Source organism: Prionailurus bengalensis, chromosome B1, assembly GCF_016509475.1.
Source record: "Prionailurus bengalensis isolate Pbe53 chromosome B1, Fcat_Pben_1.1_paternal_pri, whole genome shotgun sequence".
Classification (NCBI taxonomy): domain Eukaryota; kingdom Metazoa; phylum Chordata; class Mammalia; order Carnivora; family Felidae; genus Prionailurus; species Prionailurus bengalensis.
The window spans coordinates 178,440,501-178,512,589 of record NC_057344.1 but is presented as its reverse complement, the minus strand read 5'-3'; the positions used below and the strand labels follow the sequence as shown (position 1 = coordinate 178,512,589).

At 36.3% G+C, this 72,089-nt stretch overlaps 1 long non-coding RNA gene across 1 annotated transcript; it reads right to left on the bottom strand.

The window, feature by feature from the left end:
- Positions 1-14,749: 14,749 nt before the first annotated feature.
- LOC122468412 lies at positions 14,750-63,984 on the bottom strand. Its single transcript, XR_006293234.1, has 3 exons — positions 63,911-63,984; positions 28,399-28,486; positions 14,750-14,887 (listed from the first exon to the last, which is right to left on the bottom strand). It is a non-coding gene; the product is annotated as an uncharacterized LOC122468412 (long non-coding RNA).
- Positions 63,985-72,089: the final 8,105 nt, after the last annotated feature.

The following is a 72,089-nucleotide window of genomic DNA, read 5'->3' as shown; positions in this document are numbered from 1 at the left end:
ACTTCCATTGTTTATATAGAGAAGTTACTTTGAAATCTATTTGTGGTAGTTAATTTCTATTTTGTTGGCTGAATTTCAAACCATCTTATATTCTTTTGAGTTCCTAAGTTTTACCATATGGGATATTATGTGAAAAAATATGTTTTTCCTTTTGTCTCACTTGGAATTTACTGGACCTGAGCATTGGTGCATTCAACAGCCTTGGAGAATTTTCAACCATTACCTCTTTTTTTTTTTTCTTTTTTAGAGAGGGAGAGAAAGCACAAGTGCGGGAGAGGAGCAAAGGGAGAGAGAGAGAGAGAGAGAGAGAGAGAGAGAGAGAGAGAGAGAATGAGAATCCTAAGCAGGGTCCATGGAGCCTAACGTGAGACTCAATTCCATGACCCTGGGATCATGACCTGAGCCAAAATCAAGAGTCAGATGCTCAACTGACTGAGCCACCCAGGTGCCCCACAGCCATTACCTCTTAATAGAATGTCTTTTTATTTTCTCTTTCTGGAGCTCTGGTGCATGTTATAACTCTTCACTCTGACTTCCACATTCTGGGTAGGCCTGACCTAACTAGATGAACCCTCTTAAAAGCAGACCTCAAGTACTAGGATAGAGGAAATTAGAGGGAGTAGAAGCAGCAAAGACCTTTCCCTGTTGGCCTTGAAGGAGCAAACTGCCATGTTGTGGAGAGGGCCACATGACAGGGAGCAGCACGAGGTCTGTAGGAGCTGGGGTGTCTCAGTCCTATAATCACAAGAAACTGAGCTCTGCAAGTGACCCAGGGAACTTGCAATAAGACCCTAGGCCTTAGATAAGATCACAACCTGAGCCATATCGTGATTACCTGAGGACCCAGTTAAGCCATGCCCAGACTGCTGACACGCAGAAACTGTGCAATAATTCATTCGTGTTTTTGTGCTATGTTTGTGGTAATATTATGCAACAACAGAAGAGACATGAACATATTAATTAATGAAGAAACCAATAAGACACTACAACTGATTCAAAGGAGAATTCAAATCACACATGTGTTAGGCAATTAGGAATGGTAAAATGAATTTGCAAATTAGATGCAAAACTGGTCAACATCCACATAGCAAAGATCAACTACATTCACTGGATAAAACTCATTTGTGTGGCACCATTGACATTGCTGTCAGTTGGTTTTTTTTTTTTGTTTTGTGTGTGTGTGTGTGTGTGTGTGTTTCCCCGAAAGCTTAGAGTTGTAGAATTCAAAGACAATAACAGAAACATAGAACCAGATAACCCAGAAGAATGCACTAGGCCGGATACTCAATCTTTTTTATTTATTTAAGGTTTTTGTTCATTTGCTTTTTGTCCTAGTATTTCCAAACCAAGCAAAATGAGTATACGGTATTTAATCTACTTCAAATATTGTTAACAGCATACAGAAAGATCATGTATTTAGAAGCGTTATTACTCACATGGATCTTATTAAAAACATCCCAAACAAATGAGTAGTCGCTGCTTGAAGCTCTACTAGGAATACTTAAAAACAAAAACAAAAATGAACAAACAAAAAACAGTCTGAACAAACATTCATACAGAGGTACCAGCCATACCTCTGTCCAAGCAAGCCCTGTGTTTTGCTCAGCCGCAATGTTGTATCATACAGGAAAAGTATCCCCCAAAATATATTCAGATGATTATCTGTTGCCAAGAACTTCTGTTTTAAAAGCTCGATAATACCTTTCAGTGAAAAGGAAATAGAATAGTACGTTGTGCGTAGAAACAGAAATTCTGCATGTACAAATTCAGCATAGAGACTATTTGCCAATAAACGTCAAAAGCTAATAACTGACCCAGTAATTTGTGTAAAAATAGATGATCCTTTTCAGACATTCCTCAGAATATCATTTAGAAGGCATGTCACAGTGTTTCAATTGAAAAGAATTTTAAGTTTTCACAATTGGTTGCTTTCTCAAGAAATCTATTTGTTTTCTTGAGGATCCTTTGTTCAAAGAGTTGATTTCTCTACTACAGCATAGCTGTTCAGTATTTTGTTTTGTTTTGTTCTTAACGGTGAAATTCACTCATAAAAAGGTCCATTGCTTTCGGGAAGTGTGTGGGAAGATTTTTATTTTTGCATGCTCTGCAGCTGGCAAGAAATCACTGGAATGGGATATATGCCATCCCATACTTTCTCTTATGTTTTCCTTCAATTTGAGCCCAAAGGAAGTTTAGAACTAGCAGTAGGCTATTTTCTGTTTAGTTCAAGAAGTACACAGGGCTCTTTCCAGAATTTGGATGTAGGAAGTTTTTTTTAAAGATATAGGTAAAAGCTGTGCATCTAGACTTTGATAAATCCAGGAGGCTAATTGAGAGTTATTTGTATCCTATATCAGGAACAGAGGAAGAAACTTAATGTGAAACTCCTTACTCTTTGGCTCTGGTATTCCAGACTCAAATAATACTCACTTTAGTGGTCGAGGATTCTCCTGGACTTCTGAAGATTTCTGAGGTTCAGTGATGGCGCTATATGGGATAAAGTGAGGGCCCTTGATGACATGTAGAATATGCCTCCTTTTTAATCTGAGAAATTCTATTTATAGAAGGTTTTGGAAAGTAGGGTCTGCTCCAAAAATCTTAAAAATGATTGAATTAGACTGTATTCGTTTTGTATTGTTAGGCAACAGATTACCAGAAACTAGCAGCTTAAACCAACATATGTTTGTTATCTCACAGTTATATAGGTCAAAAGCTTACATGGGCTCAACCAAGTTCTCTCCCTAAGGGCGTCACAAGGTTGAGATCAAGGTTTCAATCAGGCTAGGTTCTTAACTAGATATACTGGAAGAATTTGTTTCCATGCTCATTTAGGCCGCTGGTCAAATTCAGCAGCCTTGTCTTAAAAAAAGAACGGAGGTTTTGTTTGTTTGTTTGTTTGTTTGTTTGTTGCTGTCTCTTAGCCTCTACTGGCTGCTAACATTCCTTGTTGCATGGCACCTTTCAAATCCCATGAGGAGCATTGGGCCCTGTGCTGACAGTGTGGAACCTGCTTGGGATTCTCTCTCTCTCTCTCTCTCTCTCTCTCTCTCTCTCCCTCAATAAATAAATAAATAAATAAATAAATAAATAAATAAATAAGAAAAGAAAAGAAATAGTACTTACTATGATGAATAAAATCCAGTTGTTGTGAGAGTACATTAAAGGAGATGGGAAAGTACAACAGAGTAGGGTAAACAGTCCATGAGAGTTTGATGTATAAATTATCCACTTAAAAAAATCTAGCTGGCTAATTAAAATGGAACCAGAAAAAGGAAACTATATATGAAGTGGGAAAAAGTGCTTAGACTATCTTCCCAAATGAGTTTGAAAAATACCAGGAAGAAGGTCAAAGTATGCTACCAATTGGGAATTAATCCAATATGCTTATGTCTTATACCAACAAATCATACATCTCTGTCAATATCTATGTTTCCTAATTAGCTGTTTTGACACACAGAATTTTTAATGAAACTTAAGAAATATTAACTGATAATTCATCAATGTAAATATTCTGAGTGCCTTAATGTTTATCTTCCGTAGTGGAGAAGCTAGTCTTGGCAAATAAGTGGGGGGGGGGGGGGGGGGGGGGAATGGAAAGGACTTATCTTGTTAAGTGTGAAGAAATCCAAAACTTAAAAATGAAAAAAATAATATTAGTGTGCGTCAATGTAGGTTCATCAATGGTAACACATGTACCACTCTGTGCATGTTAAATTAAAATAAAAATCTCTTTAATGAATTTTGAAGATGAATATTTTGAAAAGACTTTATCTCTTATTTCCTGGTATTCCAAAGTAGACTTTTGTTTGTATTGGTTCAAACAAAAATAATTGGTAGAATACAAAATCTGAACAGTACAAAAATGAATTATGATTAGAACAGTACAAAAATGGATATTGTTTGTATTGGTACAAACAATACAAATAAAGTAATACTGTAACCTTATATACATTCTCTCTTTTATACTACTCTTTACAAGAAGTGTACTTATTTAGATTTATTCAGCATCATTTACATGCCAAACACTGTGCCCTACTTTAAGCTAATGCATTTCATGCAATCCTTACATGATTTTATGTTATTGTCACACACTGGAGTCAGTAGGTATTAGTATAGTCATTGCACAAATGAAAAAAAAAATAGAAGTTCAGGGATATAATTTGTCCAAAGTCGCATATACAGTTAGTGGTAGTTCCAGTATTCACCGCAGGTATGCATTTAGAAACCATCTAACAAAACTATTTTATGTGTGGTGCTAATTCACTGACATCTGGTAAATAGTTCACTCAAGGCTACTGAGAAATGGTAAAGCAACCATTAGAACACTAATCTGACGGACTCCAGAATTTTTTTTTCCACTAGTTATCTTAATACTTTTAAAACTAAATAAAATAAATTAAATTAAATTTTAAAATAAATAAAATTGAAAAATTTCCAGTAGCCAGATGTCTTAACTGAGCTAAATAGTTGCTTTAAGGGCAGATATAGAGGGTCTATAGGTACATCCACATATATGTTCCTCACATAAGTAGACTCATGCTACAAACTACACTATAGCCATATAATTTTGACGTGCTCATATAAGGTCATCTTCTGAACCTCTCCCAATCCCTTGACAAGCCGGTGCATATACAAGAAACAAGTTTACACACAGTGTATACAAAGATACTTTAATTCTATTATGCAGATGTATATACAGTCCTGTATGTCACCATAGAAATACCAAAATAATATAGGAATGCAGAAATAAGAAACACAGAGAAATACAAATATGCCCACTTATAAAGATGCCTTTATACAGTAAAAGCATTGGTAGCAATAATAAATATAAATTGATGCACAAAACAAAGCCCATCAATGCTCTACAATAAAAATACCTATATAGAGTTGTTTTTAAGTTCCTAATCTCTTTTTTATATTTTAAATAAACCTAAGTCTTTTGGACTCTACTGATTTCAAATATCAGAGGTTTAAAGATAAAAAGATTTACTGTTACTCCTATGTATTTGTTTACACTTTGTATAAAACCAAATAGCCAAAATGATCTGATAAATAACATCAAGACGATAGAAAACCTTTAGAAATCAGAAGTTGCAAGTCGGACCTTTGATATTTTCTGAATTGACCCAATTCTTTCCTCTTATGCCTATGAGTTTATGTATAATTTCTGAGTTATCAGACAGTGACAGCCAAGGCTGAAAAATGACATGATACTCACTTATTAGAGATTCATTTGGATACTGTCATGTTGAACTTTTGCCTCTTTGTGAATCCATACAGCTCAACTTTAGATTAGTCTTGGAAAAAATAGCCTCGTTCAGATTATATAAAGGATACCTTTTTCCATCATCAGGCTATGAACTTTGTCATTCACTTATTCAATCATTTCTTCATTTGGAATTCAAAAAAATGTAACATGCCCATATGAAAGTAATGATTAGGATCGTATATGCAGACATATATGAAATACCGACCCTGCTCTTGCACTCATAACAAAAAAGCGACCATGGGCAATGAAAAATAAATATAAGCGCAGGATTATCAGGGATGAGAGAGATATTTAATATACTTAGATCGTGGGAAGTACATAGGTTTTCTTAGATGAAGAGCACTGCAACAAGACTTGAAATGTGTCATTTGATCCTAGACTCCAAGCCTGAATGGGAATTTTGAGTCTCGGGAGATAAAATAATTTGCACGTGGAAATAATGTGACTGGTTATTGCCAGAGGAAAGAGAGGAGAGATTGCAAAATGATCACAATTTTTCTTTCGTTAAGAAATGGAGTCTCGGGGCACCTGGGTGGCACAGTCGGTTAAGCGTCCGACTTCAGCCAGGTCACGATCTCGCGGTCCTTGAGTTCGAGCCCCGCGTCAGGCTCTGGGCTGATGGCTCGGAGCCTGGAGCCTGTTTCCGATTCTGTGTCTCCCTCTCTCTCTGCCCCTCCCCCGTTCATGCTCTGTCTCTCTCTGTCCCCCAAAAAATAAAAAAAATAAACGTTGAAAAAAAAAAAAGAAATGGAGTCTCACAGGGGCGCCTGGGTGGCTTGGTCGGTTAAGCGTCCGACTTCAGCTCAGGTCATGATCTCACAGTCCGTGGGTTCAAGCCCCGCGTTGGGCTCTGTGCTGACAGCTCAGAGCCTGGAGCCTGTTTCAGATTCTGTGTCTCCCTCTCTCTGTGACCCTCCCCCGTTCACGCTCTGTCTCTCTCTGTCTCAAAAATAAATAAACGTTAAAAAAATTTTTTTTTTAAATTTAAAAAAAAGAAATGGAGTCTCACAAATCATATGACTTCACTCATATGAAGACTTTAAGAGACAAAACAGATGAACATAAGGGAAGGGAAACAAAAATAATATAAAAACAGGGAGGGGGATGAGACAGAAGAGACATAAATATGGAGAACAAACTGAGGGTTACTCGAAGGATTGTGGGAGGGGGGATGGGCTAAATGGGTGAGGCGCATTAAGGAATCTACTCCTGAAATCATTGTTTAACTATATGCTAACTAATTTGGATGTAAATTTAAAAAAAATAAAAAATTAAATTAAAAAAAAGGAAAGAAATGGAGTCTCCTCCACCCCGTGAATCTGTACTGGTCATGTGACTGGCCTCAGCCATAAGGAAACTGGCAAGTAGGAAGCCTGGGTCAACTTGGAAAGCATTTGTACCTGATGCTTTTGGAACATTTTGTCACGTAAATGAGACCATATTAGATTGTTGTATGAGAGAGGGCATGTGGCCCAGTGGCCCCTGTTACTCAGCCATCATTCAGTCAACCTCCAGAAACAGATCTATTTAGCTGATCAAAATCTGACCACAGATGAATAAATGAGGCCACCGCAGGCCAGGAGAGAATTAAGTAGCTGAAACCAATTCATTAATGTTTTTTACAGTTTATTTATTTATTTTGGGGTGGGGGGCAGAAAGAGAGGGACAGAGATGGAGAGAGAGAGAGAATCTCAAGCAGGGCCCATACTATCTATCAGTGCAGAGCCTGACTTGGTGCTTAATCACAGGAACTATGAAATCATGACCTGAGCTGATATCGAGTGAGACACTTAACCGGCTGTGCCACTCAGGTGCCACTAGCTGAAACCAATCCAAATTAACTCTTGGGATCAAGAGCTCAAGACACGATTGTGAATTTGAAGGAACTAGACTTTTAAGTGGTTTGCATCAGCCTCTAACGGGCGATGATAAAGTACAGGATATTATAGCCAAGTTGCAGACTACATGTTTAACGACAATCTCTTATAGAGAGGAATCCTGAAAGGTTGGATTTTAAGTAAATCATTCTTCTTTGCAGGGTGAAGTAATGATCGTGTCTCAGTATATCCTTTCATTTGCAGTTCTCCATTGTATAATGAACTGGACCTTGTCTTCCTCTTATGTTGTGACTGGCGATTTGTTTTCAAATAGTACTCTGCTTGTTTTTACCTCTTTATAAGAGAAATTCATAGTGCTCCTAACTTTTGAGAGCATTCACCTCGCTGAGACTGAGAGTACATATCTTCACAACCAGTGAACAATGGACAATGTCTTTAGACCAAAATTCTATGTAGATACTTTAAATAGCAGAATTGTCTCATATATATATATATATATATATACACACACACACGTATATATATTATATACACATATATATGCATATGTATATATATAAAAGAATATCTATATCTATATCATACACATCTATATCTATGTATTTTTGCCATCCTGGGTAGGGTTCAGTCTGTTTATCAATAGCACAAGCCCCAGCATTAATCTGAGCTTTAAGCCTCAGCACACCATGGTAATTTCTACACGTCTTGATTACTGTATTTCACACTAACCGACACTAGCCTATTCTGTGGAATGGCTTCTTTTTTATTTTTTTTTTCCTTCATTGTGCAATTCAAGGTGTTGACTTCGATCAACAAAATCAAATCTTTGTGTGGTTCTATGTCTCAGTTGCCTTGGAGATGGTCTCTTTGCATATGCTGTTAGACAATTAAGTGGGATGGCTAGCATCTGCTACCAGTCCCCAGGTTTGATTCATCTTGATTTAATTTTAGTTTGGGGTTTGATGTACTCACAGTAAGCACAGCTTAATATTTAATAAATGCTTTAAAGCACACAGTCAAAAAGTGATCAGATGGGCTATGTCAACTCTTTATAATACATAGGTAGTTTGCAGAGAGTCAAAAGTGAAAGAACATGTCAGGAAAATAACTATTTACTGGCAGGAAAGAGTGACTCAAAATCTCATTTAAAAATCTCACTTTTTATTTGACTAAGTTCTCTTTACAATGTAGGCATCTATGCATGTATCTTTGCTATTCTAGGTAAAGGTGTGTGTGTATATAAGTTCTGTATATATATATATATATATACACACACACACACATATATATCTGGAATAAATTTCTAATTTCATAGAGTTTCTGGAGTATTAACTTAGTAAAGTAGTAAAGTTCTTAAGAAACTGTGTGACTTGATCATTCTCACTCTTTTCTAGACATTAGAATCCTCAGGATGCTTTTTAAAAGCCTGATCCTTGGACCACACCCTCAGAGATTCTACCGTCTAAGATGGGGACAGTTACAGGCATTTTAAAAAGTCCTCATTTGATTCTAATATTCAGTCAGGCTGAAAACCACTAGGCTATAAAAATAAATGGCCTCTATTATCTCCTTTTGAACATAGTATAATAGAAGTAGTACTCTCTCTCTGTCAAGTCAGAGAAAAGGAGAATGGGAGTTGGGGAGAAAAGACTTTCATACCTCTCCTGATTATTAATAGTCCCCATTGAAGTCACAGAAGCAATCCCTTGACAACTGCTGAAACTCCTAGAACTGGCAAAGTCAGCAAGAGGATATTCCATGAGATGATTTTTCTTTGCTATAGTAAAGAAGTTTAGTCTACATTAAATAAGTACTGCATACTTACTATGATTCATGCTTTTTCCTTTATATACATTATGTCTCTTGATCTTCAAAGCAATGTAAATGATATCATTGATTTTATTGAGGTGAAAAGCAAGGCTAAAATAAGTTAGGTAATGAGTGATCTTTTTGTTTATAATTTATTGTATATGGATATATACATATAAGTGTGTGTGCTCACACATCCGCGTGTGCCTGCTAATTTTAATCTGTAAAGTAGGGCTGGTTAGTTTTTCTAAGAGAGAATACTTATCCAAGGGGTGGTCAGATATCAATTGAAAGCTTCTAATTTGAATATCATACTTTAGAGATGGCTCAAAAATTCTACAAATGCTTCAGCTCTCTTGATCTCAAGACAGCCCTAGAGCGTCCATTAACTTACGTGAATAACATTGGACATACTTCACGTTTTTTTTTTAAAAATTAGTAATACAAGATTATTATCCAGGCCATATTAAAATTTTTCCACTTATCCTAAAAATGTTTTTTACAACATTTTTTTTCTCCCAGTCCATGTTCTACTTTGGGATCATGCACTGCAATTTATTGTTATCTCTCTCTCTCTCTCTCTCTCTCTCTCCATATATATATATATATATATATATATGCGGGGTTTTTTTTTGAGTATAGATGCTACACAATGTCAAATTAGTTTCAGGTGTACAACATAATGATTCCATAAGTTTTACATTATGTTGTGCTCACCCCAAGTATACCTACCATCTGTCACTATACAATGACATTACAATGCCATTGGCTATATTCCTTATGCTGTGCCTTTTATTCCTATTACTTAATTATTCCATAACTGGAAACTATCATCTCTCACTCCCCTTCACTCATTTTGCCCATCTCCCTACTTCCCTTTCCTCTGGCAACTATCAGTTTGTTCACTGTATTCATTGGTCTGTGTCTGTTTTTTGTTTGATTATTCATTTGCTTGGATTCCACATATGAGTGAAATCGTATGGTATTTGTCTTTTTCAGTCTGACTTATTTCACTTAGCATAATACCTTTTAGATCCATCCATGTTGTTGCAAATGACAGGAACTCATCCTTTTTATGGCGGTGTAATATTCCTGTGTGTGTGTGTGTGTGTGTGTGTGTGTGTGAGTGTATGTGTGTGTGTGTTCCACATCTTCCTTATCTATTCTTCTACTGATGAGCACTTAGGTTACTTCTCTATCTTGGCTATTGTAAATAATGCTGCAAGAATTATAAGGGTGCATAAATTTTTTTCTTTTTTCAAATTTTTTAATGTTTATTTATTTTTGACAGAGAGAGAGAGAGAGAGAGAGAGAGAGCATGGTCGGGGCAGGGCAGAGAGAGTGAGGGAGACACAGAATCTGAAGCAGGCTCCAGACTCTGAGCTGTCAGCACAGACCCCGATCCAGGGCTCAAACTCACAAATCACGAGATCATGACCTGAGCCAAAGTCAGATGCTCAACCGAGTGAGCCACCCAGGCACCCCAAGGGAGCATATATATTTTCTAGTTAGGGTTTTGGTGGGTTTTTTTTGGGAGGGGGGTTATAAATACCCAGTAGTGGAATTATTGGATCAAATGATATTTCTAGTTTTTTAATGTTTATTTATTTATTTATTTATTGAGACAGAGCGCGAGAGAGGGAACACAAGAGCATGAGAGGGGCAGAGAGGGAAACAGAATTCCAAGCAGTCTCCATGCTGTCAGTGCAAAGTCTGATGCAGGGCTTGAAATCGTGAACTATGAGATCATGACCTGGGCCAAAATCAAGAGTCAGATGCTTCACCGACTGAGACACCCAGGAACCCCAATATTTCTATTTTTAATTTTTTGAGGAACTTCCGTACTGTTTTCCATAGTAGCTGTACCAACTGACATTCCCACCAACAATGTATAAGTTCCTTTCATTCTTGAATGAGCAGTATAAGAGAATCTAGATAGCCCAGGAGTCAATATACTTCAGAGTGTGATATACTTGATTCTGACAAGAATTTATGTCCAAAGACATAATTTTTCCCCTTTGGTACAGCTTTAGATATATTTGGCTGCAACAAATTGTATATATTGAAAGCGTACAATGTAAAGTGTACAATGATGATAATGAACTTGTACATCACTGGCATAAATGTACCTCATTAGCATCACTGATGCCACTTTGTAATCACTTCCTCCAGCCCCTCTCAGTATTTTCCCACTTCCTTCACACATCCTCGTCCCCAGATAATCACTCATCTTCTTCTGTCACTGTAGATCATTTTGAATATTCTAGAATTTCATAAAAATAGAATCATATAGCATTTCTTTGTATGTCTTCTTTCACTGTATAGTTATTTTGAAGTTAATCTGTGTTCATTGCATATATCAATAGTTCATTCTGTTTATTGTTAAATAATATTCTACAGTATGAATATAACAAAATTTAGTTATTCCTTTATCTGTTGATAGATGCTGTGTCTTTGTTTATCCCCCCCATTTTAAGACTATTGCAAATATGCTAAGAGCATTATGCAAAACACTTTTTATGGACATATGCTTTTATTTCTCTTGGATAAAACCTGCTAGACATTCTAGATATTAAGGCAGGAGGGTGTTTAACTTTTTAAGAAATTGCCAAAGGTTTACAAATGTACCATTTTATATTCCTGCTAGCAGCATATGAGGTTTTCAGTTATTCCAAATGCTTTCTAACACTTGATATGTTCAATTTTTAAAATTTTAGTCAAGATATTAAATGTGTAGTAGAAATTCAATGTGGCTTTAATTTGCATTCCTTAATAACTAATAATATAGCATACATTTTCTTGTCATTGTTTGCTGACTATATAGATTTTTTAAGTTTTTAATTTTTTCTTTTTTTTTAAATATTGAGATACAGTTGACATAACATTGTATTCGTTTTAGGTATACAACATTGTGATTATATATATTATTGTATTATGTTTATATATTATATATGTAATCATGATGGATAATATTTACATAAAAATATTTATATAATTTATAATATTTATATATAATACATATTTATATTTTATATGAATGTATATTATATATTATATAAATGCATATATAAATATTTTATAAATAAAAATTATATATGAATATAAATATAAAATAAATATAAAATATTTATATATGCATTTATATATCTAAATATAACTGATTTTCTGTTTTATTGCAATACTAATTACTGAAAAGAGTGTGTAAGTCTTCAATTATAATTGGAGATTTATTTGTCTACTTTCAGTTTTATCAATTTTTACTTAATGTTCAGTAACGTTTATTGTAAGTTCAGTTAACATTTATCACAACACACAGTTACAGGGTTTTTTTTTTTGTTGTTGTTGTTGTTGTTGTTGTTGTTGTTTGTGATGAAAACTTTAAAAGATTTACTCTTATGGACTTTCAAATCTGTAATCCAGTATTGCTAACTAGAGTCATCATGTTGTATATTACATCCACAGGACCTACTTACCTTAGAACCGGATGTTTGTACCTTTGACTACCTTCACCTATTTTGTCACCCTCAGTTTTGGTGAGGTTACCATTCAAATCTTTGGCTATTTTAAATTGGGTCATCGGTCTTACTATCACTTGTGAGTTTGCTACAATAGTCTAGATTAAAAAAAAAATCTGCCAGATGTGTATTTTGCAATTACTTTTTTCCCAATCTGTAGCTGAGATTTTCTTTTACTTAATAGTGTTTTCCTTTTAAAATAAAAAGTTTTAACTTTTAGGAAATCCAATGAATCATTATTATTAATTTTTTATTGTTTTAGAGTTTGTGCTTTTGGTATCTACTTAGGAAGCCTTTGCCAAACTTAAGGTCACGAAGATTTTACACTAAAAAATCTTTTTAGAATTTAGAAATACACTTTAGCTTTTATATTTAGATCTATTAATCATTTAAATTAATATTTTATACTGTGTGAAGGAAGGGCTAAAATTCATTTTGTCTGTGTGACTATTCAAAGATTCTGGCACCACTTTTTGAAAAGATTATGTATTTCCTATTGAATTACTCGATACCTCTGTCAAAAATCAATTTATCATATGAGTGTGGGTCTATTTCTGGGCTCTCTTTTCTATTCCATTGATATTTTTGATTATCTTTACACCAACAGCACACTTCTTTCATTGCTGTAGTTATACAAGTCTTGAAGTTAAAGGGTACAAGTCTTCCAACTATCTTTTCCCTTTTTGACCTTTTTTGATGATTCCAGCTCCTTTGTATTTCCATAAAAATTTCAGAACCAATTTAGCTGTTATTTTCCACAAAGAGTGCTGGGATTTTGATTGAGACTGCATTGCATCTATAAATCAGTTTACAGAGAATTGACATACTGTGATCTGATAACATACTTTCTATTAGTTGAATACTTTTAGATGTTATGGAGACCTATTGTATGGGCCAAAATATAGTCTACCTCGGAAAATGTTTTATGTTCATGTGAAGAGAATGTATATTCTGCTGCTATTGAGTGGAAAGTCCTATAAATATCATAATTGGGTCTTTGCTGATAGCGCTGTTTTGGGATGCCATATCCTAACTGATTTTCTGTTTATGTGTGATACTAATTACTGAGAAGAGTGTGTAAGTCTTCAATCATAATTAGAGATTTGTTTATGTCTACTTTCAGTTTTACAATTTTTACTTAATGCATTTTGAAGCTCTGTTGTTAGCCACCTAAGCATCTAGGATCGCTAAGTCCTCTTGATGAGGTTTCTTGACTTTCTATCCCTTTATCACTATGAAGCAACTTTCTTTATTCCTAGTATTATTCTTTGCTTTGAAATCTACCTTGACTTTTATATAAGTAATTGAGCTTTCTTTTGATTTGTGTTAGTCTGATGCACTTTTACTTTTAACTTATTTCTGCTTTTATATTTAAAGTGGTTTCTTTTTGGCAATACATAGTTGGGAGCTGGCATTTTATTCATATCATAATCTTGGCCTTATTGTGGTGTTTAAATAATGTATTGATAGGCTTGGATTTAGATATGGCATTTTGCTATTTTTCTTATTGGTATCATCTGTTCTTTCAGTTTCTTCCTTCTGTTTCACCTTCTACTCTGAGCATCGTTGCTATCTGAACTTGATCATGTTATAGGATGAATCATGCCACTAAAATATCTTTGCAATTTTTTGGAAATACTTTCATGCAAGGTGCTATTAGAACAAAAAAAAAGCAGAGTTCAGGGAAGTTATAAAATGCATAATACACTTTTTGTGACTCTGTGTGCCATCTTATGAATAAATATGTGATATGATTAAGTCTGAATCTTGCTCTTATCATAAACTGTATGAGATATTAAATTAGAAATCTTTAATGTTAGCATTAATATTACTATTAACATACTGACCTACTTCCCTAGGTCACATAGGTACTAAATGATACTGCAACTACCCTATCAAAAATAAAGTTCAATAAATACAACTCCATTTTTTTTTTCATCTCTTCCCCCATTTGTCAGCCATTCCATTTCTGGGACCATGGTCTTTAATGCTTGATGTAATTTAGAAAGTATTAGGCTAAGGGTACCTAGGTGGCTCAGTCGGTTAAGCATCTAACTTTGGCTCAGGTCATATCTTGCAGTTCACAAGTCTGAGCCCTGCATCAGGCTATGTGCAGATGGCTCAGAACATGGAGCCTGCTTCATACTCTGTGTCTCCCTCTCTCTCTGCCCCTTCCCCACTGCTACTCTGTCTGTCTCTCTCAAAAATAAATACAATATTTAAAAAACTTTTTTAAAAAAGAAAGTATTAGGCTAAGTTCCCTGTACCATAATATGAAACACCTGAAATCTGATCATTTTAAGTGGGTTGTTTTAATTGTCATCATAAATACTGCAGTTGAGGTTAGGCCTTCTGGTCGGTCAGTCAAGAGCTGAATGTTTGGAAGTTTAACTGCTTACCAGCTATTAAGTAGGCCTGCCACACTTTCATAGATGCTGGCGGAAGTCTGGAGACTCCTGGGTCAGAGAAAAAAAAAGGATTACTTAGAGCACTAGCAGTAGCCAGAGTATCAGCAGTTTTGCAGAGTTCCAATTTCCACAGTGACATGAAGAGGGCCAGATGACACGTATTCTTTCAATGTACTGTGTTATAGGAGAGAAGCCTCAATCTTAGGGGAGCCAAATATTTTATAATGGGCAGTAAGCCTGATTTTCCCACAAGGAGACATCTCTATTATACTGGACATTAAACAAACCTGTTATTTTCTCAAAAGGAGATACTCTATCTTCTAGGGTTGTTTGCTATATATACATCCTTAGAAAGATTCTTTTGTATAAATGGAGTCATCGTTTCTGCTCAAAAAGGTGCAAAAATACAACAGACCAATAGAGAATGGGCTCCAAATTCTCTATAGGTCTTCTCACTATAATTCTAAGGTCTTTGCCTTCTACTACTGTCTAGCTTTTTTCTAGCTGTATTATGCTTCCCATTTATAACTTTTTATTATGTATTTTCTTTTCATAATGTCATAATTGAAACAAGATAGGCATTCACCGTGCCTACTTTATGAATGAGATCAATGAGGCAAGTTGATAAAAGTAACTTTCCCAAGTCTGAGAAATATCCGGCAGTGAAAATATATCCAGGTTTTTCTGGCTACTAATTTGCTCTTCATATTCTTGGCTGCCTCCTTACAGAGACCTGGCAACTATCTGATTTGAGGGTTCTTGGTTGTAGTGATCTGAAATGGAACAGCTAAAGACAGGAAGAAAGAAAAAGACTTCTTAAGAGACTCACTACTGAGTAAAAATTAGACATCTGTAGGTTAGGAAACAGGATGCAAGTATATCTATTTATGGAAGGATAATCCAAACAAGAAGACTTTTTAACGAAAGAACTGGATAGAGCCCAAAATGAAGAGGCAGTCACACAAACAGAGCCAGATTCTAGAAATAGTGATTACTGCTGCAAACACAGGTTGCTTTTGATTTGTGGGCAATGTTGAAAACACTGAATAGTGAATGAAAGAGTTTTATTTCAGACACACACACACACACACACACACACACAACCACACACACCAATCGTTGCCACTGTACTATCACTACACAAGAAATAAAACCATAAGTCTATTAAAAACAATAAATTTGAACTATGAGAAAAGTGAGATTGGAATTCATAAATAAACATTCTGACTGATACATTTTGCACAGACTAGTTTGTTTGTATACAAGGAGTGAAAGACCTGTCCCCTCACTGTCTCTGTCACATACGCAAATATACTTTCTTTGAAAGTCTATCAGTCCTGAGGAAAGTTATGGTTTCTGGTGAAGGGAGAAGATTAGAGTGTCCCAGTGCACTAGCCAGTAGCAGGTCACTTTGTGGGATGTAGCTACCTGATTGAGGAGAAATGCAGGCTAGCAGATTTATTTCACCCAGACATAGAGGTGTTGCCCAGAATGGGATGCTTAAGGAAAACATGGATTTGGCCATAGTCCTAGGAAGAAAGAGCAATTGCTAATCTACCAACTCCATTGCCCAGATGCATTTTTTTTAGTAGTAAGAAAGGGAACTTCACAATATTAAAGGAATCTGGAGAATGTAGGTCAAGTCAGAATACTGCTGTAACAACACTTGTAAGGAAAGCAGCAGCAATGGATTTTAAAAATTCAAAGGGGTCTTTATATATCCACTAATAAAGGACACCCGATGCTAGCAGCAGGTTCAGAGAGACTTATTGTTTGTGGTGATTAAACCCAGCAGGCTTACTTGTTTTGTAAACGGTATCTTGCCATCCTGTGTGTAATTTGCATAGACAGAGCAATATCACACACACATAAAATATGTATACATATATGTATAGATCACACATTAAAAACACATATATGCATGTACCTGTATGTATAAATGTCAATGCCTTAAACACAACAAAACATCATTTAAAATATTTAGATTGCCTTGTATACAATTAGACCAATCTTTTTGGTATTTCATTTTCTTTTTTTTTCTTTTTTGACCAATATCATGGGTGTTATATTTCCTCCTATCTACGAACATGTATTTTATTATAAATGCAGAATCTGATATCTGTTTTCCTTAGTTAAACCCTTTAGAAGACAATAAGAAAAAAGTAAATCCTTCCCATTTGTGCTGATTAACATTCTGCATGCTATTGTTTTGTTTTATTTTGTTCCCAGCTTTCCTGAGATATAACTGACATATAATATTGTATAAGTTTAAAGTGTACAACATACTGATCTATGTGTCAATTGCAAAATGACTATCATAATCAGTTTGGATAACAGATTTGTCAACCCACATAGGCACTTTTTTGTGTGTATGGTATGCACTTTTAAGATATACCCTCTTAACAACTTTCAAATATAGTAATTATCATCACCATGCTGTACATAAGTTCTGGGGATATCTTCTTTCTTTTCCTCTCTTCTATAGATTCTAAGCTCCGATTGGTCCTATCAACATAATGTCATGGAGAATACAAACTAAAACCTCACAACTGAAGTCAGGTTAGGGAGGTCTCTGGTAGTTTCAGACTTCTGGAGAAACCCGTGGTAAATCGGGTTACCTAAATAAGGATGTAATAACAAGCCAGAATTCCTCTGTGGTCCCTCCTGGTAACTGGCTCTCAACCAATATCCTAGAGGGCACAGTCCATATATTCATGTTTCTAAGCATTACAGTGTGAAAATCTAATTCAAAGGGAAATACTTTGCTCACTTTCTGAATGAAAACATTACTGACAGCCCCACCGTGTTGAAGAACGTAGCAGAGACATTGACTCAAAACCTGAATCCTTCGAGCTACATACTGTTTTTTTGACATTTTTTTTAAATCTACATTTGTAAATGTCAAATTTGAATTTTTAAGTCAATTTACCCAGACGGGAGAGTTAAAAGAAAACCTGAGTAGTTTATTAACAATCTCTACTCCTCTATGGGTAGAAACAAGCAAAAACACATCACCGTTTTGCCAAAGAAATCTCTCTGCATACGTGCCCCACTCTCCTTTTGAGAAAAATATCAGATTGCTGTAATTCTGGGACACAGAATTCTGCCTAAAATTGAACAGAAAGCGATAAGACTGGAAAGACTGGTCTTAAGAAGAAAAAGAACTAGCAAGATCTAGACTTCTCAACAAAAGCTGTGAGATACCTGAGGGAGAAGAGAAAGAGGCACTTGGGTAAGAATCACATAGTTGGAGTAGAGTCCTGGCTTTGGAGAACCCAGTGTGGCTGGCTGGGGGGAGGATGTCCTTAGAAAAAAGGACTCTGTTTTTTGGAAGGAGCTTGGATTAGACCTTTTAAAATATTTGATGAGAAATAAGTGAAAGATTGGAATTTTTTTCCTACGTCTTCTCCTTCCTCTTGTTTAGTACTCTCAGTTCCTTAAGTTCTGCTTCCTAAATTAAGATTCTGTAAAGAGAAAATGTAGGCCTGGATTTGTCACTAGTGCATCAAAAAAACAGTAGCAATAAAAAGAACATAGAACAGGAGCACCTGCGTGGCTCAATTGGTTGGGTGTCCGACTTCAGCTCGGGTCATGATCTCTTAGTCTGTGAGTTTGAGCCTCGCATCGGGCTCTATGCTGACAGCTCAGAGCCTAGAGCCTGATTTGGTTTCTTTGTCTCCTGCTCTCTCTCTCTACCCTCCTCAGCTCATGCTCTGTCTCTCTCTGTCTCAAAAATAAATAAACATTAATTTTTTTTAATTTAAAAAAAAGAACATAGAACAACAAATAAAAGCATTAATAATGTATTGTGAGAGACCAATACTTAAGTGAGTGACTCTCGAAACGTTAGAGATGAAACTACACAGCAAGTTTAAACAGGGCTACACAATCACAAGCAACATGGAAGGAGCACAACAAAAATACAAAAATACAAATAGACGCCTTGCTGCCCTGAAGACCTTCTGGCAGTGATAATAAGTCTCAGCTGCCATGTTATGGGAGCTACATAGCCTCCTGGGAAGAGCTTGACTGATTCTCGAGGGAGAAAGCTCTTTAAGACCATCAAAATGTGGAGCAAATTAGGACATTTGTGGCCTTTAGAGAGAGTGGTTAACACTTAGCTTCTCAACTGAGATCTTAAGGAACATTGGTCTGCAAAACAAACGAAATCAGCTTGGGGACACTGACCTTTGTCGAGGATCATCGAGGGAGAGATGAGCTAAGAAGGTCTAGTTTCCGGCAGTTTGAAGGAGGTGCTTTAGGAATAGGGGCCAAACTGTGGCTTCACCTTTTGATTTTAGGGCAGGAAACAGGTTTTGTTGTTTACACAGCTATACAACAAATGACCACAATCTTAGCAAATTGAAGCAATCTTTATTATTTCACCGTTTTTATTGGGCAGAAGCCTGGACAGACTCTCTGCTCTGGGTCTCACAAAGCTGCAGTCAGGTTTTCAGTTGGGCCGTATTTCTTTTTAGAGGTCCAGGTACCTTTTAAGCTCACTTAGCTGTGGGCAAATTTTAGCTTAACTATAGGCCTAGAGCCTGGGTTGACTTGCTGACTATTGGCCCGGGGCCACCTTCAGCATCTGGAAGCTGCTTGCAGTTCTTTGTGCTATAACCCCTTTGATGGCCCCTCTCAAACTTTGGAAATGTCTGACTTCAGAAAGGACCCAGTCCTTTTTCAAAAGGGCTTACCTGATTAAGCCTGGCCCACCCAGATCATCTCTCTTTTAAATGACTTAAAGTCAACAGACTAGTAAATAACTAAATCACAGGAATGATATTTCATCATAGGCACAGATTCTGCATATACCCAAAGGAAAGGAAGCATACAAGGGGCCACTAATCTTGGGGGCTATCTTAAAAATCTGCTTACTACAGTGGAAATAATGACTGAAAATGGAACTTTGGAAAGGGTTAGAGACACTTTATATAGTTTCCTCTAACTGGATAGAAGAGATGGGAAGTATAGTGCAACATGTTACAATATCATTTGAAAGGGCTCAAATAAAACGAGAAGATAATTGATATTTTTGATGCATGTGAAGTTATAGCCTGGTAACATTAATCAGCCTTATCTTAAAAATATACCTTAATTATGTGCTAGTAAGAATGATTCTGATTTCTACCCTGATGTAGGACATAGTACTAACAAAAGTGAGTGAAGTATCCTGAACATAGCCATTTTCTCATTTAGATTTCATGGTTATTTGTTTATGCATGTTACCTTCCTATTAACAACTTTTTTGAAGGTAGACTTCATGAAATTTATTTTTGTATACCTCTAGAGCTGAGCATAATATTAGAACTCTATAACTATCTAATTAATGAATAATTATAATTCTTTGTTAGTACTTTCATAGACCAATTATATGTATCTGACTTATTGACATGTCCATTGTCCTAAGATTGGTTTTTGCAACATTATATTCTGCAATAGTATAAAAATGTTAGCATGTAAACCATAGGATGTGGTTCAGGAATTTTTTTTTTAAGTTTATTTATTTGTTTTGGGAGAGAGGGAGAGTGAGCAGGGGAGGTGCAGAGAGAGGGAGAGTGGATCCCAAGCAGGATCCCTGCTGTCAGCACAGAGCCTAACACATGGCTTGAACTCAGGACCCATGAGATGACAACCTGAGCCAAAGCCAAGCGTCAGATACTTAACTGACTGAGCCACCCAGGCACCCCATAGAGAGAGAGAATCTTGAGCAGGCTCCATGCTCAGTGTTGAGCCTACCATGGTGCTCGATCCTATTACCCTGGGATTATGACCTGAGCACAATCTAGCGTTGGATGCTTAACTGACTGAGCCACCCAGATACCCCTAGTTCAGGATATTGTACCTACATGTAAAGTTTGTCGTTTTGCAGAGAATTTCCTGAGATCATAGGCAGCATGGAGATGGATACAAGGTCTCCAACATGAGTAAACTCTGGAAAGTTCTGTTTTGTTTTGTTTTGTTTTAATTATCAGCTTCATTTTGTTACAGTATGGCTAGCGGGGCTGCTTTTCTCCCTCACTTTTATTATTTAACATTTTGCATCGAACAGTTTTCTTGTTGTATAGTTTTCTAACAGTATTGACACCACCAAATTCTTTGTTTGGGAAGATTTTAGCCACTATGTATTCTCAATATTTTAAAATTTCATCATGGGTTTCTAGTTATCTCTTATCTTTTTGTAATCATCACAACAGTCTTGGTTAAGGTAGCAGAAGTCTATAGAAAATAGCTGGCTAGTATTCATGAGATATGTACTATAGCTGAGGGAAGAGATCAAGTATGAATAATGTTTTTAAAATTACGTTTCTGTGAATTTAGATTATGATAACCTAATCTCTCTGCTCTTAAAGTGACTTACGGTATATGAAAAAGCCCAAATTTCACCTCAGTGAGATTACATATGATCTTCATTCTCTCTATTAAGATTATAGTACATCTATTTGCTTATTAAAAGCATATATTCGTCTTCTACACCCCCTTACTCTAGAGTAATGAGGGTATGGAAGGACTTAGATTCTGTGGGCCTAAATTTACATAATAAAATTTCCTCAGCCTCTAGAGACTTTGAAACAAGTTCAAAACAGCCTACTCCAGGCAGCAAATGTTTCAAAGCCTTAATTCAATGCTGAACTTGCTCGGACAGGCTGTTTGCAATTTATATAGCCCTTTAATTTCTCAGTTTGAGGTTAGAAAGAACAAGGTAGTTGATAAAACTCATTTTCCTCATGTGTGTATTTCACCAAAATAGAGCCTTTGTCCTTATTTCTGCAAAAATTTACTAACTCCACATAGAAAACTTTGTAATATCCATTTAAAAAAAAAATTTTTTTAGTGGAAATTTTTGAGACAGAGAGAGACAGAGCACGACCGGGGGTAGGGAGGGGGGGAAGAGAGTGAGGGAGATACAGAATCCAAAGCAAGCTCCAGGCTCTGAGCTGAAGCACAGAGCCCAACACGGGGCTTGAACTTGTCAACTGAGAGATCATGATCTGAGCCAAAGTCAGATGCTCAACGGACTGAGCCACCCAGGCTCCCCACATCCATTTTTTTTCTTTTAATGACAAAATCCATATGTAATCCCAGGAAATAATCAACACTTTGTAGTTCCTTTCTTCTCTCTGATTTTCTTGGGTTTAAACTTGTCTGAAAATTGCTCTTACATTACCCATAGAGAACACAATTACTTCAACTTGGTTGAATCTACCAAGGAGCGAAGTAGCCAGGGTTTGTTCTGCACTCAGGTTTCTGTACAGAATGAAGAATAGTGATTGAGTGAATAAATCTGAGTTGCAGTCTTGATTGTTTGACATGGTAGGAGAAATATGCCTTATTTTGCTGATACCACTACATTGCCCATAGAAGCAATACCAAAATACTAGCATGACCAAAAAGTTTTCGCCTGATGTGAGCTAATCCATTCTCCTGCCTCATACTCTACCTCTTTTTTCCAGGTTTCTATATGCAAGCCATATCTGTTTGCTTTTATTTCTCGAGACTGCCATGTTTTTTCCATTTTAGAAACTTTTGATCTCTATGCTAAGAATGTTCTCTGTTCCCAAAGCCAGCTGCCTAGCTCCACTCATGTTTCAGATCTAAAATTAAATAAGTGGTTTCCATAGGCCACCATAGCCTAGGTCATTACCTTTGAAAATATATACTCAAAACTGTTTATGCAGTTATTTGTCTAAAGCCTGAGTATGCAATTTCTTTGAATGAACTTTAATTTTTTTTTTTACATTTATTTATTTTTGATAGAGAGAGACAGAGCACAAATGGGGGATGGGGCAGAGAGAGAAGGAGATACAGAACCTGAAGCAGGCTCCAGGCTCCGAGCTGTCAACACAGAGTCCGCTGCGGGGCTCAAACTCACAAACCGGGAGATCGTGACGTGAGCTGCAGTCAGATGCTTAACCGACTGAGCCACCCAGGTGTCCCTCTTTGAATGAACTTTTGATATTTTATCTTCAACACCTTTTAGAATGCTTTGTACTACACAGAAAATCAGAGAATGCTGAATTGGATAATAATAAATGGTAATAGGTCACTGTATGCTTTATATACATGAAATATAAAAATGGCTGTATATACACACGTACATGAATGTGTGAATATATACATCGAAAACCTACTAGGTGAGCATTGAGAGGTAGTGTTCTATGGGTCCATTATTTATCTGCTTATCTTAAAGGGATGCAATGTCCTTCGTTCTGAATTACCTTTCAAGGATATTTGAGGAGTGTAGCTTTGGAAGATATAGTGCCTTCCTCCAGAGCGTGAGATGGGTACGCTTACTGTCCAGGATAATAAAAATAGCATCTCCTTCAGGGCAAAAGGAGCAAATGCTTATAAAAGATTCAAATTACCTAAAAGCATGGTCCTCTTTCATAATACCACACACTGGACAAGTGTCATCAAGCCATCTTTGCATAGTTCTGTGGGACTTAGGGCTCAGAGAACCAGCACAAAAGTGTTAATAATCCAGCTATTGCTATGAGTAATGAAGCAGTCGTTGACTTTAACACAGGACACTCGTGTTTTCTACAAGGATCCATGAAAAAAATGACCAAACAAAACCAGGTGGCTTGCATGTCGGGCAAAATCTCTACGTATTTTTTTTTTCTTTTTTTTTGGTGCTGGTGGGGGGTGAGGTGTTGACAGCAAGTATCATTACTGTTATGCCTATTTAACCGAAAGTGATTGAAGCACAGTGAGGTAAAGTTCTATTATTTCAACTTCATGTGCCCAATCAAAGTGGCTAGAACTTTTGGATCTTTGTTTTGGTTAACCCCATTGCAGAGACATGTTGTATATACTACACTAAACCAACGATTTGTTTGGATATTAATTTATAACAATATTCTAATACCTATAGTGTTAGTTAACACAATTATTACCTGATTGGATTAAAGCATATAAAATACATTATTTCTAAATATCTTTTTTTTTTTTCCTTTCATTGGAGATTTAGGTTCAAATACTTAACTGAGGAATTCATATTTTTTTTTATTTTGAGTACATGTCTTATATTAACATATTCATAATTAAAACAGTGGGTTTAATCATTAAATAATTTACTCATCTCTGAGATAGTTTACATATGAAACCCCATTATGATTTGGATATTAAGTAAGTTATATTTTTCTCATGTAATAGGGTATATTGCCATCAAAATTATTTTTATAAGCTAGTAGCTTACATGATTGGAAGGAAAATTATCTGAACATAAAAATATAGATATATGTGGTTATATTAAACTGCATAAAAATGAACAGATAAAGGACTGCAGTGAAATTATCACTGGCAAAGTTCATGTTTTCTTCTCAGTAGAACTTTATCAGAGTTCTCTTGTTAAATTTTTTTAGTATTTTTTTCTAAAATAATTGTGCCACTTTTAAATGGAGACCAAAATAAAGTAGAAATATGAGATGTGGTATAGATATAGCTAGTTAGTTAACTTATTCCTGCAGATAAACAAATTGAATCATGTTCCAAAGTTCATTTTGAAAATGAAATTAGAATTAGCTACCTAAAAAAAAAAACCCAAACAGATTAATTTCCAAATTTCTCACTTCTCATTTCCACATGTATATATAAACAAGCGTTAGAAATAATTCACATGTCATCACAATATTTCTCTTATAATAAAAAAGTTCAGAGAATTGGTTTGGTGCTTTCTTTTTTAGTAGGTTATAATGTATCATCTTTTTCAGAGTCCCCAATAAAATGTTTTCTTATGCTTCTTTCAAGTTGGCATTCACATGACACAGGTGAGAGAAGTTACTGGCCAAAACGATTACAAATTTTTATCAATTTAAAAATAGAGTTAATAAATGCCTAGTGATGGAATTCTGGGTATTTTATGGGAACAATACTGAATAAAATTATCTTCCCTGAATCCATATGTGTGTATAAATTTTGTAGGTACAAGACCACATTGTCAGAGATATTGATCTAGTTATTTAGTTCCTTAGTGGTTATTAAGAAGTTTGTTGTTGTTTAGGCTTATTGTTGTCATAGATGAATCCAAAAACTAAAGGTAGGAAAAAACAGAAAACAAAAACCCACATTGTCATAACGATGTGCCATGGAGGCAGTAATTTCATCCAAATATACTTCATATCATTTTTAGAAGTCTGCTGGATCTGTTCTGATTATGAGTCTGGAGTAGGCATTTTATGTCCCACAAAGAATGCAATTTTAGCATTTTGTGTCTTAAATGAATTAGTCAAAGGGCTACAAGAATCAGGCAGAGGGGCTACAAATATAACTACCTAGATACATAATATATAAAAATATCTTGGCCCAACAGGAAACCTCAATATTATATTTCCACAGAAGGCACGTAGACCAGCAGGTGACTTTTAGTGTTGACAATATACTATGAAAGTTATAGTTCAGGTGGTCAGAATATAAAATCTTAGTATCTTGGTGCAAAACTGAGACAAGGAGATGAAAAGACAGCTCTCTATTTATATACTCTAACTGGGATTTCATGACTGCATTCTTGAAGTTCCCATTATGTAGAGTAGAGGAATTTGGTTTTGGTGCCCCTAAATACATTGCAAATTTTGGCACACAATAGGCATTAAATTAGTACATTTGAATTAATCCTTAAATGAATAAATGAACAATGTAGGTGTATGTGACTCAATTGTATTTTGAAATACCCAATTAAATACAGGAGAAGTTATAAGTTTATTACTTGATTGTTGTATCAGTGTAACATCAATAAGCACTAAAGGATTAACACACTAGGGCAAGCAAAATTTGATGAGTAAAACTGAATTTGAGGAATCCAAAGGGTAACTCATGGTAACTGGATGCCAAAATAGGGAGAAATATTACAAATTTAACAATAGATGATTGATCACATTAAAACAAAATTCTGTAGGGCCAGTCATTTGAGTCCAGTCATAAAAAATTGAGCATGTATGCAAAGCAGCATTAGTGTATTTTAATTTCTTGATGTTGCTTAGTTCCCTCCTTAGTTATATTTCTACTTTTTAAAAATTAGCCTAAAATAAAAAAAATACAGCTTTTGGGGCATCTGGGTGGCTCAGTTAAGCATTCGAATTTGACTCAGGTCATGATCTCACAGTCTGTGAGTTTGAGCCCTGCATCAGGCTCTGTGCTAACAGCTCAGAGCCTGGAGCCTGCTTCAGATTCTGTGCCTCCCTCTCTCTCTCTCTGCCCCTTCCCAGGTCGTGCTCTGTCTCTCTCTCTCTCAAAAATAAAGAAACATTTAAGAAACAAAAAAATTTAAAAAAAAAACAACTTTGCCCTATGGGGGTGGGGGGAGGATGGGGAGAAGGCTGAATAGATGCTGGAGTCACAGTAATGTCAGACAGGTGAGACAAATCCAAATGAGTCTCCAGAGTTTAGAAAATGGCACAGGGTGGGCGCCTGGCTGGCTCAGTCGGTTGAGCATCCAATTCTTGATTTCAGCTCAGATCATGATCCCAGGGTCGTGGGATGGAGCCCTGTGTCAGGCACCACACGGAGCGTGTAGCCTGCTTAAGATTCTCTCTTTCTCTCTCCCTTCTCTCTTTCATCCCCTGCAACTTTCTCCCACTCTCTCTCTCTAAAAATGAATAAAATAAAATAAAATAAAATAAAATAAAATAAAATAAATAAAACAACACAAAGAAAATAGCACAGGAAGGTTGTATCCCATACAGAAATTCTAGAAAGAAAAACTGTTTATTTATTTATTTATTTATTTATTTATTTATTTATTTTTAAATATGAAATTTATTGTCAAATTGGTTTCCATACAACACCCAGTGCTCATCCCAAAAGGTGCCCTCCTCAATACCCATCACCCACTTTCCCCTCCCTCCCACCCCCCATCAACCCTCAGTTTGTTCTCAGTTTTTAAGATTCTCTCTTATAGTTTGGCTCCCTCCTATCTTTTTTACCCCCTTCCCCTCCCCCATGGTCTTCTGTTAAGTTTCTCAGGATCCACATAACAGTGAAAACATATGGTATCTGTCTTTCTCTGTATGACTTATTTCACTTAGCATAACACTCTCCAGTTCCATCCATGTTGCTACAAAAGGCCATATTTCATTCTTTCTCATTGCCACATAGTACTCCATTGTGTATATAAACCACAATTTCTTTATCCATTCGTCAGTTGATGGACATTTAGGCTCTTTCCATAATTTGGCTATTGTTGAAAGTGCTGCTATAAACATTGGGTTACAAGTGCCCCTATGCATCAGTACTCCTGTATCCCTTGGGTAAATTCCTAGCAGTGCTATTGCTGGGTCATAGGGTAGATCTATTTTTACTTTTTTGAGAAAAAACTTTTAAAATTTTATATACACCCATATATATATTCATGGGTGTAGGTTGAAATATAAATAGAAAAAAGTGCATAACTTTCCAAGTGTTTCTAGAGTTTTTAATAACATCAGTATCAGCAAAATTACAAATAGTCACTGCATGCCATTTTTAAACGGTAAATTATTTGGGTAAAAACCCAAATAATTTAGCTTGACCATTCACGTACATACATGCAGACACAAAGGTTGATAGAATCATAGCTACACAAGTAGATGATTTTAACAATGTAATCCTATCACCTAATGCCTAACAGTATCTTCTTCTGGGATATTTTCCCCCATTAGAACAAGTTATCTGAGAAGCTTATTTAAGTTGCTAAAACTTCACAATTACATCCTAACACATTTTTCAGGATTAATTAGTCATTGTACTACACAGTAAGTATACTTTAGTAGCTTGCCACAGAAGCACATTATCCCAATTAAGAAATGTTTAAAATAGAAGTGTGTTTTTTAATGTATATTTTAATCTGTTTTGGTCACTACACTGAAATTCTAAAACTCTTCTGATGGTACCCTTGTAGGGATTCTGCCACAGGAGGGCAATCAGTGTGAGAAGAGAGATGTCATGTCATAGAAGATAGTCTCTAGGAAGTCACCCACTGGGGGAAAATAAAAATAGAGGATGAGTAAAATGTCAGATGAACCTCCACATTAGAACTGTGTTTAGCTTACTACATGTAGTGCTTGGATTTCTTCATTTTGATATTTACAGTGTTTGAATTTCTGTAAATTGTCTATGTGGTAATTTCAGGTAGCATTTAAATAATGCAATTCCACATCCCAAAGTTTCTGCATGCCGTTTCCCTTAATATCTAAATTAAATAAAGTCCCAGTCTGTGACATCAGGATCCTTCCCGCAGAATAATTCTGAGAACCCCTAGGGAGTGCTTATATGTCTTAGTGGTTACTTGTCACATCTTCCTCTGAATTTTTGTCTCAAATGGTTCTTCATTATTTCTAGTCATTTCTTTTATATCCAGCCATGCTTTTGTGGTTATTTTGTCCATCCTTTACCTGTGAAAATGGACACAACCTTTTCCTTTATTCCCTAAGACATTGATAACTCAAAACTACTTGAGGAAATATATACATATACTATGTAGGGAATTTACAACATCGAAAACAAAGTTACAAAATTGGAGGCCAGACATCACTGCTTCTTAAAGTTAAGTGTCTATACCTGCTCCCTCCCATCCCTCTCCTTACCTACTGCCAGCAGCTTCTTCTTAGATCTGAGAGTCAGGGCTTTGCCACCTCCTAAAATGTTCAGCATATTTGCTCTTTTCTGCTCAACCTAAAAAACAATCATTTATTACAAAATCTCACTCAGAAACATCCATTCCTTCTTCATGAAGCAACCTTTATTTAAGCAAAAGCCTCATAATAATATCTCAACTTGAGGTATTTTACTAATATTGAGTAAGTTATTCAAGAACCATTAATGGATAGGGATACCTGGGTGGCTCAGCTGGTTAAGTGTCCAATTCCGGCTCAGGTCATGATCTCAAGGTCCATGGATTTGAGCCCTGCCTCGGTCTCTATGCTGACAGCTCAGAGCCTGGATCCTGTTTTGGATTCTGTGTCTCCCTCTCTCTCTGCCCCTCCTCTGTTCATGCTTTGTCTCTCTCTCTCTCTTGAAAATAAACATTAAAAACAATTTAAGAACCCTGAGTGGATGTTCTTTTTAAAGGTGTGAACTAACAGACTCTTCTAGATATTTTACAGATACAAAAAACATTCATCGTCCATTGCTTTGCTTTCCTCATTACAAGAAATCAGTAGTGACTTTGAATAGGAATTCTCTTACTAAAATAAAATTTAGGATTTTGCTTTTTTTTTTAATTTTTTTTTTAACGTTTATTTATTTTTGGGACAGAGAGAGACAGAGCATGAACGGGGGAGGGGCAGAGAGAGGGAGACACAGAATCGGAAACAGGCTCCAGGCTCTGAGCCATCAGCCCTGAGCCCGACGCGGGGCTCGAACTCACGGACCGCGAGATCGTGACCTGGCTGAAGTCGGACGCTTAACCGACTGCACCACCCAGGCGCCCCAGGATTTTGCTTTTAAATGCAGCAAGATAAGTGACCTAACTCCTCCAATAATCACAATTCACAACCAACGTCTGGTTGAAGTCACTATGGGTGGCTGCAGTTCCCCTAAACTAATGTTTGTTGATAGTCTGCAATTTTCTAAGAATTGAAATAAGAATAAGTAATATTCAACCCCTGCCCCTGAGAAATTTAATTTGCAGTGAGATTTAATGAACTATATACAGGTGATGGAAAACCTCAGCTATCACACCCATACAGGGCTACTCCAAATGTAAGGATGAGGCCATATTTTAGGACAGTGCATGGTCCTTCAGAAACTTTTCTCTTTCCTTGCTTTTAAGAAGCATTGGGAGGGGCACCTGGGTGACTCAGTCGGTTAAGCATCTGACTTCAGCCAGGTCATGATCTCACAGTTTGTGGGTTCGAGTCCCACATCGGGATCTGTGCTGACAGCTCAGAGCCTGGAGCCTGCTTCAGATTCTGTATCTCCCTCTCCCTCTGCCCCTGCCCCACTCACACTCTGTCTCTTTCTCTCAAAAATAAATAAACATTAAAAAATTAAGATTATTTATTTTTGAGAGAGAAAATGCGAGTGGGGGAGAGGCAGAGAGAGATGGAGGGCGAGAATCCCAGGCAGTCTCTGCACTGTCAGCATAGAGCCCAACGTGGGGCTTGAACCCACAAACCGAGAGATCATGACCTAACAGGAGTCAGAGGGTCAACTGACTGAGCCACCCAGGAGTCCCTCTAAGTTCTTTTAAGATCCAGAGAAACTGAAATTTTAAGTCAAAGAAAATATTTTAATACATAAATTGTCTTTATACCAATATCATCGTGAAATATAATTTTAAATATTTGCTAATGGAGGAATCAGATCATAAAGGTAAAAGTGCCTAGATAGTATAGCAAAAATGGTTAAGAGGAACCACTGAAGCTTTTAATGCATCAGACTTATTTCCCATCTTTTAATTTCTCTTTCCTATGCATAAATAAATATATTCTTTTAAAACAATTTTTTAAGTTTACTTATTTGGAGAAGGACAGAGAGCGGGCAGGGGAAGGGAAGAGAGAGAAGGAAAAAGAGAATCCCAAGCAGGCTCTCCACTGTCAGCACAGATTTGCTGATCTCACCAACTGTGAGACCATGACCTGAGCCAAAACCAAGAGTTGGGTGCTTAACTGACTGAGCCACCCAGGCGTCCCTAAAGACATCTTTTGAGCATTTTACGTATAATTATATGTAGTTAAGCGATATCCTAAAATTGTAGATGTTAAAATTTAGGTAAGGTCTCTATTTATTAGGATGTTAAGAGGTATTGTAAAAATCATCCTCCTAGAATGATTTTCCAATTTGAAAGAACCTACATGTTAAGTTAATTAATTGGACCACTCCAAAGAACTACACAGCATTGGTTTTATGTGTTTTAAGAGAATTCAGAGCACACTGTGTCCAGAATCACATCAGTGAGACTTCAGAAATCAGTGGCCAGTGTCCCCATTACCTGGGTCTTCTATTCTTTTAATTTTGTTCACTTAAATATTCACGACATCTTCACCTTTCTGAGGGAAAGGATTATAAACCACTACTCCATTCTAAAGCATTTGATGCCTTCTGAGCACATACTAGGCACCTATCAGGGGCATTTTTGACTTGATGAGATATGCATTTAGAATTGCTCAAATTGAAGGGGCGCCTTGGTGGTTCAGTCGGTTGAACATCTGACTTCGGCTCAGGTCACGATCTCATGGTTCATGATTCGAGCCCCATGTTGGACTCTGTTCTGACACCTTGGAGCCTGGAGCCTGCTTCGGATTCTGTGTCTCCCTCTCTGTGCCTCCCCTGCTCACTCTCTGTCTCTCTTTCTCAAAATAAAAAAATAATAATAAAACAATAAAAAAACAAAAAAAATTAAAAAAAATAAAAATACAAGCATTGGGAATCTTTCTACAAACTTTAACTTTTTGTCTATTATTTGCACTTTATTTCAACATTTCTTTCCTCATCATTTATTCTATGCATGTATGTATATATGTGTATATATATATATGTATTTAAGATAATGATCTCAATATTTAGACTACTAAATATTGGAAGAGACTATCAAAATATAAGTGGTCAAGTTGTCCCTGAAACCTGATAACTTTTAATCTGCAAGGGTATGGCCCCATGTTTAAATATTTCCTAGAATGATTATAAAGCACACCAAACTTTATGAATCAGCTATTTAAGGACACACTCTAACATTTTTTTAAAAAGGATTTTGTCACCCGACTCACAGGTTCCTTTTTTACCACTTCCATTTCCTCATCCTCAGCCACTCTGACAACCCTTATTGACAACAGGCTGTATCTTGATTTCTCAACCATCTCAGCGGTGTGATTTTCCTCATTTTATAGCATTCCTCAATTGGTCTATTTTGTACCTTTGCATCATTCAGAACAGCTCTGCTGTAGAAATCCCTGCTTAGTAACACCTGTCTTTTTCCTTCAAGTCGATGTGCTGTCCCTCAGATCCATCGCAGCAGGCACCAGGTGCCTCCGTGTTCGTCACGTGACCTTCTATTCTCCGGGAAAGTTACAAAATTAGCCAATATATAAAATTAGAAGTTCTTAGGAAAATTTTAGCTGCCTCATCACTACTTTACAGCAGTGTTTTTAATCTCTCTCACTAACCTGAAAAACTTTTCCCGCTACAGGAAAACCAAGCTTTTCCTTGGACTTTAAATGTTGTTGTTGTTGTTGTTGTTGTTGTTGTTTTCTTATATAATCCATCTTTATGTATCCCACCGTAGTGGTTCCTTACTCAACAAAGACTAATTTTTTCACGCGTCTTCTCGACTCAAAAAACATAGTCTCTTCAATCCATACTTTTACTACCACTCAAGTTATTAGTCTAAAGCTTCTGCCTTATACCAATCCTTTACTTCATGGCCACATTTTTCAAAGGTGAAACCTTTATTTATTGACTCTACAGGCTCACCGTGGACTTATTCTGAACGTCTTGCGGTAAGGTTTCTTTCTTCTTCCACTTCACTAAAGCTGTTTTCTCAATTTCCGTTGATCAATGAACGTCAAAGGCTTTCTTCATCCTTAACTTGCCAGATTTCTCTTCATTTCACTCTAGTAATTACAATTCGTATCACCTTTCCCGTCAAACTTTCTCTTTAAAAGGTCGGTTCAACTGACAATAAATATGGCCATTTTACTATTCCTTTATTTCTCTTTTGCAAATTCTTTTTTCTTATTCCTGCCCTCTTAGCATGTATGATCTTGAGCCTCTCCTTGGTTTTCTCTCTCTTCCTCTCTCTCTCGTTTGTTAATTGGATATCACTATTCCATGATCCTCAGCTGCCAGCTTTACATGTATGAATCTTACCTCTTTTTATTTCAGTCTAAATACCACGTTCTTGCTGATGCCATTCTTAATCACCCACTTTGGCAATGCTTTCTCTTTCTACACTCAGAGAGCATATGATTTCTGTCTCTCATCTGCGCTTATAGCACATACATTTATATTTTAATTAATCTACTTATTAATAAATTAAGGACTTTTCCCTGTCACAGTTCACAAGTCCCCAGTGAATGAATGAATGAAAGTGGTATTGAAAGTGAACTTCAGTAGAAACAAAACTGCTTGTACTTCAAAAAAGAGGCAAATGAACTAAGTTATGGAAAATAAGTTGAGTATTTTTCAAATGATTGTCATCAAAGGTCTTTGAGTCCAGAACAGTATAGCATGAGGCTATTCCTCTCACATTGACATTGAACTTTGGAATATGAGTCTAGCTAGTCTTACCAGATTAATATATTTTGCATGATATTTGCCTATACGACAATCCTAAGATCCCAACATGCCCCCTCTTTTGTGTTAGAACAGTTGCTCGTTGTATAGGAATAGCCCGTGCTTAAAAACCCAAAAGCCCAATTTTAATGGGATATCACTAAGGCTGCTATTATTTGGAAGGCCTGGGAAAACTGAAAAACAAAAACAAAAACATTTGTAGCTTTCCCACATACTCCATTTCTGGAGATAGAAGAATAGAATGTCTTACTTTGTTTTCATAAGTGAAAAGATCCTTCTGATAAGCAGTCTCTTCCTTGCTTCTGTACACAGCACATTTACATGCCAGGGCCTTGGCATGCCTGGCTTCATAGGACTTCAAAGTCTTGCTCAATATCTTATTTTAATCCAAGCATTACCTTCTACTAAGACTGCTATAAACAGGTAAATGCTCTTAAGAGCTGATGCACATTTCTGTTACTGCTGTTACATATTCTCCAAAAATCTGTCTAACGTATTTCCAATTGATTTAAATACTCTGAGATAACTATTACTTACTCATTTGTTTCTTGTCATACTTATAAACCATATTTTTTTTGTTAAAAGGAAGCTAAAATATTTTCCCTATCATTCGGGGGGTTAGGAAATTTATTTGCTCTGCAACATCAAACAGACGCAATTTTGCTATCTATGATCACCTTGTAGTAAGCTGTGTTGCTATGGCACGGATGATTTGGAGCAAGGGCTAAAAGCAAGTTACCAACTCATTTCTCCTAAGGCCATCAAAATACTCATCAAGAGGAAATGCGGAGACTTGATTAGACTAGTGTTATTGTATTCCCATAGCACCACTTCTTTGAGCCTCGTTTTCTTCATCTGCAAAAAATGAAGCTAAAAATACCTACCCATGAGGATTTTTTTGAAGATTAAATGATGTAGAATATGCAAAAGCACCCAGTCTATAACAGGGACTTAAAAATGTTTTCCTCTTCTCCCGTTCTTAATAGTTGTCCATGTATACGTGACTAAAGCCCAATTTAGAAAAAAAAAATTACTTTTAAAAGACGCATACTAACATTTTTTGGAAGAATTTTGTGCCAATTTGCTTACAAACATAGGCAAATAAAAATAGTTGAAAAATTGAGATGAAATTCTTAAACATCCAGATCAGCAGAAAATTACCATGTGATTGTTACTTCTGAAGTATAAAGGGGGTGTTTTGTTCAGGGTAAATTATACTCAAGACTGAGATGTGTCTTTGCCAGGTTCACTGTGGGAATTATAATTTATAATGTTTTACAAGCCAACAGCATACAGGATAAAGTCTCTTAATAAGCCAATAAATAGGGGCACCTGGGTAGCTCAGTCAATTAAGCATCAGACTCCTGATTTCTGCTCAGGTCATGATCTCACAGTCATGTGCTCTCTCTCTCTCTCTCTCTCTCTCTCTTTCCTCATAATAAATAAATAGATATTAAAAAAAAGAAAAGCTGAGTATCAGCTGCTGGTGCTTAGGTCCCTCGCTGCTAGGGTGTGTCGCTAGTGAACAATGGCAGGGGTGATGGCAGGCAAGGTGGCTCGCTCTACAGGTTCTTGTTCCGGAGGCCATGATACAGATTGCACCCCTCTCTACAACGTGTAGCCTCACCGAGGCAGGAACAGATATCCCTTCTGTTCCTGAGACTGCTGCACGGTTTAATACCACTGTCCACCAAAAGTAAACTGGCCACAGCAAGTGCAAGTGTCTCAAGCGCTTCCGAGAGCTATTTAAATCAGCAAAATGTAGCCTCACTCCCACTGAATACTGTCAGCAAGTCCTCAGAAATTCTTAATGTTTAACCTTTAAATGCCCACTACATCATAGTAACTACATGTTCCTACTGATAAGCACCCGATGCCATAACAGTTCTGCTGATATCATCCTGACACGGCCTCTAAAATTCGCTCTTAGACCAAAACAACTTGCCTAATGTCATAAACCATTAGATTTGAAATCATTACAAAGCAATATACAACAGGAAGCACACACACACACACACACACACACCTGCACCATGGAATTCTTTCCCTTGGACAGAATCAGAATATTTTTTACTTGGATATCTAATAGTTCAAACAAAAGTGGTCCACTCCCATTACTAATCACAAGCCCAGTAACTCATATATCCATGATTTCTTCTCAGGAGACCCGCGTTAATCTAGACAGTAAAACTTTTGCTTTCAATATGAATTTCAACACAAGAGAGAAGATTTAGGAGGAACTCTTTGCTTTTCCTATTAATTCACATTACAAAGAACTTGCTGAAATGAGAAATCAGGAATTTAATTTAATACAGCTAAGCCACCTAGAAATCACAAGAAAAGTTGTGTGCCTGTCTCTGTTCAAACGTGTAAAATAAAAATTTGAGGACATTCTGGTTTACGATATAAACTCTTTTACAACTTATCTAAAGAAATTGATTTTCATTTTTATCCAAGCTAAATAGTAAATCATTTTTGAGCCAGACTACATCCTATTTCCAGGCAGCAAATAAAAACATTCATATTTTTTCCTTGTTTTTGCTATGTTGAAGTGATATTTGAAAATTTCTTTGGGATACTTTGTATTCATCTTTTTCTTCTTTAGTTTCTTCTTGCTTTATTGTGTGTGTGTGGGTGTTTGGTTCTTAAATTTACAGCTAATTAAATATGTATAATTCAGAGGCAGTTAGGTTTTCTTGAAGCCATAAGACCTGACAAATGATAGATTATAACTTGGTTGGCCCAGGGTAGTTTTTAAGCATAATTATATAAGCAGGGGCTATATTCATGAATAAGTCCAGCTGTCTATGACACGGAAGTGTTAGAAATTAGTTCTTAATTCTTGTCAATGTTAGATAGTCATTATTTTCTTTGTTTAAAAATAATCAGCATCTTTGCAAAATATATCCTTTACTTTTTGCTTCGTAAACTAAGTTTTTCCTAGGGGTAAGTAGTTAATATTAGCGAAGATGGGTTTTTTTCAGTTAATCAGATCTGTGTTTAAATCCCAGCCCTGTTTCATATTATCAGTTGTGTACAACTAGCTTACTTGGTTTACTTTTCTTTCAAATGGGAATAATACATCTCAAACAATTGTTATAAAGGCAACATGAAAGACAACATACGAAAATTGCTTAGCACAGTGACTGACGTATGGTAAGAACTTAGTAATTCATGACTGTCAATGTCACCCTGATTGTCCAGTTAATGGGGGACAAAATAGAGAGTAGATTTTTAATGCCCATCTATATATAATGGCTTAACACATTGTAGTTGTCATTTAAAGTACAATAAAATGACAACAAAGTTAGCTAATGTCTTTATCCTAGAATCTGCTCCTGATACTCATTTTCACCCTCTAGATGGGGGAAAAGATTCTCTATCAATGAGGCAGAACGTGAAACCACTAATAGATTCCTAGCCAACTGGCAATGGAATGAAGCGTTGATGGACCACAGGATGATGGAAACACATGACTATTCATGTATTCACTCATAATTTATTCCCCAGATGTGTATTTATTAAACAAATATGGATGTCAGATACTGCTGGGTTTAGGAATTAGAGCAATGACCAAGAGAAAAAAGGCCCTGTTCAAGTGGCTAAAACATTATATTGTAGATTGTATTATTGTTTGTACTTTTTCATTCTTCTCTTCCTTTTAAGAGGATTATACATTCCCAGTTGTTGTCATGAGACTTGTCCCTGACCCTCATGAGAGGAATAAAAAAATATATAATACACGTATACTCTAATCTCATTGATTTTGGTCTTGCTCATGACTTGTTCTGGACAATGGAATGTGAGGAGACATGGTATGCAGCATGTCCAAGCAGAAGTTTTAAATGTCACAAGTCTCTCCTTCTGTTACAGGAATACATATATTTGCACAAGAAGAATGATTTTAATTTAAGGCCTGGAATGTAATAACTTGTGAAACAAACGTATACCCTAAACGTAGACTGGCACAGAGACTAAATGTGGAACGTAACTGCAGCCTCCAGCAGCATACGTGTAATACGATGTGGAAAAATAACCTTTATTACAAGCAATTATTATTTGAGATTGTTTGTTACCACAGAAAAGTGGACAAGTACAGATAATAAATACACAAATAACCCTTCTGAAAGTGCTAACCTCTACACAGATAATTAAGATAGTACAATCGCATAAAGATATCTAATTGATACTTCAGATTTGGTGGTCAGGAAATGCTTCTATGAAAGATGACATTTATGCTGAGATGTGCCTGATAAGTCATCAGTTAAAGACAGAAAGAAGAAAGGAGACTTTTTTTCTTTTTAATGGGAAATCCATTGCAAATGTCCTTGAGCCAACAGTGTAATCCAAATGAGTTTGATGAATTCAAGGACACTAAGTCCAGTGTGGCCTTCTGAGCATAGTGGGTAAGGAAGAATGACAAGACATGAGCACATGGAAATAGGCAGACACCAGTTCATGTAGGGTTTTACAAATCAGGTTCAACAGTTTGCATTTTATGAGAAGTCACTGGAAAGGTTAGAGCAGAAGAGGCATGTGACCTGATTTCCATTTTTAATAGATCACTCTGACAGCTATTTTGACAACTGGTTTTAAGAGAGCTAGTGTAGAAACTGGGATGGACACATTTGAAACTTAAATTAATCCAGAGAAGATGTGGTGAGTAGGTTGGAATTGGTGAATAATTTAAATTTCTTCCCTGCATATTCAAATACGTATGTCCTCTAGATTTCTGCGTGCATTAATTTTTTTTTTTTCCTCTGAGCTAAGGTGATCCCAGAGAACCTTTTTACGAGTGGTATGGCTTGCTTTATTTAAAATTGTCTGACTAGTTTGGGTCAAATTTTGTCTACGTTAAACAAGGTTAGATATCCCATTTCCGGGCAAAGTCATTTTATTTTAGATTATGATACTGAAGCAGCATTTCCATAGGTTCTGCTGCCACCAGAATGTTTTATTATCTGGGCCGTATTAGACCATGCTCTTATCTCACCATGAAGCATGGTGATCTACTTTCACCATTCCCTTTAGGATAAAATAGAAAATAATGTTTTTTGGCTGTCTTATTTTCTTTTTCATATTGAAAAATAAACATTGACAGATTTTAAAATCAGGTTGAAAACAATTGAACTGGCAAGCTTGGTTTTTCTCCTGCATATTCTTGCTTTCGATAGCTCGTTTTTCAAGTGAAATGAAATGCTTCCGGTGTTTCTCATGTACCAAAAGACTTAATGGCAAAAATGGAAGAAGAAAGCATGAGGCACATGACATCCAGGCACCTGAACCAATTGCACATTTCTATGTTGCGGTGGAATGAATTGTGTCCCTTCAAAATTCATATGTTAAAGAAATACCCCCTCAATTTGTCTATATTTGGAATCATAAAATATCTATGAGGAAGGGTTTAAATGAGGTCATAAGGCAGGACCCTAATCCAATAGGGCTGGTGCCCTTGTAAAAAGAAGAGACGCCAGAGCTCACTCTCTTTGCCACGTGGAGACGTAGCAAGAAAGCTGCTGTCTATACACTAGGAAGAGCACTCTCATCAGAAACCAAATTTACCAGCACCTTGATCTTGATTTTCCAGCCTGCAGAACTGTGAGAAATAAATTCTTGAGTTTAAGCCACTCAGTCTATGGTATTTTGTTATGGCAGCCTAAGCTGGTTGATACATATGCATTCTCAATAATTAATAGTTTTAACCAACTTTCCATTTTTAATTTTTTTTAATGTTTATTTATTTTTGAGAGAGAAAGAGCAAGCCCAGCGGGGGGAGGGGAAGGGAGAGGAGAAGAGAGGATCCAAAGTTGGCTCTGTGCTGACAGCAGCAAGCCAGATGTAAGGCTCCAACCCATAAACTACAAGATCATGACATGAGATGAAGTCGAACGCTCAACCAACTGAGCCACTCAGGTACCCCCCAATTTCCCATTTTCATGAGAAACAAAATAATCATCATAGCTATTTCTTTGTAGGCTCAGAAGAAAATTGACAACCAAAAGCTCTGATGACAACTTAATTTACCTACTTTCTTATTGTTTAATAAAATTTATTTACATCTGTACCGTGTTCAGAATAATTTTAAGATGAGATTGAGTTTTAGTATTAAAAACCATTTTGAGGGGCACCTGGGTGGCTCAGTTGGTTAAATGTCCGACGTCAGCTCAGGTCACGATCTCACAGTTTGTGGGTTCGTGCCCTGCATCCGGCTCTGTGCTGACAGTTCAGAGCCTGGAGCCTGCTTCGGATTCTGTGTCTCCCACTCTCTGCCCCTCCCCTGCTTACAGTCTCTCTCTCTCTCTCTCTCTCTCTCTCTCTCTCTCAAAAATTAAAAAAAAAAACACATTAAAATTTTTTTGAAATTTTCTATTACATAATAATTTAGAATTTCATATATCTCCCTTATTTCTAGCTTTCAAAATTGCTGGCTCCATAATATATTTCCTTTACCTTTGCATCCTTACAGTTCTTTATGTTTTTACCCTCTTCTTGTCATATTTATGCCCCCATGTTACATTGGTTTTTGATGGAGAAAATCCTCTGCTTCCTTCTTTGTGCTCTTCATGTGGCAGATTCTTCAATCAGCTATCCCACAAATTTTGTAATGTTAACTCAGCTTTTAATGAATGCTAATTGATTTTTCCATAAGGCTTTTAAATTAAATGCAGGCAGCTTAAGTTATGGAACTCTTAAGGTTGTACTTCTTAAAAAAAAAAAAAAATATGGGTCACTTAAGCATTATTCCTGAGCATAATGTTTTTCTCAATGTCTCTATTATAGTCTTTTACTCAGTAGTATTTTTCCTGGATTATTTTCATGTTTCTAAACAGCTTTCCTACTCTTTTTTTTTTCAAGCTTACTGTTATTTATTTTGAGACAGAGAGACAGAGCACAAGTGGGGGACGGGCAAAGAGAGAGAGAGACAGAATCCCAAGCAGGGTCTGCAATGTCAGCATAGAGCCTTACAAGGGGCTCAAACTCATGAACCGTGAGATCATGACCCGAGCTGAAGTCAAGAGTAGGTCACTTAACCGACTGAGCCACCCAGGCACCCCTGTTTTCTTACTCTTTAAACTAGAAATGTCCTAGTAGTAACAAACATCAGGCGTTTTTCGTATATTTCCTTTCTTTGTTGTCATAAATCCAACAAACTCTGTACAGTCCTTTCAACAAAAACAAGAATGCTTCCAACTTTTATTTATTTTCATCATTAATATAAATACATTTTCTCTTGATACCATTATTTACTCCCAAACCAAAACCATAACACGAAATTAACATAATAGCTTCAAAAACTATTAGAGATTGAACATTTGAGGTAACCTATTCAGAATATTCAGGCTATGGCTTCGTTTGTACACAGAACATATTGATTGACTTATTAATACAGTATTTGTCTCTAAATACTACAAAAAAAAAAAAGAAAAAACATCCACTCTATTTCCAGGGAATTGCTTACACCAGAATCAAATGAACGCAGTGGAATGTCTCAAAATATCTGATGTTTGAAAGGCTATTTCTGGGGCACCTGGATGTCTCAGTTGGTTAAGCATCCAACTCTTGGTTTTGATTTAGCTCACGCTCTCATGGTTCCATTTGTGATATCGAGCCCCGTGTTGGGCTCTGTGCTGACAGCACGGAGCCTACTTGGGATTCTGTCTCTCTCTCTGTCTCTCACTTTACCCCTCTCCAGCTCGTGGGCACCTGCGCCCAGGCTCTCTCCCTCAAGATAAATAAATAAACTTAAAAAAAAATGAAAAGCTATTTCTTTCATGACTCCTTGCTGCTTCACGTCCATCTGCTGAAAGCATCATAGACTCATAAGATTGCATGAATTAAATAAGTTAATACATACAATGAGCACAGTGTCTGAAATATAGTAACTGTATATGGATAGCAACAATCATTGTCTCTTCCACATAGGTCTTAACAATGGTTGTCTCTACCATAACGTTGAGTAGAGTGCCATGTTGAGTACCACAAGGTTGAAGTAGAGTGACATGGCAAGATATCAATAAATTCTGTTGAATTGACTCCTCTCTTTTTAGTACAGAAGACAGTTTCATCTTTGGTTTTACTTTACCAGTTAGAAATATGAGAAATACCTGAGGAATTGCTTTCCAGTTTTACTTCTTTCTACCTCGTTTAAAGACCACCTGGCAAATTCATTGAGTTTACCATTTGAAAAATTCATATGAAAGCAATTCTATTAGATACCTTCTCATCCAAGACATCACTTAATAGATGGAATTCAAAACCTGAAATTGAACCAAAAATATTCCTGAGCACACTATTCAGCAGATACTCTCAAAGGACCAGAAATGCGGGCAGAGGAAGTTGTTAGGCAAAAGATTTGAACCTGAAAATCCTAATAAGTCATATCAAGGAGTCTTGCCTTAAACCTCTTACATTTCCATATCACTTTGGCTGCCTGCTTCATTTAGGTATGAATAGATTCATAAAAACAGTAAATATTGAAAATTTAAGAGACTTAAAATTGCGCAATTCAATTTCACTTTCTAGACAAATAAACTGATATTAAGAGATTAGACTTTTTTGGTTTTTTTTTCTTTTTTCCTTAGCTAATGTTCAGGCAGAGCAAGGACTAGAATACAGAACTCTTGATTCCTGGGTTAGTGCTCTTTGCTTAAGAGCATATTGGCCCATTGACACTATCACATCGGGAGTTTTGGGGGGGAACTTGATATCATGATGTAGAACTGAATTTAACTGATATAAGACTTAAAGTAAAACATGTAATAAGATACCTAGATGTGTTATAAGTTTCAAAGTTATTTCTATGGTGCAGAAGATTCTTATTCTCTTCCCTCCTGAATTTCTTATTTCCTACCCAGTAAGAGTCTGGTGCATAAATGTTGGCCAGAAATATTTGTTGAATAAATAAATGAGAATCAGTTGGCTTTGGTGCATCATATTTATGGAGGGGTTCTGAGAAAACACAGAAAGCAAAACACACTAATAGAGATCTTTGTCATTTGTGTGATTTCCTTTCTCAGTAGTGATCTCACCACAATCCGTAAGAAGAATACAATCCTGGGCAGGGGGTGTGTGTGGGGGGGGTGGGATACATGTTTTATGGATGTGTTATATGTGTGTGTGCATTTTTCGAGCAGGCCAACAAGCATGCATGTTTCCATCTGGACTCTGCATTTGCTATGCCCTATGTCTCCTCTTTTCCCCACATGTCCCCTGACTTATTGGGAAAAATGAAGCAGCTGCACCAGAGAAGTCTTTGGTCCCTTCTAGCTGTTGCATTCCCTGTGATTCTCATATGCTATACTTCTAATTAAACTCCTTGATGCTAATTAAAAATGAGAGTAGAACAAATGCCACTAGCTGAATCCAGACTCTCTCCCGTCAAACTTAGCGAGCTTTTCAGGGCTGGGCTTTTGGATGTTTCTTCTAATTAGGATTCCACTGGCACTCACACCTTGTCATTTGTATTTTGTCATCAGTTTCACAAAAATAATTCCAGATGATAGATCAGAAAATACCTGTCTTCTCTAAAGTCCTCAAAATCAGAAGACTTTTTTTTTTTTTTTTTTTTTTTTTTTTTTTTTGGCAGGGCTGTGGTGTCCTAACTGGTGTTTTGGCATATGGTGTGATGCAGTGTATAATTTGGCATGCTCTGTCTTGTCAGCCTGTGGTAACCCTTCGGCATTTTATTTCTGCAGGAACCAAGGACGATGACAAGGGCGGCATGTGGTGACCAACAGGAAAATAATCATGTTAACTCCTGACTCTGCAAAAACTCAACACGTGGCATTGTTATTAGCATTTTCTAAGGAACCAACATCTATTAAACGGACGTGTGTTTCACTATGTTAGATTGCTTCTGGTTGGTTGGTTCTTTCTTCCATTAAATTTACCAAAGAATGTACTGTGGCGGTGTGAAATTGGAGGTCGGTCAACCGATCAGCATCACCGCTCTGCTTCATGCACTAATAATTTAAACTCATATATTTGCTAGTTTTGCTATTCTCCCCTGCAATTAGAAGGCCATTTTTTCTTAATATTTTATATCAACTGTCTATGACATTTTTTTCTTTCATTTGAAAGGAAATATACTATGAAAAAAGCCAGTTTGCCAAGCTTATATTTTGTGACAAGGATGATGCATGTAGTGGGAAAAGGAAAGTAGAAATGTGAATATCCTGAATAAAGAAACATTAAGCTATCATTTCTTATCTTGAAAAAAAAAAAAACGTTTTTAAGATGACTCAACCTTTGCTTTAGGAGAACACGATGTAACATTATTATTCCCTCCAGTCTTTTTAAGAAGGGAACATATACTCCCCTTTCTCTTAGAGGAAGAAGAGCTGTATAATCGAGGATCAACGAGTAATTTTAAGGCCTTTAAATAAAAGGCAAAAATGTAATACCTAATGAATTTGTGTGTTATTTACTGGTGAGATGATTATGTTTCTCTTCCTCCGTAGTAATATATATAGCAACATCTTAGAAACGCTGTGACCTGGAAGTGTTTTTCTGCATGCAGGTCTTCCAGTGAGAAAATTGAAGACCAAATAAATCACTTAAAATGATTTCTATTCTTTGAGCGATCTTTGTCCAATCTATGGAGGGACAGATGAAGTTGGTTAAAACTGGAGTAAGAAGACCAACTAATTTTTTTTGTTTATTTATTTATTTACTGAGAGAGAGAGAGAGGGAGAGAGAGAGAGAGAGGACAGCGGGGGAGAGGCAGACAGAGAGGGAGACACAGAATCTGAAACAGGCTCCAGGTTCCAAGCTGTGAGCACAGAGCACAGAGCTGGAGGCAGGGCTCGAACCCACGGACCGCAAGAGCCTGCCCTGAGCCAAAGTCGGATGCTCAACCCACCGAGCCAACCAAGCGCCCCAAAGTCCAACTATTTTGAATCCCACTGGCAAAGGAAGGATTTCTTAATCGGAAGCTTTAGCAAGTGGTAACAAAGCCCTACATAGTCCCCAACGTGTGCTTCTGGAAGATCTCAATCTTCAGAACTCATTAAATATTTATATACTCACTATAATTTATGTAGGAATATAATACATTTTCCCAGCAGAAGTCTCCCAATAACTTGAAAATATTTACAAGCAGTTTATCTACAAATAAAGGTCAAGTACTGTGAAAGATAATGTCTACAAAAATCGAAGTCAAATGATCAAACTGCATAAAGTACAAGAAGAATTTGAAGAGGTAAAATTAATTTTGAATTCCTGTTCTTATCCCACTTTTATGTTACGGCTCTGTGCCTCATTCATCAATATACAGATGTTTGAGGTGTAGGCAGATACCCTCTAAAGGGAATAATATCCTTTTCACCCCTGCCTCGTAGAAAATAGTTTGAGCACAGTCACACGAGTAGTAGCTTTGACAAGAAATCCAGGGTGTGAAAACCTTTAATGGCTCCCAAAATCTAAGAGGGGAGGGCCAGGTCACTTCTAACGTTTATGGATTCCAGTATGGACTTTTATGTCTATGCCGCAATGGACACTTGCTATAGAAGACAGTCTATGTAACAGATATTCTTAAGTCTGATTTAGCGTTTATTTACCATATCTAGTTTCTCCATTAGCAGGAAATTTAGCCTGAGAGCCACACAGTCACCAAAAATTCTATTTCATTTGTTCACCCTCTTAGAGCAAGTGATCCCTTATGTTGCTTTTTCCGTGTATCTAATCAGTAGGGGACTTTTGGGAAGTATGTGTCACAGCAACAGAAGCTCAGGCTTATCTCATCATCATTTATGGAAAATTGAGTTGGCTTTTCCATTCAGTCTCTCAAGTTACCTAAGCATAACCAAGCCTATGTTGCCACTCGAGTCATGACATTTTTAGAGACTACTGAAAAGCCGAGGGTCCTTGAGAGATTATTTGGGATGACTGCTGAGCCTGGCAGTCCTGAGGAATGGCAGACTCCAGGGATGGCAGTGAAAGGCAGTGTAGATGTTCCAGTATCCTGACAAGACTCTTGCTCTACCTGGCTCTTCTGTGGCTCTTTTCACCCAGGACAGCTTCATCTTCCTGTGATCTTCCTGACGTTCCTTCGGTGAATTCCATTTTTGCTTAAGATAGAGAATATTTCTTTGATTTCCAACCAGGAATCCTGATGACTAGAGGTGATGTCAAACAACCTTGAAGAGTCAATAGAAGAGAACCTATGAAAGCTTATTTATGAAATTCCCAAAAGTAGGCTGGTTGCAGCCCAAAATAGGACGATGAGAAGCAGTATTCTATAGTTCAGCAGAGAGTAAGCAAAGTGTCAAAAAATAAGATTCATACATGCTTAGGAAAGGGCTGTTTGTGATGGCTATGAATCCTGAAAAAGAGAAAACTTTATTCAGTGCCTCCTATGTGCAATGAGAGTTCTCCATGGATAGAACGATGCCTATAATTTGAGTCATCAGATTTGAGTCATGTCTCTGTGTAAGTTTAGGAACAAATTCTAAGTGATACAGTGGAGATGGTTCTAAAACAGACTCTCACTTTTGCAGGGATTAGTAAGGATACAAAAATCTGAACTGTAAGGCTACTGCACGCGTAAGACTTGTTTTTGTTTTGCTGCTTAAGCAGTGTTCATTTTATTATACAAGAAGGAAGAAGGCAGGATGTCCAATCTCAAGAAGCTTGAGTAACCGAAGCCAACCACATAGACAGCTAAGATACTAGCGAGAAAATGTGAAATGATAGAGCCCAAAATATCTTAAAGTATAACGAGAACTCATAGGCTGAGGAGACTCACAGTCAGAAGATCTGGACTAGGTTTTCGAGAATGCCAGAGCATAAACCTTTTGAACTTGGAAGTGAAGATTGTATGTGCTCTGCCTGTGGTTTTTACATTTCTTTTAGTCAGTATGCACGATCATATTGCTTAAGGACAGTCAAGTAAGTCAGACACATTGGATTTGCACAGTTTTAATGGTTTATTTGCCCTCTCTTCCCTTTGGAATTTTTGAAATGAAATGAAATCTTGGATGATTGAAGTGATAACAGAATTCAAGTCTCACTGTAAATTATATGGTTCATTTAACATGAAATAATTCCAAATGATGAATGAACAAATACTCTTGTTTCATAGTAAGCAAACGCAAGTTTTGCCTTGTCCATTGGAAAATAACTGTCTAAACATTAAGTGAAAAAACCAAATAAGGCATCAGTAGAAGGAAATTAGTTGTGTTGTTTCTATAATAAGGGTCTTAAAGTCAATCGCTTATTAAAATTCTAAGAAAGCTTGATTTTTTTTTAACTTATCAAAATTATTTTAAGATTTATTTGGTCTATTTATGAGTGCTTTGAGGACTTAGCTCTGCAGCGACATCTTATGGAGCTGGTTAGCTTGCACAACCATTTAATAACGTCTGGCAGAAGTGATCATTGTTCGAACAGATTAGATCCAAATAGAATCCCTGCTTGTGCTTTGAATATGGAAGTAATTAAACTGATGCCGCCAGCACTTGTTTTTCTTCTCTGTTGTTGCTTATCGAAAATTTCTTTATCATGGCAACTGTATGATTTTTAAAACACTCTCTGGTATGTGTTGAGATCTGCAATTCTCACCACATATTTCCAAGCTATGATAGAAAGGGAGAAAGAAGCTGTTGAATAGCGAAATGAGACAGCAGTAAAAGATCACAGTACAGCTGGTGTTTGTTGGCAAGAGTTTCCACTTAAAAATTTGCAGCAGTGCAAATGCCTTTACTATTATTGGCGCTTTGCACTGATTGTGACCACCAATAGAAAAAAAAGAAAAAAAAAGGAAGTTGAAGTATTTGAAACTTAGAGAAACAAACTGTGAAATTCTCTTTAGCATATAAATGTAGTCATTTCTTCTTCCAAGTGTGTTCTTTTGACAGGACAACACACTGTATTAAACCCTCGAAGAGGAAAAGTGGTTCTTATTTCATATTTTTGTGATTGGATTTACATCTCAAAAGAGACCGATTTCAAATCCAGTTTATAGCATCTCTTCAGAATGTGCTAGAGGTGAAATAATTCATGATTTCGATATCATCCCTGAATCATTTGTTAAATTTTCAGTATGTTTCACATTTACATTCAGATGTGCTAATTGAAAGAAACTTCACTTGGCAGCAGAAGCCTTGTAGGTAGTAAGAATTCACTCGGTGTTTAATATATGTGAAACAAATAAAGTTCATCGTAGGAGTACAAACTCGTAAGTAATTTCCAAGTGGATTCAGAAAGTGACGCCATGATTAAGAGGAAAAATTATGAATTATCTGATACTGACAATTCTATTAAATCTTGTTTGGTCAGTGAATGGAGTACTGGCTGTATTAAATACAGCACTGTACCTGACTAAGAAAAGGAAATTTCGTTATGTATCTAAGAGCACATTGCAACTCTTGTATACCATTACAATCACTGGTGAGTAAAGAGCATGGTCAACTTTTGTCTGGTAGCCGGGACTCTATTCACTTATGAATATTGCCAGTGTGCCTGGTTAATTATGACTGTATCTTAAGAACCCCGAGCATTTTCATGGGCATCATAAACACTCTTTGAAAATAATGTATTTTTCAAAGACCATGTGTCCAGTGACAAGATAAATCGGAGGTTCTACATTCCAGAGATCCTCTGGAGAATAAGAATTGCATGTTTTTATTTTCCAGGCCCATCAGTTAGAGAAAAAGCTGAGTCTGTAACTTAAAATTGCATCCTGCGGGGCGCCTGGGTGGCGCAGTCGGTTGAGCGTCCGACTTCAGCCAGGTCACGACCTCGCGGTCCGTGGGTTCGAGCCCCGCATCAGGCTCTGGGCTGATGGCTCAGAGCCTGGAGCCTGTTTCCTATTCTGTGTCTCCCTCTCTCTCTGCCCCTCCCCCGTTCATTCTCTGTCTCTTTCTGTCCCAAAAATAAATAAAAAACGTTGAAAAAAAAAAGTTTAAAAAAAAATTGCATCCTGCATCATGAGACACAGATAATACATTCTTTTCGAGATTGGTTTGTGCCTCAAACATATCTATGTCCAATAAGGTTTATTGACTTTAATCATTCAGTTAAATTGGTAGAATTGCCAGAAACAGAAAAAATTAAAAAGTTGAATTGGTTGGAGATGGGGTGGGGGAAATATGATGACTGAATTATTATGTGATCTTGAGGTAGCAATCACTCATCCAAATGGACAATGTAGATACCAGTTAGCAATGTGAAACTGAATTTAGGATATATATGGGACAACAGTTACATAGAATTGAGAATACTCTAAAGAGGAGTGTGAGTTTCAGTGTACCGTAGGATATATCATAGAAAGAGATGACTATAACACCAGTAGTCCAAATGGTAGACTATGACAGACATGGACTATTTGTGTCAAGATGCCGTATATATCTCCTTTCTATAAGCACCACATTACCATTTCATTAGTTTGAAGAACTTGAATTAGGAGAACTGATTCAACCCTGATATGAAGGAGTAACTACTGGTAGGAAGTAATAAATACTTCAGGGCAAAGTGACATCTTTGTTTACAGAAAATGAAGCAACTCAACACCAACATGAGCATATGATACCAAATGGGCCCATGTGACCAAGATGATATCAATATAAGCATGTAGACCTCGAAGGTCTGAAAACATTTAAATTGGAAACTTTAAGATATAAAATTTCTTCTCTTAAAGTTTGCAATCATGGATAACCAGCAGAATTGGACTACCCACCATTATAAAAATCATAAAGAAAAATAAATTTGCTTCAAATGGCAGATAGGAAAGATGCAAAGGAAATATATCATCACTAGAACAAAGAAGGTTTTACCACTGGCTTTTTTTTTTTTTTTTTTTTTTTTTTTTAGGATGTAGGTAGGAAACAACATTTGGCTTTATCCATTTTTTGAGAGATAATATAACACTGAATCAAGTGGAGGAAAATGACAGCTTTTTCTATGCCAAAATATTAAAAAAAAAAAAAAACAAATAGGAAGGCAACTGGAAGAAACACAAACTGATGGATTCCAACATTCTGTTTCTAATTGGCTAATTTCATATTAGCAGTTTTACATCTTTTCTTCTGATGTGAATCATCATGGGGGAAGAAAACAAGGCAAATGATTTCCTGGCTGAGAAAAACATCTTTGCTTCATTACATAATTTTAATTTGCTCTGGTTTCTATTCTGAACACTGAGAACTCAATAGAGAAAATGTTGCTTTTTAACACATAACTATGTGCATTTACATAACTATGTACATTTAAAATGTTAAAGAGCTGACTTCCATCCCATCCCACTTGTCAGATCCTGCTCCCCCAAGCCTTTCAAAGTTGAAATCTGTGATGTCTGTCAAACACAGAGTCAGTCCTATCAGTTATTGAGATAGTCTTTTCCAGAGAACATAATGTATCTGCGAGCACAGTCTTAACTTCAACTGGGCCTGGAAAGAGTCTCACAGCCAAAGTCATAGAATTTATCTAATTAGGGAGGAGTAAGCCACAAGTACTTGTGAAGTGGCTGGTACTAATATTAACACAAGCTCTAATAAGAGCTAACCACTTAATAAGTGTTTACAATATATGGAAATTCACAGAATATTTTCCTTACAGGATTGGAAGAACAAAAATTGAAGTACTAATCCAGTTATGGAGAAAATCCCCTGTAACAGCTCAAAATTTAAATTGGTCTCAGAAGGCCTAGACATGGAGAGTGAGGGAAAGCTAGAAACAGATCAGTCCTCACAGGGACTAACCCTCCAATTCAAATACTTAATCCTTTACTTGATTAACGTGATTATTGCCCTTAGGCTACCAGTCTGGCAAAAGCAAATTTAATTAAACTTCTAAGGGAGATAACATCATACAGAACCTCAAATTATCTCAACAATTTTATATTCACAGTGACCATAACCCAGTAGAAAAACTAACCAAGCATAAGAGGAGACAAAAGGCATAACCACAAAGAAAAACCATGGGTAACAAAAATGTATCCCTTCAAATGACTTCAAAATATTAAAAGGCAAGAATGAAAACTTTGACACAGAAATAAGATCAATAAAAAGAACAGGGAGCAAATGAAAATTTTACAGTAAAAAATAATATATAAAACTTTCATTTTTTTAAGTGTATTTATTTATTTGAGAGAGAGAGACAGAGAGAGAATCAGAGGAGCAGAGAGAGAGGGAGAAAGGATACCCCAGGCAGGCTCTGGGTGTGTCAGCTCAATGCTCTATCCCATGAACCCTGAGATCATGGCCTGAGCCAAAACCAACAGTCCAATGCTTAACTGACTGAGCCATTCAGGCACCTCTAAAGATGTCTATTTTTTATGGGGCACTGGCAGAACCTGTGTGGTGTTCTCTCTCCCTCTCTTTCTGTCTCCCCCACTCATGGTCTCTCTCTCTCTCTCAACATACATAAATAAACATCTTAAAAAATATATAAAGAAAGCTAGTTTTTACAAACCAATTTATGGGTGCAGTGCAATCCTAATAAAATTTCCAGCCATTTATTTTAAATGGAAATCAACACTGATGCAACTTTTTCTAAAAATGCAAAATATAATAATATCAGGGCAAACTAAAGGAGTAAAGTATGATGACTTAATCTAGATCACAATACTTCGTGAGTATTCCCTCTTAAGCAGATTTCTCAACCATGTAATGACTGACAGTTTGAGCAGAGTAGTTTTTGTTTGGGGAGGCTATCTTGTGACTGGAGGATGTTTTTCCACATCCTTATCTTCTACCCACTACAATCTGGTAGTAACCACCCTCTCGAGTTGTCACATACATAAGTGTTACCAGACATTGCCAAGTGTCCCCTGGGAGGTGGCTTCACCCTTGGTTAAGAACCACTACCCTAGAAAATTCATGTATTTATGCAGCAGAAACCATGTACAAGAATGTTATAAATATATTCAGTGTTTATATTTACCAAGAAACGTAAACTAAAAAAACCCATAAACATTCGTAGGGATAAAAATTCTAGTACATTATAACTAGATTCCATCAAACACTGACACTAAGCTAATTACAATTTTACACAAGTATAAAAATAAGTTGTAAAAGCAATATTTAGCAGACAAAAAGAGTACCTGCTCCATGATTCAAACACAGACAAGTTTAATTTATAAAAGTCTCAGAAGTCAGTAGGGTGGTTATCTTTGTAGAAGGAGGAAAGAGAGGTAAGAGATTATAAAGAGACACTACTAGGTTCTTCAAGCTGCTAGTAGTTCTCTATTTTTGACAGAGATTTTTATTACCTAGATCTGTTTTGTGTTAATACATCAAGCTCTGCAATTATTATATGAAGTTCTCTGTATGTATATATTAATTCAATAAAACTTTTAAAAGTTCTAAGTTCATCAACAATAAATAAAATAAAGAAAAATAAACATAGACCAAGTGGGACAAATGGAAAATTCAAAGAAAAATTATAGGGAGATGTAAATATAATATAGTAGTAATTCCATTAAATGTAACTGTACTAAATTCATCAGTTAGAACCAAGTTTGTTACACTTTATTAAGTAGTAAAACGTGTTTATACAAGACACACCCTTAAAATAGCTAAGGAAAAAATATAAGTGAAAGGAAAAGAATGGAAAAATAAGTCAAAAAGTAATTTAAAAAGTCTAGGATATGTTAAATCTTAAGGCAGAAAGCATTATTAGAGTGATATATACTACAAAATTTTAACATCCCATTCATGAGAAAGATATAACTATCCTGATAAAATTAGATTACATTTAAAGCAAATATTGAGAAAACTACAAGGAGAAATAAAAGAATCCACAACAATTCTCTGAGTGTTTGACGAAAGGTAAAGCAGTAAAGTAAAAACAATATAAACAACACAAGTGACAATGCTAAAGTACTGATTATATGTTAAGGGAGCATTACACCCAAGGACTGCAGAGTATATATTCATTCCAAGCATGCATAATACCTTTATGAAAATAACCCTCACTATATTATTCAACACAAAGTTGGGAATGATAATGGATGACCAGATAGGGTAACTGTTTTAAAAATTGCTTTTCAGAAGCTATAGATGAAATGAATATTTGTATGTAAATTTCTAGTTCATAGGACTTGGTAGATAGTCAATAATTGTTGAATTATTTTTCTTTCTTTTAATGCTGCACTTATAAATGCCTACATTCATGTTTTCTTCTGCGCTGGCAATGAGATATGAATCTTGATGTGGAATCAGTAAAATTTTTAATCTACTCAAAGTGAACTTCTAGTGATTATTTTATAAGCTTTATGGATTGAAGTAGGCATTCTCTTCTGGACCTCAAAATCAGATTTTATATATCTTTTCTTTTAATTGGCACTTCCTTTGTGTTCTGTGGTCATAATTTTTTTCATGATTTAAATTAGGTTTGGTGAATCTATATATATATTTTTTAAAGTTTTTAATGTTTATTTATTTTTGAGAGAGACAGAGACACATAGTGTGAGCAGGGGAGGGTCAGACACACACACACACACACACACACACACACACACACAGAATCTGAAACAGGCTCCAGGCTCTGAGCTGTTAGCATAAAAGCAATGTGGCTGGAACTCACCAACTGTGAGATCATGACCAGAGCCAAAGCTGGACGCTCAACCTACTGAGCCACCCAGACGCCCCGGTGAATCTATATATCTTCTTTCTATTTGTCATCACAACTTATTTCTATTTCCTTCATCATGCTATAGTGAAAATAATACTGGTCACAGATTCAGAATACACAAGTTTACATCCTGGTTCTACCAACAGCTAACTCCCGTTTGCTCATCGCTAAAACATACTGCTGTTAAAAGGATCAGAAGAAATCACTTTTGTTAAATTGTGCCTTGCCAACTATAAAGCCGTATAGCAGCAAGGTTACTAACTTTTAGTATCAGGGCATGTCTCTTCCTATAGGAGTATGGCTGCTAAAAGCAAACTCCACTCTTGTCATAATTGACTGCGACTGGATTGGTTAATGGGGAAATAAAAGAATTACACTGTATCCAATCACTCAGTAGATTAACCCTCCTATGTTTGTACCATTATCACTGTTTTCAGATATTGATATTAAAATTTTGAGAGGCTTAATGGATTGCCAAATCTCTGAAGATACCCTTTTATTACCATTTCGTTATGTCTATGACATGAATGTAAGAATTCAGTATTTTATGCTGTAACAAAAATTGCAGTAGTAACTGGACTGACGTATCTTTTGAAATTAAATCTACTAATGTCTATTCATAAGTGATGCAGATATAGATATTTATTATACGTCAAAATGAAAAAGGAAAAACTAAGCTATGTAGTTGTTGGACACTTGGATTGTTTCCATAATTTGGCTATTATACGATGATGTTACTATAAACATCAAGGTGCAAGAATAAATATTTTTCAGTTGGTATTTTTGTATCCTCTGGGGAAATATCTAAGAGTACAATTGCTGTATCATACGGTAGTTCTATTTTTAAGGTTTTTTTTAGTGTTTACTTATTTTTGAGAGAGAGAAATTGCAAGCAGGGGAGGGGCAGAGAGAGAGAGAGAGAGAGAGAATATTCCAAGCAAGCTCCACACTGTTAGTGCAAAGCCCAAGGTGAGGCCTGAACCCACACACTGGGAGATCATGACCTGAGCCGAAATCAAGAGCCGGACGCTTAACTGACTGATCCACCAGGTACCCCTCTATTTTTCACTTTTTGAAGAACCTTCATACTGTTTTTTCAGAGTGGCTGCACCAGTTTGCATACCCACCAACAGTGCAAGAGGGTTCTCCCTTCTCCATATCCTTACCAACACCTGTTATTTCTTGCATTGTTGATTTGGGCCATTTTGACATATGTGAGGTGATATCTCATTGTAGTTTTTATTTATAAAAATAGAATATTACTCAGCCATGAATGAAAAGAGATCTTGCCATTTGCAACAACATGGGTGGAGCTACGTGGAGAGAGTAATATGCTAAGTGGAATAAGTCAGTCAGGAAAAAAAAATACCACATAATTTTACTTATATGTGGAATTTAAGAAACAAAACAGATGAACATAGGGGAAGGGGAAAAAGAGAGAGAGAGAGAGAGAGAGAGAGAGAGAGGCAAACTAAGAAATAGACTCTTTTTAAATTTCTTTTTAATGTTTATTTATTTATTTTGAGAGAGAGAGTGAGAGCAGGGGAGGGGCAGAGAGAGAGGCAGACACAGAATCCGAAGCAGCCTCCAGGCTCCAAGCTGTCAACACAGAGCCCGATGTGGGGTTTCAGCTCATGAACAGTGAGATCACGACCTGGGCCAAAGTCTTAAGTCTTAAGCTGAAGCTTAATCGACGGAGCCACCCAGGCGCCCCCAGAAATAGACTCTTAACTATAGAACAAACTGATGGTTATAAGAGGGGAGAAGGTGGGGGTGGGGGAAGGGTGAAATAGGTGATGGGGATCAAGGAGGGCACTTGTGATGAGCACTGGGTATTGTATAGAAGTGTTGAATCACTCGATTGTACACCTGAAAATATATTACACTATATGTTAGCTAACTGGAATTTAAATAAAGACTTTAAAAAGAGATATTTATTTGCATCATTGAAGACTGTGCTGTTGGCCAGTTATAGCTATATTCTTTCAGTGCTTACTCCTTGGTCAAACAAATGATGATGACTCTCCTTGTATGTAGAATGCATCTGTAATTTAAAAGAACACAGGCCAGTAGGATGAAGTAGAATTCTCAGTTATAAAATTCCACAATGAATTTCTCTACAAAAACTATCCAATTCTTTTTAATAATGCACATTAAATATTTTTTACATAACCCAGTCTTTCAAAAATGTGTGTTCAAACCTTAAAGAGCATTGAAGAAATAAGCTAAAAAGTCCTACCTTGAAGTCAGATAAATTATATCTTAAACAGATGACCTATTAGCTCGGTTACGAATTTGTTTCAAATGCTCAGATGAATCATTTTGACCAGTGCTGGAGTACTTGGCTAAAAGTTAGCAAAACTTACTTTATATTCTTATCCCAGTCCCAGATTGCTCCTCTCTGCTTTTTTCCTATCAATTTATAGATGGAGAGAGAGAAAAGTGACTCCGTTTTTTTCAATCCAATGCATTATATATTCTGGGAAACAGGCACAGAAGCTTCTGAGACCCCAGGGATAGCTTAAATAACGACAATAACTATTGAAGGCGGAAAGTTGGGAAATTTCATCGCTACACTACCTTCCCAATGTGGTATGAATCATGCAAAATTCCACTCAAAGTTAGAAAATTTCACAAAGATTTTAGAAGCCAAATTGACTCTCTCAGTTATATCCCCTTTCCATTGTGACTGCACTGAGTAAACTGAAAATGAAGGGAACATCATTTGGAAGGACATGAAAAATCACCTTTTTATCTTTTTTTTTGGTCCTTAATTTTGGTGCCTCTCCCTCTTTTTTTTTACATTGGAATTTTATATATTTTAGCATCTGGATTTACAGACATCGTGGCACATGGACTCCTCTCTCATGCCTAGCTTCTCCGGGGAATATTGAGGATCAACTCAAGTGACAAGTCAAACAGGGAAATGAGAAAAGGCAATGCTAAAGGAGGAGCAAATCTTGTATATTACCCAATGAGAAGGAGCTGAATTGTTTCGTTTTGGAATATCTATCGTTGAATTCTAGATGCTCATCTGATAAACCAAGAATACACTCTATGTTATTCCAAGGCCATACAAATTATCCTTATGGAAACGATAACTTGCAAACACAGTGCCATTTTAGGCCCTTACACGTGGTAATGATAGAAAAAGCCCCAGGATAAAATGGGAGAAACACGTCCCATTATCAACGTAACCTTACACAGACTATATGACCTGGGAAAGTCACTTAATCTTTATGGGCTATAACTATATCATAAAACGAAGTCAGGGAAGGATTGGACAAATTCTGGGATCTAACGCTCAAAACAATTACCAACTTTTACTCCTCACAAGTTGACACGCCATTTTATAGTTATTCTTTCCCACCCCTTACTAGAGAATTGTCTAACCTTTATCAGGGCATTTTCTGTTTTTTTTTTTTTTTTTTTCATTTCTCCCTCATACCCTGCAGTGTGAATTAGTCCACTTGACTGCAACTATATTTTTCATAGCATTCCGGGAAACTTTCCCTAGTATCCTCAAATGATCTTTAATCTGGGCTTCAAAGGTGATTTTTAAATTCAATAATTGCTTTTATTACACCCTATTCTTTTCTTTACATGTTCACTATCATATTGTAAGTAGCTTTGACTACAGCTTTGATTACTTTCTCACTCCCACACTTCCCACAAAAGGTGCTGGCACATGAAAGTGGATTAATAATTATTTGTTCAAGTGGCATCGCTTTTGGACTCTGTGGGTCTTACTCTTTGGACAATTGAGCTTGAGTGGTACATGCAGAGCCCTAATAATAACAAAAATGCTCTTTTGTTTATATAATAAATACGTTCTTTACACAACAAATCTGTTTCATTCCAATTTGCTAACATTCTGATTGTTTGGAGCAAATGTAAAATGGCCATTATATTAGAGATCACCAACTCTGTGATATTCTGGGACTATATAGTTCAGCTTTTACTGAAGAGTATTTTAGTTAATATACAAAGGATCAAAGAAATACCTGGCTGCATGCATATCGGCAAATAAAAAGGAAACGATTGGCTCAACATAAAAAGGGTAGCATAGATTTGTAAAGTACATGCATGGTCAGAAAGGTGTATCAATTAGCAGAAACGAGTGTATTTCCTTAATTATAAAAATGATAGCTGTTTGGCTAACATAAACTCTCCCAACTTTCACTCATAGTTTCCATATGTACATTCGAGAAGAGGAAAGAATGAGAATTAGGAGAGTTAGGATTAAAAATATTTAAATTCTATTTACCTTAAGTAAATGTGGTGAGATTTAATTGGAAAACATGTTATATGCACATGTGAACATCTGTGGTAACATGAGTAGTCAAAAAAGAACCAGGAAAGACTGACTCGCTCTTGTTTTTAGCATTTACCTTGGATATTATTGTCTACACTAGAAGTTAGCTAGGTTTTCTGTTTGGGTCCTCTGAGAAGCAGAGAAGAGGAAAGCAAGAAGAAAGTACTTGGCAAATTACTTCTTGGGGGAAAATGCCGGTGAAGGCAAAAGGGGAAAAGGAGGGGCGCCTGGGTGGCACAGTCGGTTGAGCGTCCGACTTCAGCCAGGTCACGATCTCGCAGTCTGTGAGTTCGAGCCCCGCGTCAGGCTCTGGGCTGATGGCTCAGAGCCTGGAGCCTGTTTCCGATTCTGTGTCTCCCTCTCTCTCTGCCCCTCCCCCGTTCATGCTCTGTCTCTGTCCCAAAAATAAATAAACGTTGAAAAAAAAATTAAAAAAAAAAAAAGGGGGGAAAAGGAGCAGGTTTAGACAGGGGGTTTTCCAAGTCAGGTCTGCTCCCTGTGAAAGGATCATGGGAAATAAGGGAGATTGTGGAGGAGAAGCCTTGGTCTGCAAGGCAGCTCTGAGGAAGTCTCATCCAGGCTGATGGGACTGCAGAGCCAAGATAGCTCATGAGATGGGTCCCACTTTTGGCAAGATTGCTCACACCCTAGTACACCCATGGCTCTCAGTCATCTGCCGGAAGCAGACTGGGCATGATTTTGACATGTGGGCTATGGCAGATCTAACGGTGCATGAGCTGGAGACCTTTTGAAGGGAGTAGAAGATTCTCACAAAGGGCATCCTCAGTGATGTACCTCCATGAGTGCCAGACCGGAACATCATAAATCGGATATGTTGCAGACTTGTTTCGATCTGTTCAGAATCATCTATTTGTGTACACTTCAGTTTTTCACTCTACATGAATTCATAAGAGAAAATAAATCTCCCAAGATGCAATGCAAACAGGTACTAGATGGAAATGGCTGTTGGCACACTGCAGTCTGACCATGACTTCAACAGAGAATTTGCTATATGGGCAGGAATAAAGCAGAAAATTCCTGCATGATCTTCCTGTCATGGGATCTAATATGGAAAGGCCAGTGTCTGTCAGTGATCCTTAGCAAAGTCAGAGACTATTTTCATTCCTAGAAGGAGGCAGTCATAGAGTCAAGAAGAGGCCAGTAGAAGAAAGACCTCAGCTACGCACAGCATTTAGAATAAAATCCAAACTTTTCACCTTAAACTGTACTTGCTTTCACTTTCACCTCTTTTTCTGAGCTCGTGTTTCATTTTCCACCTAGCTAAGCTGTTGACAATCACTCTGTTTTGTTTTGTTTTAAAATTTTCATAAGAAATGGAAGCTCTTTTCTAGACTGGAGACTTTGCCGTAAGTGTCTCCTCTTGTGAAAATACTTTCTAAGACTTTCATAGTTATGTATGTGCATGCTCTTTTTATATAGAACTTTGAAATCCATTAGGGCAGTGATAATATCGTTTTTTTACATTTATTATATAGTCATTGTGTAGTAACACGTATTTGTTGAGGGATTATGTAGTAGGCTGATGAATGCTGTGTATATCTCAACGTTTTTGATATGCATCACAAAATTCACAACCCTACCCTCCAGAAAGGTCATAAAATTTGATATTGCTAGCATCAGCTTATGAGAACACATATTTTCCTCTTCTTCTTAACAATGGATTTTATGGTTTTAAAAAATAGTTGTTTAAATAAGTGAAAATAATATTCATTGTTTTAATTTATATTTTGTTCAATTCTAGGTAGGTTGTATATTATCTCACATGTGCTAACATTTGTATTTCTTCTATGGTAAATTACCTGCTCATCTTTTTTCTCCCCCTGCCTTTGTTTTTGTATATATCCAAAAATATACACCAGATAATTTAGATAAAATATATGGTATGTCTATAAAATAAAATTATATGAAACTATAAGAAAGAATGAGTAGATCATTCAGTGACATGGAAAACTATCCTTGACATGTTGAAATAGGACTTAGCTATTATTCAAGAAGAAAAAGATAAAGCCATCAACCCACCCTCCCCTAAAAACAGGTTCTTCTGAAATCCTTAAAATATCTAAATGCCTGTGACCTATGACTAAATTTCATTAGTATCTAGTGGACGATGCTAAGCCTTCCTTAAATAATTAAAATGAAATGATTTTCTGTGTCCTTGTGGAAAACAAAATTTAAGAAAGCAAAATGTTCTATATAAAACGATACAAATAAGCAATCACTAGGTTTCTTGAAGCAGTAACATGGAAAGTGCTTCGATTTTTCTGGGCCTTGGTTTCTTTTTTTTGCAACTTTCAAAACCAGTAGGTTCCTTCTGTGATTCTTCTGGTCTCCTGCTCTAATTACTTGTGAAACTTGTTCCTGGAATTTTCATTCTCTCACCTTTTCAAAGTAAGTAACTCTTTCTCATGCTTAGTCACCAAATTTGTTGAATCTTTGATAAACTGGGATAAAACACACAGTTTAAACACACACTCTCTCTTTGTCAGGATAAATAAATAAACATTTAAAAAAAGAATCTAACTTCTTTAGATATATAAAAGTCTGTAGGGGCGCCTGGGTGGCGCAGTCGGTTAAGCGTCTGACTTCAGCCAGGTCACGATCTCGCGGTCCGTGAGTTCGAGCCCCGCGTCAGGCTCTGGGCTGATGGCTCAGAGCCTGGAGCCTGTTTCCGATTCTGTGTCTCCCTCTCTCTGCCCCTCCCCCGTTCATGCTCTGTCTCTCTCTGTCCCCAAAATAAATAAACGTTGAAAAAAAAAAAGTCTGTAGATAAACAAAGGTGATATTTGGAGATTTGTCAGCTTGGCTTCTGCTTATCTCTCATTTGGTTAAGAATTTAGGAGAAGGAATGTTTTGTATAGAAGTCATTTATGTGACTTGTCATGCATTTCTGCCCAGAGTTGCACATACAAAATCATAGGGAGCTTAGTTGGCTTGTACTGCATATCTAGCCTTGGGATCAGAACTGGCCTCTCTGTTTCTGATGCCAACAGGAATTAACTTGCCTCACCTCCTTGAGCCAGACCTGGCTGGCCCTCTACAATGGATGGGGAAGGAAAGAGGAATATGCAGAGGCCCAGGTTCCCAAGATTGTGTGATTCTATAAGAGAAACAGAAAAACCAACTGGCTTGGTACTGCACTTAGGCAAACTTCATGACTAACACAAGGGTAGTATATATATTTTCCTGGTGAGAATAGCTAGTTGAAAGTGTCACCTGAGGGGAGGACAGTCTGCCTAGGAGCCTCAATAGGGACTCCAGCCAGGCTATTCACTGCTGGGTTTTTCCAGCCAGAAGGTTGGATGTAACTGCCCGATTTGATGTATTGAGGCTTCTTGGCTCTTCTCTATCTCTCTCCCTCTGTATATTTACTATAATTGTTTAATTCCTTATATTCCCTTTCCCTTATAATGAATAAAGTTTTCCTCCACAAACTGAAAGTGTGGCTATAGTGAATTGTTATTATTCAAAACAAGGAAGGGCATGCTGTTAATTGAATCAAGTTTTGTCCTAACATCTGTTACATTAGTTGTGAATTGTTACAAATAATTGAAGGGATAATATATAGATGGAAGGATTGAAGCTTCTTTCTGTTGTTGCCAGGACAGGTAACTTAGGAATTATTGGTCCCATAGTGAGTATAGTCTTTAAGCATCTTTGATCTGTGTATTCTGCAGGTTTCTGTATCAAACAATATGATTATTATTTTTAAGTTCCGAGGCTCCAGCATGTGGCACTACAACTAAAATTGCATGGAGTCTGATCTTGCCAACTTGCTACTAATTACAAAACCATTACTTATGGGCTGCTGTCTGTTTGACCATGGACCTGAAGCAAATGCATGGGCCACAAAAAATAGACACGTTTCAATAAAACGTAAGGGCTTAGCAAAAGTGGGACTCTGGATGTCGGCTGTTGCAATTTGACCCCAGCAAGGAAGATGCTGGCCAGGCTGGTAGAGTCCACCTTGGAGACAGACACACATTTCTGGAGGGATTCAGGAAAGGTACCATCCTGATGATGATGGGGCAGGGTGCTGCAGTTTGAATTTGCGCTTTGTAGGCTTATCTTCCCAGGTTTGTGGCAATGATTCTGCTACATCGAAAACCTTGTTTCTTCACGTACAGCCTTTTAGACATGAGAAATGAACAAATACGTGCCCCCGTTTCTGTGTTCTTTGCCTGGCTCTCAACCTGTACTTTGAACTACTAAATGCTATGCATGTCTACCAAGCTTCCAGCTTCAAATCATCCGTGATAGGTCCAAGCAAGCAGTGCTACATCAGCTATGCAAATTCTGTTTCTTTTTCGTCAGGACATTTTGAAGTACCTTAAGGGTCAAGAGAAAGAATTCTAGGGAGATTAGTCCTCCAACTCAAGAGGCATCATCATACTATATGGTCACACAACATACACACATGAAATTTAATTACTTTTGGCTTCACTATGGCTTGGTATTTTTGTGGTACACGTTAGTTCCATGGTGCAAGAGCAGTATATTTAATGAATCAGCAATTTTAAAAGTGTTGAATTCTTATTATAAAGGTTGTATGCCCTGTCCTGAGTAAACACACAGAAACAACTCAATAAATTGTATTTAAGGTGCAAAGACTAAAAAGGCAATTTCAAAGGCTTGTAACAACTTGAGGTTGTTTGTATCTAGGAAACAGGTTTGAAAAAAGTATCTATGCCCATGTTTGGGAAAAAAGAGGTCCAGCAGTATGACGTTGAAGGATGTCAGTCTCAAAATAGCATAAGGTCACAAAGGAAGTGAACAGTAGCTGTAGGAAGTATAGAACAACCTTCCTGACCAGAATGATGAAATTTGAATTTTTGAAATAAGTTACTGTTTTGTTGGGAATATCAGAAATATCTTAATGCAAAAGCCTAGTAGAAGACCAAACAGTCTGCACTAAATTGAGTATTTTACATGTGCTGTGTGTTCCTTAAACTCTCAGTCATGCAGCAAAGAAGAAGACAAAGGCCCTATCCTTTAGGATTCTATATTCTCATGTATAAATTCCATAAGTAGAATGGGATTCTGACAAGTTATAAATGAAATGTTTATTGGAACTATAACTGACCAAAGAAAAGGAAAAAAAGAACAATAGAAATGAATGGTAAAGGACAAATTGGAATTTGGGATCAATGGCAGTCTCCTTGTAAACATTTATTAGAGCATACTAAGGGGCCATCGCTGGTTGGAAACTGATCATCAGGCTGATATTTCTTAAGATGAACTTTCTCTTAAGCTTGTATATTCTCAAAACACATTTGCATAAAAAATAAATATAAATAATGGCAGACTACCACTAAGAAATATTGTAATCTTCTTTGAAAATGCTGGCTTTCAGAAAAATATGGAATTGGAATTATCATTATCTCTATATCCCAGGTTATAGGAGACTTAAATTTTGTGGAGTTTAATTTCCAGTTGAAGGAATACCTGTGGTATGACAAGCCCTGTGTAAGTCTCTAAGAACACAACATTGATGAGACACTTTGGCTGTTCTCAAAGAGCTCAAAGCATTATGGGAGGGTAAAAAGTACACCCAAAGTTTCTAACAGTATGTTATATGTTATGACAGAGGTCTAGAGAGGATGCTGTCATGGAGAGTCTTGATTGCATGCATAGTATTTTCTAATTTATTACAAATAAAAGCAGAAGTAGTAGTATGGATATTTGATAACAGGTAAGGTATAGACACTGACAAATCAGACAATTCCTGAGGACACCCTGGGGCAAGCCTGATCCATGTCAACACCGACTGAAAGTCATGGGCTACCATAATAACTTTTTGTCCGAAAGAGTAAGGTTTTGAGATCAATAGTGGTGAACACGGTAACTATTCTATATAGTGTAACTAAAGGAAATGCTGAGCACAAAGAAGATGAGAGGCAAATATCCATCAGCTGTGAATATTAGGTATAAATTGACGATACTGACTCCAGCAAGTAGCAGTGTCTTCAAAATTGTGCGGACGTGAGTATCCCATTGTGTTTAAACTCCCGTAATTCAATATGCTAGTGAAAAAGCATAACTCATTGCCAAAATATACTGGCTCACCGCTTTCATGACATAATATTATTACTTAAAAGAATCCTAAAACTTGAATTATATATTCCCAGTGCATAACTTTTTCAATAAATGTGATTTTGTTATGTCTATAGTCTAAAGTAAATGTTACTGAGGATTTTCAAGGGAATAAATATGAAATAATTTCAAACGTAAGCCAATCACCTGAAACACAAGCATTTTATTTTTATTTTATTTTAGGTTTATTTATTTTTGAGAGAGAGCAAGCAAGGGGAGGGCGTGCAGAGAGAGAGGGAGACACAGAATCCGAAGCAGGTTTTAGGTTCTGAGCTGTCAGCACAGAGCCCAACGTGGGCTTGAACCCATGAACCATGAGATCATGACCAGAACCAAAGTCAGATGCTTAACTGACTGAGCCACCCAGGTGCTCTGAAACACAAGCATTTTAAATGTCTACTCATTCATACTTCATCAAGTTTCTCTTGCATCATGTCTTTTTTGAAAACTTTGCTGGTTTGTTTGCTTGTTGACTTTGCTTCATAATGTAGGCAGTGGGTTTTAATGAATGGAGGTTGGATTCATAATCTGACTCACCATGACCAATTTAGTAACTTTAAGTAGTTGCTTGACCAATATATGCTTTAAGTTTCTCCATCTACAAAATAGGGATACTGGCAGCAAACATTAGAAATGTTTTGTTATTAAAAATGATAAGTAAGACTCAGTGTGTGAAGGTGCATAGTAAATGTCAAATAGTAGCTAAAAGTTATCCCTAAGACTGTTTTAAAAGACCTTTTTGCAAGGATTTAAAAAATGGCGCTTACCAAAATTATTTGCATTTGTTAACATTTAGTATTTCTTAGGTTTCATTTCTGCAACATAAACAATTGTTATAAGGAAGAAAAAAATCCCTCAGGGCTTACCTCTTGAAGGCTTGTTGTGAACGCACCCACACAAAATAATTCTCCTCACTTAGAAAAGCTTGTGAAGATTAATGAGTTGTTTCTTTGGGTTCAAGTTTTCCACATGCACAGAGTCCACTACGGTGATGTAATTAATTTCACAACACCAGGGTTTTGTCATCCAACATTCCCGTGCCATGCAGCTATGATAAGTATTCTTTAATTAAACCTCAAAATTTGCCAGTGATGTTACTTAGTGCAGCTACAAATACACCTCTGTGGACCCAAAGGTTTTAATATGCAGCTGGGAAGCTTGATAATAGAACGTTTACATGAAAGCCTTCTGAGTTGGTGTCCAAAGGTTTTAAAACTTTTCATAAATCCTTATATCAAAGGAAACAAAAATAAGAAGGGGTTTAATGAACTTGCGTTTCTGGTTATAACAGGGGACAACAAGGTACGCTCCCAGGTAAGGAGGGATGAACAACCTTCTTTTGTGATTCTCTTGCCCCCCTACCCCCCACCCCCCCCCCATTGGCTTTAAAATCAGCAAGTTCCTAGAGCATCATGTTGCTGTGAATACAGCTAAGAAGCATCTTTCTCTTAAGACTTGTTTGCAAAGGAACAGTCCAAATAATGTTGGTTTAATAGGATGTTGCTTGTTCTAGCTCTATTAATTTAGGAAGTATGTAGTCTGTGTCTGGCTTGGACTGTTGCACTGGGTGTTTCAGTCATGATTCAGTAACAAAATGAATATGCATATTCATTCGAAAGTTCAATAATGAGTGTGATTTGTCTTGTTCTTTGATTCAGAATTTAGTTCAAAACTCAACAAGTTGATAAAAATTAGGGTAAAGTAATGCAGTCTAGTTCAATGGACAAGGGCACAGGTTCCCATCTCCATCAATTATTAGTTATGTAATCTTAGATAAACTATTAAAAATCCCTTCTTTTTAGTTTATCTTTGAAACGAAAATAATAATTATATTTATTTCATAGAGTTGTTATGAAGATTAAAATACATAATAAAAAGTGCTTAGTCAGGTGGGTACAGAGCAGGCATTCTATTAATGGTAATGATAAGCATTTAAATGATAAGTAATGCTGAAAGTGGTAAGTGATGGGTTTTTGGAGTCATGGGGGTCCAGAGCTGAAGGCCAAGAAAGAATTGTTGAGACATTTTTGGTGCAAAAAAAAAAAAAAAAAAAAAAAGGTGATTTTATTAAAGCACTGGGACAGGATCCTTGGGCAGAAAGGGTTATCCTGGGGTTGTAAAGAGTGACTGGTTATATACTATGGAGTTGGGAGAGACAAAGTCAAGAAGTTTCTTAAAGGGCTTTCCATATGATAAAGACTCACAGATTACACAGATTACTTACTGGAAGCCTGCTTATTGTCAACCTAAGGTTGTTTTTCCCTCTAGCAAAGCATTATCATTAAGATATTAGGGAGTTCTTGGAGATGAGGCTATTGATAAGATTGCCCTTTTCTTGTAAGATTCCTAAAATGTTTCTAAACTGATGGAGACTCTATCAGTTTACCCATTTGTTTTCTGTCCTTTCCTTTGTTCTTGGGCAGCCAAGATATCACACATATCCCACTTGTGGGGTGGTAGGGGGGCAGATGGGTTGGGGGATTGTTAGCTTGCGCTGCCCTCAGCTGGCCTTATGTTCCCTCGTCAGTAAGTAGGGATAGCACTAAGCTGAACTGCAAACAACTTTGTATGAATCCAATATATTAAGAAAATGGTAAAATCTGCTAAAAAAGTTGTATTTCCATCCTGGATACGCTAGAGAAAGACAAAATGAAGGGCAGCTTTTTTTGTCCTCATACACCTTATTTCCTTTGCCTCAGGACATTGTTGTTCCTAGATAGTGAATTCTAGGCTCTTTGAAGGGAATTATGCTGGAAAGAAGAAGTGCTAGATCTGCAGATGCTTCTTTGTAAAGAGGGATGGGTACAAGGTGCTTACTGGCAGAAATTTTGGAGGATAAATTTCAGTTGTTCCTGAAGGCCAGGAAGAAAGATTAGATTTCTGCAGGCCCCTGAAATAGTGGAAATCCATGATGCCACCTCTGGAGGCTGAGAACTTGGTGTAGTGTCTCCCATTCAAGACAAAAATACTTATATCCAAACTGGACATGTGTCCAATAGAACTGCTGTCTGCAATGAAATTTGCACATAAAGCATCACAGCGATGACTAGTGTGAGATAAAGACCTGTTTTGCCTTTTAAAAATATCTGGATTTTATAATAGCATAACCTTACAGAGACCGTAAAATAACTGAGAGTGAGCCTTGGAAAATCAAAGCAAGCAAAAGAAATGAAGCCAACGCTGGTCCCAAAAGAAACGGGGCTCAGATTCTATTTCCTTCTTTTCCTGCAACAATCAGGATCCTAGGAGGGAAGAAAAAAGACAGGCAATGACAACAGAAATGGTGACTGCCTTCTGCTATCTGAGTTCCTCGTTCCTGAGGTCATGATTAGTTGGGTGACCTCAAGGATGAGAAAAACGTATATGAAATTTTGGGACAGAGGATGATCTAGCAAGAATGTGTACTTATTTAGTTGACATTAAACCAAAGATCTTTGTTCTTCAAATTGTTTAATGCCAGCTAAACACTTCTCCGGAGTTAAAAATTGTTTACTCCTAGGCTAAACATTCTGGGTTTTAAGAAAGTATTTCTGAATAAGGAAACTTTCCAAGTGAAACTCTCTTATAAAAAGGAAGTGAAATTATTTTTTATGTATACTGCCCTTAGATATCCTTCTGAGACTGTCATTCCCACAGCTCTGTCAGCTTTCATGTGAAAATTAATTGTCTTGGAGAAAATCTGGCTCAAAATAAAGACCTGGATAATTAGGCACAGGCCTACTCCATGGTTAGGAGAGAACACAGCGATACACACATTGGAATGGAGGTCATTTTTTTTTCCCATGCCCCATTGTCCATCAATAAAAGAGCATGACACAGTAATCTGTTGACATATTAAATCATGCTGTGGTCTGCATGGCTGTAGAAGCCTGGAAAACAAAAAGAGACAAATTTTATAACATTTACTCAGCTTCTGTTCTCCTGTAGCTCAACATACCAATGCTAGGCTGTAATTTTTTAAAACTTCAGTTTGTTGAGGAAAATAATAAGATCTGAGAATATCTGTGGAAACTCAAAGTACCCAAAGATACAAAATAGAAAAGCTAGACTCAATCAGTGTGCACATTTAAGGTCTCCATGGTTAGATTTTTCTGCAACTCAAACTGAACTAAAGCATGAATTTGAGTTATGGAAAAGGTAGGTAAAATGAAGAAAGGAGAGACAAAAGAATGAGGGTGGGAAGTAAGGTTAAGAGACGCAGAAAATAGAAAAAAACAGTATAACATGCATAGAACTGGGGTCCTAGACCAAAGCTTGAAAGTGGTAGACATTTAAAAATTATATGTTGAATGAATGAATGAAGTGGAAAAGATATGCAGTAGATTGCCATTCAACAAATATTTGTTAAATATTATTTTATTAATGAGTGATTCAAAGATGTATATAGTTCTTTGATTATTAAAAAACATATTTTAACACAAAACAAAACAAAATATTATCATACTCAATGTTTCAGAATAATCATGGGTACTATAGGAAGTTAACTGAGGGTCAGAGATAGGTTCATAAAAGGCTCTGCATGTAGTTTTGCTGTAAAACAGTTTATCTGGTCATTACAGTCTTTCATGTAGTCTCTATTTTTATGCCAATATCTTGCCTATTAACAGCATCTTTCTGGAATCTAAAAAGAAGATATTGACAACGCCATGCGCTAGGTATAAGAAATATTATCTCAATAAGAAAGCATATCTCAACTTTATTCAGGAGAGCTTTTAAAGTAAATCACATTGTTATTTAAATGAATTCAATAAAAAATATTGAATTCATTATAGAAATGTTTATTCCTCCCCATAAAGACAACTCCTAAAGAGTTAGCATTATTTGAAACTGAATGCCTGAACAATATTCATTTCTGATAGTTTAAATCCATAATTTATTTTCCCATGAAGCATACGATTTTCCCCCCACTTCTGGATCAATAGGGCAATATGTCAGCTCCAAACGGTACTTAATTTGCAGTTAGGGCAAGTACCATGTTGCAATAAAACCCCCATTACACAATCCCTGCCTTTTTTCATTCCCATTTCTTCTCCAAAGGATTACAAGAAGAAAACTACGCTCAGCTGATTTCCTCAAATCCATCCCTCAGACAGAAAGACAAGTTGGTCTGAATGATTTTTTCTCTTTCTGCCTCACTCTCTTGTGACCTGACTCTAGCTGCCTGAAAATAGATCAGAGAGTGTATTAAATTAACTTGTGGTATTTTATTTCTGGCTGCTTCAGGAAATAAATTATCAAACCTGAAGTTAACTTACTTTTTTTCCTCTTCTTTTCTTAATATCCTTAAGGAAAATCTTCCTGCAATGGTATTTCAGATGGAAGAGCTTTAAACTCTACCATTGACTTTAAACTTTATTTTGAGATGAGCATCTATCTCCACTTGAATGTATTTGGCCCATGTGTCCAGTTAACATATCCAATTAAATACCATGTATTGAAGACTCAACATGTACCAGGCACTTATTGCAACTTTTTAAGATATACTTGCTTATAAGCAAGTCTTTTAATTTCCATTGCAATGCCCTGTAAAAGATTTCAGGTATTCTTAAAATATTTTACCAGTGGAAGAGATGGAGAATCAGGATATCATAGCTTCTAGGTTGTGGGACAAAGAATTGAAAAATGAAATATGGCATTAAAAAAGAGATTAGCTTTCAGAGATATTCACTCATTTTTACTGAGGAGAAAAATAATGAAATAAATATCTTTAATAAATAAAAATAAAATTATCAAAAACCTTAAAGTGTAACCAGTTTCTCCTTGATCAATCTTAGATATAAAATCCTTCATGTTGTTAATTTCTGCCTCTACCGGGTTCTGTTTTTGATACATATTTTTCTTGTTTATTACATTTCCTTATTCTTCCAACCAACATTTAAGAAGGCTTCTTCTGTGCCTGATACTGTTCTAGACTTTGAGGATGCAATGGTAGAAAAAAGAAAGTGAATATTTATCCTCCTCTGGAGTATACTTTGTTAGAGGTGACAGACAATAACAAAATACATTCATTGTGTAGAAGAGACAGATTAATCAGGAACTAATGAGCACAAACATCAAGACCCTTCATATGGACCCACTCCAAGTCATGAGAAAGGCACTAGCAATATTTCATATGGTCATATCACTTTGTAAAGTTTGCAAATTAAGCCATTTTCATGAAAATGGATTATGACTGTTACCTCTTCCTGCTGCAACTTTCCTGTAACATGATTCCTTGTCTTGGCTAGAGTTAGGCTGCAGGCATACTTTGCTTCCAGGTAAGGGAAAGTGGACCGAAGGATCCATTGGGGTTGTGGCACTTTACAAATACAAACTTCTACTCATTAAACAACTTATTGTAGAGAGTCAAATATAAGTAAATACAAGTATTTAAAGATACAATGCAAATACACATACAAGAAAAATAAAATGCAGGAATATTAAACACTATATATATATATATATATATATATATAAACATAGAGATATATAGATTGGTAAGTAAGTAGGTAGATAGGGATATAAATACATAGAACAGATAAGAAGGCAATTCAATAGAAAGTTCACTAAGAGACTTGATCAAGCATTTTTATAAGAGAATCTAACCAAATGAACAATAAATTATGAAACCATGATCAGTTTCTCTAGTAATCAGTAAAATGTTAATTAAAATGAAAATTAAGTACCCTCACATACATAACAGAATTGCTAATTATTTTTTTAAATTTCAAGTGTTGGAAAGGACATGATGACACATTAAGGTATTTCATAAGCAGTTCTTGAGAGTGAAAATTGTTATAATTACTTTAGAAAACATTAAAACTCAATATATGCATGATCTATGACTCATGGATTCATTCACATGAATACGTCCAGCAGAAATCTATGCATTTTTGCACAAAAAGACAAGTATAAGAAAGTTTATAGCAATTATACTTAGAACAAAAAATTGGAAGTAACCCAAATAACTAGCATTATTAAAATAGGTCAATAATTAAAATAGAATTAAAAAATTCAAAAGAATATATAGCACATGCACCAACATGAATACATTTAGTTAACAATATTTAGCAAAATAAGTATACAAAAAAGAAGGCTTCATTTATATGAAGATTAAATACAGGCAAAAGACCAAACACTTCTTGTTAAAAATCAGAATAGTGCTTGTTATTGGAAAGAAATGATGAAGTTGTGATGCTTTCAATACCAAATATTTTGAATACATTTTGTGCCAACCTGATGAGTCATTTTTTGATATCATTTTTTGGCTTTTCCAAAAATATTATCAACTGAGAACACTTTTTCATATGGTTACTGGCCATTTGACATTCTAATGACAATTGAATAGTAATATCATTTGCCCAGTTTTTATTTATTTTTATTTTTTTAAGTTTATTTTTGAGAGAGAGAGAGAGAAAACCATTGAGGGAGGGGAAGAGAAAGAGGGGGACACATGGATCTGAAGCAAGATATGCGTTAACAACAGAGATCCCAGTGTAGGGCTTGAACTCCCTAACCATGAGATAAAGACCTGAGCCGAAGTCAGATGTTTAACCGACAGAACCAACCAGGAAACCCCATTTGCCCAGTTTTAAAAATGGTGTTTGTATGCTTCTGTTGTTGTTGTTATTATCAGAATTTTTGTAGAATCTTTTTTTTTTTAATTTTTAAATGTTTATTTACTTTTGAGAGAAAGAGAGAAATAGAGTGGAAGCCAGGGAGCTGCAGAGAAAGAGGGAGACACAGAATCTAAAGCAGGTTCTAGGCTCCTAGCTGTCAGCACAGAGCCCGACCCAGGGCTAAATCTCATAAATTATGAAATCGTGACCTGAGCCAGGTCGGACACTTAACCAACTGAGCCACCCAGGTGCCCCTGCAATTCTTGTGTAATTATTAACCTTCCCTTCTGCAACTATTTACAAACTATTTTTTTCCCAATTACTTTTGTTATATTTATTTAAATATTTCTGAATTCTTATTTATATTTATTTTATTTTATTACCTAAAAGCTTTAAAATATGGTTTAATTCATCAAATCATAAACGGTTCCAATATTTCTATGAGTAGAACACTCTCCCAATTACAGGATAAGTTTCTAAATTTTGTTTAGTTTGAATTTTTTTTAACATTTAAATCCCTAATCCATCTGAATCTTTTATATATATATATATATATATATATATATACACACACATATATATATCATTAACATGCAATTGACTACACACATATATGTGCTTTGGTTAGAAACATGTTAAGCATCACATATGGTGTACTAGAATGAGATTTATTATCTCTGATCCTTTTGACCTCGATTTTAATCTCATTTTATTCACTACTTTGTTGTTACACTTTAAGTCACTTTATATCTCTGGTCTGCTACTTCAGTTGTGAAATGAGTTAGTTTGACAGAATTGCATCTAAGAAATGTAAGAACTTACTAGGTAGGAATTAAACTCTTTTGAAGGTTTTGACTCAGTTTTTGTAGTTTGCTCATGCCTTGTGTGGCCCTGGCCCTGAGCACTGCCAAGAACTTTGAAATCTATAATCTTCTGCTATTAGAATTTATTCTCACATCTACAACTAGAAGGAAAGTTAATGTGCACCTTATATGAGTCATATATATTATTAATTTCTTAGATCTTATATTCTTTTGTCTAAGTGGCATATCTGACTTCATATCCACAACCACTGGTGATTTGACTAAGGATGCCACTAGATCTAAATGCATTCCGTCTGAGGGATGCCTAGCTACTTAAAACTTGTAGCTTGGATGTCAAAGATTAATTTGAGAAATCAATTTCATTCCTCTGGTAATTAAACAAGTCAAACATATTTTTCATGGATTAAATCTCTTGGGAGTCATATGCAAGCTGTCACAGAAAAGAAAAGAAAATGATGTTGAGGAAGCGGGTGATGGAAAAGGTAAAAGGAGAGGAGGTGAAGAGACCAGAGTGCCTATGAGATAAGAGGAGATCTTTCTTTCTCATAGCTTTCAGGTATATATATATATATATATATATATATTTTAATTTTTTAATGTTTATTTATTTATTTTGAGAGAGA